Source organism: Chenopodium quinoa, unplaced genomic scaffold (assembly GCF_001683475.1).
Source record: "Chenopodium quinoa cultivar QQ74 unplaced genomic scaffold, ASM168347v1, whole genome shotgun sequence".
In the NCBI taxonomy this organism is placed as follows: Eukaryota; Viridiplantae; Streptophyta; class Magnoliopsida; order Caryophyllales; family Amaranthaceae; genus Chenopodium; species Chenopodium quinoa.
In genome coordinates, this window is record NW_018745286.1 from 90,580 (window position 1) to 162,668 (window position 72,089).

A 72,089-nucleotide genomic window follows, 5' to 3' on the forward strand; every position below is an offset into this window, starting at 1 on the left:
GTAGTAAAAATTTAGAACATAGGAAAAAAAAAACTTTAGAACATAAGTAGACTGAATTTAGAACATAGGCAAAAGGTAAAAGAATATTTAGAACATAGGAAAAAAAAACTTTAGAACATAGGAAACAAAACTTTAGAACATAAGTAGACTAAATTTAGAACATAGGAAAAAAAAATTAGAACATAAATAAACTAAATTTAGAACATAGGAGTAGGCAAAAAAATTTAGAACATAAAAGAAGAATTACAGAAATGCCATTACTAAAGGATTATTTTAGATGGTTAGATCAAAACTAATAAATGGCTGAGATTGGTTCTTATATAAGATTGGTTCTTATATAGAGGAGAGTTCTTACATGAGTCTTCCTATATATATATATATATATATATATATATATATATATATATATATATATATATATATATAGAAACACACAATAGTTTTTACTAAACAGTTCATCAGTTCTTTTTCTTAACTTTTCCACCTCAATATCTCGTAGGGCGATCTCATCAGCCATACTCTCTTGCAATCTCACTTAGCTAATTACATTAAAACAAAGAAAAATTAACACTAATGGTCTCAACTGTTGACGATCAAAAGAAAAAACCTATAAATCAATTGTTAAATATATAGAATAATTTCATTGTTAGGGATCGAAGATTTACCCTGTCTATGAGACTTTTACTCAGATCCCTTAGATCTAACCACTGCAGTAAAAGTATAGTAACACGTCATTTTAATGGTGTAATTTCAAGATTAAGATCTATCTATCTTATTATACAAGTAATTTACTTTTTAAAGTGCATCAATATTCTTCTCTTGTAGCCTTTAATTTTCACCTGCGGCAAGAGACACATCACTTTATTAGTGCAAATTAAGATACAAATCTGTACATTGATGCTATGAGAGCCCTTCTTGATTAGCAAAAGACGATTTGCATAAAAAATAGGGGAGGAAACAGAGTAGATAATTTGATGGAGGTGGGAAAAGACCTAAGCAATAATATATATATATATATATATATATATCATTTAATTTGTTAATTTATGAATAATTTTTATAAAATTTGTTTATGTTATTTGACCCACTTATAATAAATGTTAGATTCGCCATTGCGATGGTCCGAGCTCCTACCGGTGTAGAGTCTCACAGGGAACTTATTCCGTGGACTCGAGCTATGGATCGTTCCTTAATCCTCTGTTGGGCTGGTCTGAGTGGTTACGGGGGTCAACACGATGTTGAGGATGACACAGATTTCTCACGTAGATAGACCTGCAGTAGCTTTGTTTACTTTTATCGAGAGATTTCTATTGTACATTGACTCATGTATTTGACTGACTTATATATATATTCTATATTGTATATATATATATTCACTTTTGATTGATTGTTTGTGCTTGTTAGTGTGTGGAACCTTTTCCTTGTTTTTGTGTGTGCGAATATTTAATTCTAGTCAATTTTTATATCGTAAGTGGAGGGTATCCAACTTTCTCCCATAAAAATAAATGGAGTACACTTATCCATCCAAATTTTACTAGTTATGGTTAACAAAAGTTTTATGCATCAATAAATTCATGAACAAATTAAGTAAATAGCAAGCCGAAATTCAACTTGTTCAAATTATAGATGACTTAGCCATATGTTGTTAGTTGATATTTACAAAATTTGCAATGACATGTATGACAATCAATTGTGCAAAACATGCGTATGCCCTTTTGTGTTCCTAACCATGCGTAACATTTTATTCTGGCTTCTCAACAGTTTTCCCGGGACTTCCCCATGGCTTCCATCTCGATTCACTTCCAATCTTGTCATACCATCTTGGTTAGTTTTGAATTTGGGACACTCGGTATCCTTATGTCGCAAATGACCACATTTGAAGCAAATCAACTTCAAACCTTCATACTGCAATTTCCAGACTCTTCCATTTAGTCTAAATTTCGACAATAGAGGTTTTGTTAAATCAACTTCGATACAAAATCGCACATATTAACCTATATCTATGGATTTCGTATTTCTATCAATACATATAACTTTGCCAATTTTTTCTCTAATTTTATGCAGGAAATTTCGATCAAAGTATTCAATTGATAAACTCGGGATCCTTACCCACACAGTCAAAGCTAAGATTTGATTGGTTTTTCATCCGGGATAGAGTTCGATACTCATTTCCTGATTGTAAGATGTAACACACTAGAAATTCCTTTCCTTTAAAATACCTGTTTGCTCTTTTTAAAATATGAAATAGGAAAATCTAAGACATTACCGCCACTGTGATAACGGCTAAGGTAATTATCAAAGACACACCGCGGAAGACTCACTTTTTAATCAACCAAAATAAGTTAACTTAAAAGTTAATCCAAACGAAAGTAAAATCAAACCAAAGTCAAACAAAGTCAAATAAAGTCAACCTACAACTTGGAACCCATTGTTGGCCCTTTTCAAAACCCAAATGAATGATAAAACCTTTGCATTAGTCTCACAAGAAAATATATATAAAAATCAAAGCAAATAAAACACGTCATATTCTTATGGAATCTAAATAGGATTCGCTCTTCACTCATGCTCATCATGAATATGCTTCATTATCTAAAAAACTTCTCTTTACTTTGTCTCCACTACTCGCCATTAGAAATGGGTTGTCGTAGGGCCAAGATATAGACAAGGTCAAATAAAAATGAAACACACAATTAGCAAAGCTGAGTACATAAGCGTAAACAGTGCACACTAACATGCTTTCATCCTAGCATCACACAACTTACCTTGTTACACCTACTTACAAGCATAGAACATACAATACAAATAATGAATAAGTAAATTGCTTATTTAATTTGATTACGCATTGAACGAGTTTCCCACCAAATCCCTGCCCCAAATAAATTGAGGTCAACTACACCGGGAGCTAACTAGGTAGGCAAAAGTGTCACTTATGAGTGACTGGACGTCCTACTCATAATAATAAAAAGGAAAATACGGCGTCCTGTACTCCCCCCATATGTTCATACTCAAGGTATATACGTTCCAAGAGTTTTGGTGCATAAATCTCTTTCACTTTACGTTGTTTTACATATTTTTAGACTTGGTGATGACTCTTTATTCACAACACAATCAATCAACATAAATCATTCAAGTAATTAAACATTCCAATTTAATTCTTAAATAATTAGTGGCCATATGTAATTTAATGTTTAACCCTTTTTAAAACTAACTCGGTGTAGAAACACCTTAAGGCATAAAGCACCGCAAATCCTATCCCCCGGTGTTTAAAATACCTTAAGTGCACTTAGGCACCACAAACCTTTTATTCCTGTATACCAAGACACTTACTAGCTAAGTTCCCATGCTTATAAAATCAATAAAAATCATATGAACCACAATAAAATTCCCTTTTTATAATCCAAATCAAATTAAACATTTAGTTTAATTAAACATGCTCTCAGTCATGCCAATAATAAAAGTGTGGTTCATATTCAACATGCCATCATAATTAATTTCAATCCATAATTCACCTCAAATAATTCATACACCACAAATTAATCACCAACAACAATCCAACCAATAATTCCAACCAATACCAATCATGATACTAACTTGGAATTAATTATACAAGTCCTAGCACGCTTCTACAAACTTAAATAATTACCGAGTACGCGAATGTATCTCGAATATGATCTCAAAATCGCCACGACTATACAAAATCACTCACTTGGAAGTCTCCTACAACCCAAAATTACAAAGAGACATTAATACCTATTCATAATAAATTTCTAGCAATATATACACTCTTTAAGACACTTTTAAATCCTCTAAAACATGCTGAAAATTAATTAAAACCATCTACTTTTATTCCTAATTAATGGGTAATTATAATACCTTCAAGAAAACTTAATTTTAGCCTCTACATAAAAATTCCAGCATTATAAAAACCCTTAAACTTGCTGTAATTTAGTTTAAAAACATTAATTTCAATAGTTTTAATCAACTACAATCAAATTCCATCAATAAACATCAATTTAGAAACCTGGGGTTATCAATTTGAGGCTTTTTAATTCAAAAACCAAATCTGAAAATTATGTACATATTAATCATTATTGAAACATCGTAAAATCATCACACACACCCAAAATCAATAATTAATCAAGGTTAGATTGATTTAATAACAAAGGAGAGTTTTTTTTTGTTTTTTTTTTTTTTTTTTTTTTTTTGTAAAACCGCAACCGCAAAGAAGGAGGGGAGAGTGGCCAGTGCGCCACCTCCCGCGGCTACTCATGCTACCGCTCCGTGCTGGCGGCGAGCGACTGTGGTGGTGGTGGCAGCCGGCCACCGGTCGGTGTTGGTGGTGTGCGTGTGAGGTGAGAAAAAGGGGAGGGGAAAAATTAAAGGGAAAGAAAAATAAGAGGAGAGAGAAAGAGAGTTTACCTTTAGGTATTCTCCACCTTAGGCAAAGTTTAATTTGCTCATAAGATGGGTATTTATACTATCTCTCAAAACCCTCTTAGCTAAATTTCCCTTTTTACCTTTAATGATTCCTATTCCCATTCAATTTGGCATTTGACTTTCTTTAAAACTCCATTGACTTTAAAACTTCCTTTTATAATTTATAAACATGCCCCAAAGTTTCTAAATAATAAATTAAAATATTTCCAAAACAAATAAATAAATAAAAATGGATTTTTAATGAAAATAAACCTTTTTAAATTATTAAAATACCATAAATAATTCATTTTGAATTATCTTCATAAAATAATGTTTTAAATTAATATACGTATAAAAATACAGGGTATTGTAGGACTTTAGGTACTATAAGCGGAATTTCATGAATCATATTCATACGCACCTAAGACAAGATCACATGCATAACACACAAGAATCACATAATTATACCTTTGAAGCGTGATCTTTGATTGACAAATCAGGGAGCGAATAGAGCCCCAAGCATGAATCCTCTACTTAGTCCACGGGATTCGATCAAACGTCCACCAATACTAGATTGGTCGAGTGAAGGGGAAAACTGCGATCACCACCTTTAATGGACAACAGGCACCACCACCACCGTGCACACCACCGGCGCTGAGGAGGAGGAGAGAGCCGTGAGAGAGAGAGAGAGAGAGGAAGTTTGGGGAGGTTGGTCTCGTGTTTTCTAATTAGGGTTTGATCCCACTGGTCATGAATTCTATGTTCAACTCTAGGCACCTAGTCCATTTATAATCATATTATAATTAGACTAGGAAGCAAAGCGCAAAGCCCTCCTAATTCCTCCTCATGGCCGGCCACCTAAAGTGATGAGGCCCATCATGGGCCTCGTCCTCTTATGCTTGATCTAGGCCCTTTGTATGACCTTATAGGATCCTATTTTACTAGCCCAAAGATCATTAGTACCTCTAGCTATGATATAATGACGACCCAAAAGAATGAACTTAATTATCTCCATAATTTGATCCATTATATATCTAATAATTGCACTTGATGAAGACATAAATCCTTCAATCTCCCACAATATTCAAATTCCTTAAGTCAATATGTGTCGATTTGATAATATGATTGCATCCCATGTCGAGATCACATTAATCTACAAATCATTTCTTGAAATCTGAGTTAGAATTACAAATCCAAATGATTATTGAGTAATAAATTTGAACGCGGCCACGTATTTTCTGAATTCTCCCTCTTCAAGCGGCCATGACACATTTTCTAATTAAATAGGTAGACTTAATCCAATCTTGTGGCAACCAAAGCTCCACTCAACTTTTGAAGTAATCAGGAAACATCTTTGATAGTCCCCTTTTACGGAATGACGTTTGGATGTACCACAGTTAAATCAATCATTGAATGAAATCAGTGTTCCACTAACTCATGTCAAAGGAATCCACTAATATATCCGGAAGTTCTATACTTGAACTTCAAAGTAGGTCAATAGTTCGATCATGCATCATTCATGCATACCCATGTGATTGACCGAGCATCTCTATGCCCCTATAGCCCATGAAACTGCGCTATCCAATCAATCTTACATGCCAGTCCATTCATTGAAATCATTTATGTCCAATTTAATGATTTCAAACTAAGAACTTAAATAACATGAATTTGTTCGTCTGTGGGGTTTCATTCACCAAATCAAGTATTTGATGATCCCATCAATTCACAATTATTTTGGACATTTTATTTAATATCAAACCATGATTAAATAAGAAAAATAATAAATTTCTGATTAAACATAATTCTACAAGTTAATGTATTACTTATGTGATATGTTTTCTCAAAGCATATACAACTTAAATTACATAACTTGCTTCAATCCAAGACTTTAGTATGACTATCATGCCTTGGTCGTGGAAGGGGTTTAGTAAATAAATAAGTGATATTTTCACTCAAATGAAACTTTTTAGATCTTGACATCCCACTAGCCAATGATCTCTTGAATGAGGTGATACTTCATCTCAACATGTTTGGATTTGTAATGTGACCCTGACTCCTTTGATTGCGCAAAGGTGTCATCTCTGTCACATGACAACTTGATCCAAACTTCCTCCTTAACTGCTTCTACTGCAGCTAAATACTCATATTCTGACATTGAGTATGCGACAATGTTCTGCTTTGAACTCTTCAAGCTCACTGTTCCTCCATTCAGACATAAAATGTATCGAGATCAAAACCTAAAGTAATCTTTGTCTGTTTGGAAACTTGCATCCGTAAATCTCTTGACAACTAATTCACTTTCACTACCATAAACTGGAAACATTCCTTTAGTCCTTCTCAAGTACTCAAAGATTTGTTCTTAGCAGCTTATAGTGCACTTCTTTTGAATCTGCTTAAAACCTGCTACAAATGCTCAAGACATATGTAACATCTGGTCTTGTACATGTCATGGTACAAATAATGGACCCTATTGCAAAGGCATGTGGTTAATTAGCCATATGACTCGACTTTTTTGGCTTTTGAGGGCACTGAGTTTTACTGAGCGTAATACCATGAGACATGGGAAGAAATCCTCTCTTAGAGTCTTCCATTTCTAAACTGTCAAGAATCTTATCAACATAAGTCTCTTGACTTTGTCCAATCATCCTTCAAGATCTTTCTTGATGGATTTTAATTCCCAATATGTACTCGGCATCTCCTAAGTCTTTCATAAAGAAATAACTTTTCAACCATTACTTGACTGACTCAAGTATTGATTTGTCATTCCTTATGAGTAGTATGTCATCTACATATAAGACTAAGAAAACTAGATTGCTCCCACTAAACTTCTTGTATACACAAGATTCTTTTCATTCTTTTAAGGAAACCAAACTATTTGATTACCTTGTCAAAACGAAAGTTCCAACTTCATGATGCTTGCTTCAATCCATTAATGGATTTCTGAAGTTTGCAAAACTTTCTAGGATTTTTCTGGATCTTCAAAACTCTCAGGTTGTGCAATATACACATCCTCCATCAAGAACATATTCAAGAAGGAGGTTTTGATATCCAACTGCCAAATTTCGTAATTGGAAAATTAGCAATCGCTAGAAGAATCCGAATAGACTTAAGCATTTAATGGGTTGACCCCATTTGCAAGTCTATAAGGACTACCACATCATTTTTCTGACATAGAGTCCATTCTGGATTTTATGGCCTTAAGCCATTTCCTGAGTTGGTACTCACCAAAGCTTGCATGAAGGCTGTGGGTTCCACACATTCCAATAGGAAAATTTTGGAATCCTCAGTTTATCAGAATTTCAACAAACTCAAACTGTTTGTTTTTTATTCTGAGCTACCTACTACGGGTATGAGCAACAATAAAAATGTACCCTTCAACTCTTTAAAGTTTTTCATTCTAGTGGGACGATAGGAGCTTCGCTATTTGAATTAGCTTGCTCCGACACATGATTTCTCAAATTAGCTAACTCATGCGCTCTCGCCTCTGATGTGATGTTATCCACATCCATTTGTTGCTTGTCTCGAATTTCTTCGAGAACCACTTTACTCCCACTTGGCTTTGTAGAAAGAGATTCCTTTCTAAAAAGACACCATCGCGAGCAACAAACACTTTGTTACTAGCACGATTGTATAAGTAATACCCTTTTGTTTCTATGGGATAAACCACGAAGAAACATTTATTTGATTTTAGGGCTTATTATGTCACCTTTGTAAACGTTTTACATAGATTTCATAACCCTTAATCTTTTAGAAAAGACAACTTTGAAACATTTCCAGTCCATAACTCATATGGCGTCTTCTCAACTGATTTGGACGGGTTTCTATTTAGTATATTCGCAGCTGTTTTCTAATGCATATCCTCAGAACGATATGTGAAGATCAATAAAGTTCATCATGGATCGAACCAAGTCACGCAGTTCAAGTTTCGATTCCTCTTTTAATACACTTTTAATTATGGTGTTCCTTTGATTGTGAAGTAATTCCACAATTCCTTAGATGATCATCAAATTCTTGAGTCAAATATTTACCACAATGATCAGATCGTAGTGCTTTCATTTTTTATCTCAAGCTCATTTTGTACTTCATTCTGGAATTCCTTGAACTTTTCAATGATTCCAACTTTTACTTTATTAAGTAGATATAGCTATATTTACTTAAATAGTTAGTAAAAGTAATGGAGTATTTAATTCCTTTGCTAGCTTTTGAACTTATTGATCCACACGCATCCATATGTATGAGTTCCAAAAGGTCATTTAGCTCTTTCACCCTTTCAACTAAAAGGTGATTTGGTCATCTTACCTAACAAGCATGACTCGCAATTCTCAAATGATTCATAATTAATTGAGGAAAAGAGTCCATCCATTTGTAATCTTTGGATGCGCAGTTGATTAAAGTGACCCAACCTTACTATGTTATAAGTAAGTTAATTTTGAATCATCTATTTTTCGCTTTTGTGATCTACTTATATCAATGTTATAATATTAACTCATAGCTAGCAAATGAAAACAATTTATTACCTTGTCATGGATCAACACTTGTCCCTGCCAAGTAAACCAATCAGTATTTCAAACAAAAATTGAAAAGTTGTCTCAACAAAAACCAAAAATAGTCTAAAATCATCAAAAAGTAATCATAAACTAAACTATGAAGCTATATCTGGCCACTTGAACACTTCTCGTGCACCTTCAAGCTCCATTTCCATTGCTAGCCTCACTTATTTGCAGTTTCTGCACAACATAACTAATGTTAGCACTGCAACTTGGTATCACATACCTAAGTGAAAGTTAAAATGTTTATAACATATTACCTGAGGTCGATGCTCCTTTCTTCTTGAGGTAGTCAAGGTATTTCTGGCAAATACGCTTCCAATGCCCTTTCTTCTCGCAGTAAGCATTCACTTTCACTTGCAGGCTTGGGCTTTGGAGTCTCCTTAGGCGTTTCAGGAGCCTTGGCAACATTCTTGCCCTTGCTCTTGGCACTTTCCCCTTGCCTCTTCTTCTTGAACCCGTTCCCTTTTCTGAACCATAAGAACCTCTTTCTTAACGTCTTTGGGGATCTGCTTCTCTGCACTAACCAGCATAGCATGCAACTCATTGATAGTCTTCTAAGCATTAGACATGTTAAAGTTCATGATAAACTGATTAAAGGATTCTGGAAGTGAGTGGAGAATGATGTCAGTAGCCATCTCATTGCTGTATGGGTGCCCCAGTTTCTCCATATTTTGAATTAGGCCGATCATTTTGAAAACATGATCATGAACTGTTGCACCCTTCTCCATCTTACAATCCAAAATCTCTCGATGGAGCTCGTACCTCTCAACTCGTGCCTTTTTCTTAAACAAGGCTTTGAGTTCTTGCATGATGGTGTATGCATCCTGGTGTTCAAAACGCTTTTGAAGGCCAGGCTCCGTAGTAGCTATCATGAAGCAGGTGATTGACACATCTTTGTCAAGAGTCTCCTTATGCCTATGCTTCTAAGCCTCAATTGCGTTTTCTCGCAAAGGTGCAGGCAATGGGGTGTCAATGACATCCTCTCTACCTTCAGATTTCAGAACAAGTCTCAGCATTCTTTCCCAGTTGGAAAAGTTGTTTCCTATCAACCTATCCTTCTCAAGGAATGGTTGTAGGTTGTAAATATTGTTGTCATTGTTACGGCTACCCATCTATGACAAAATAAGTCAAAGTTCAATAATTATGCTTAACTAAAATTAAAGTACCACAAACGAATTAAATAGGTTACTTTAAAGCACTTTATTCAATAATTAAATGATCCCAATTGAATTATGTGATTCCAAGATCCTTTATTTGTGTAATAGTTGACCGGACTAAGGCCTTACCATCAAGCATTACATTTTCAAGGTGAGTAAACTCTTTACTGATTACAACTCTTGTAACTCTTAGTTGAATAATTAACCATCACATGTTTAATTATTACCCTTAGCTTCAAGGTTCTAAACGCTTTAGGTAACCTTGTTGAGCACAACCAATTAAACTTGTACATCGTGATCTACCCCAAATTACCTAAGATAACAAGTGACACCCTGTGGAGGCAGACCCATCACTCACGATCAAAGGGTTGTTGGGTATCTAATTGGAAAAGCAATCTCAATATTACCGGGACCTAAATTTATTATGTTGTGATTATTTAGTGAACTCTAGCGCATCATCACAAACATCAATAAAATCTAACATGCATAATCTACTAATGCAAAAATGAAGCATGATATAGTATGGCCCCTTAGTCCTAAGAAAACAAGAATTGAAAAGCTCCCACTTGAACCTTCATGGATCTCCATCCACCTTGCTCCTTTGGGCCTTCACTTCATGGGCAACTAATCTATTTACTTTAAATAAAAGTTTACAAAAATACTTAACGGTACACAGATCGTATTTAGATTACAAAAATACATCACGATGCGCAGATCGTATTTAGAATCCATGGGCTATACTAGTCTATATATAGCAACATAATATCATATATTATATAAAAGTACCATATAATAAATCACTCAACATGCTTGCCTAAACTACAACATCAAATGTTCACAATTAAGGCAACACAATTCCTAAAATATCTCATATTTTAATTCATAATTAGATAATATCATAATATCATATATGGTTTCAAAAAAAGATAATATCATATATTATTCATAGCCATCCATAAATATCATATATTTTAAATTTGGCATGAGATAGAATCAAATCTTATTTTAATATGGAAAGATAAATCATATTTAGTTTCCATGATTATCCTAACTAACTTAGGAGATTTGATAGGCCGTCGTCGAGCCTACCAAAATATAAAATCCTATCTTGGTCTCACTAAGTAATAGTAAGGGTAAGAAAGGGTCGAACCCAAGAGAGGTGTTGAATCAACCACCGAGGTACTACCGTTTAAATAAGCTAAACGAAGTCGATATTGGTTTGGTTTTAAGTAACTTGTACTAGTTCAATTCAACTAAAACTAAGAGGAGATTAACAATAATTAGAGGAATCTAGGGCTCGGGTTATACCACTCAACTTCATTACAAACCACAATTAGCATGCACAAACAAGGTAAATTAATGGGATAAATTAGGGGAAGTCATCTAAGGCACCCAACCACTCTCTCAAGCTAGAGAGATCACTTGATTCGTGAATACAACCTACTCCCGTGGTTACAAAGCATAAAACAAGTGTTAAAGCATAATCACAATGACATAAATATTCCCTTGACCGGAAATTCCTATTCTCATGGCATTTCAAGTCAATCAAGCATAAGGGAGCTAACTCAAGTTCATCTCTCGATCCTTCGTTGAGGAAGCTTGGATAAATAGTTCTAGCAATGGCCATATACAAGAACTAAGCAATTAAACCACTTAAGCTCAACTAATTAACATCCTACAACAACCAATTAGCACATGCAACTATTTATTAGTGACTACATTGAGGGTTTTACCCAAACCCTAGAAATTAGACTACTCACAATCCATGGAGATTAAAGCAATTAAAGATTTCAAGCAATTCATGAACAAGTTCAAACTAAGGATTAAGCTAATTAACAATCTAAACATGCAAGAACTAGCAAATAATTAACAACAAAGTAAAGAGAAATGGAAAAGATGTGTAAGAAATGGTTACTATGAAGCTTCAAAGTGAGCAACAATGGTGGACTTTGTCTTCTACAATGATTGAAGTTGAATATTTCCAAGCTACAATTAGGAACTAACTAAAAATTTTGAGAGTTTTGATGTTTAAAAATTGCTAAACTAAGAGAAAGCACTAAAAACCTTCATAGCCCGTACAAATGAGCTCAAGGGGGGTATTTATAAGACCCCCAAATAAAAAGGACGGAAAAAACGAGGAAAAAGTTCGACTGTAGGTCTGCACGGACGTGCCAGATTTGGCACGGACGTGCAGAGAGGCCAAAAAGAGGGTAGTAGCTACTGCCAAGGTCTGCACGGATGTGCAGATTTTGGCACGGACGTGCCATCATCTTGCACGTCCGTGCAAAATGCCCTGCCTAGACAGCTTAACTTTGGGATGCTATAACTTCTTCTTTTCTTGCCGGAAATGGACTTGTGACAGTCGTTGGAAAGCTCTTGAGACGAACTTTAATCTCCAATTTGAATCGCTTCAAAAACTAGTTGAGTAAATCAAAAGTTATGGTCGGTTGAAGTTGAGCTTACACAAACGACCTTTCGAGGTTCTCCAAAAGCTTTTCATTTCCCTTTAAGGCATTCCTCCTTCTTCTTCCATGGCTTTATCAACCAAGCTTGCCCTTATCCTTGCTCACTCATGCTTGATCATATCCATAGTGCTAAAAATAGCTACATTACATCAAAAACACAAACAACCCGTGAAGCATGGATGATACAAAATTTGCATAAAAATAGGATAATAATGATTTTTGATGTCGATTAATAACGAAAACAAGGTTCAAAAGTACCCTAAAATCATGCCAAATAACAAGTTATCAAGATTCTATCCTAATTACTAGCCAATCAAATAATTTTAAAATCAGTTATTTCCAAATCTAATTATGGGATAATCACATTATTTAAATCAATTATTATCCTTTCAGAATATGCTCAAAATATCTTAACAAATCCTATCCAAAATTAACCACTTTAATTATGGATAATCCCCAAATTAACAACTTTTGAAATTTGATTTTATCCCTAAAATAAAATCTGATTTTATTTCGAAAATATTTTTTAATTTTTTTTTTTGAAAAACACCCCACCACTGCTAACCACCTTGGCTGGCCAGCAAAAGCTAGCCACGGTGGCTGGGTGCATATCAGCACCCACTGTCGTAAGGCAGTAGCGGCAACAACACTGTTGTTGGCTGCAGGCCACCGTGCGTGGCCAGCCAAGGCTAGCCAAGGTGGCTGGCTGCTTTTCAGCAGCCACTACCGCATATAGGGTATTGTAGGACTTTAGGTACTATAAGCGGAATTTCATGAATCATATTCATACGCACCTAAGACAAGATCGCATGCATAACACACAAGAATCACATAATTATACCTTTGAAGCCTGATCTCCATGTAGCAATTGATTGGCAAATTAGGGAGCGAATAGAGCCCCAAGCGTGACTCCTCTACTTAGTCCACGTGATTTGATCAAGCGTCCACCAATACTAGATTGGTTGAGTGAAAGGGAAAACCGCGATCACCACCTTTAATGGACAACTGGCACCACCACCACCGTGCAAACCACCGACGCTGAGGAGGAGGAGAGAGCCGTGAGAGAGATAGAGGAAGTTTGAGGAGGTTGGTCTCGTGTTTGCTAATTAGTGTTTGATCTCACTGATCATGAATTCTATGTTCAACCCTAGGCACCTAGTCTATTTATAATCATAATATAATTAGGCTAGGAAGCAAAGCCTAAAGCCCTACTAATTCCTCCTCATGGCAACCACCTAAAGTGATGAGGCCCATCATGGGGCCTTGTCCTCTTATGCTTGATGTAGGCCCTTTGTGTGACCTTATAGGACCTATTTAATTGGGCGTTGACCTATTTTACTAGCCCAAAGATCGTTAGTACCTCTAGCTATGATGTAACGACGACCCAAAAGAGCAAACTTAATTATCTCCATAATTTGATCCATTATATATCTAGTAATTGCACTTGACGAAGACATAAATCCTTCAGGTATTACATAAGATAGCTATCACCAATCATCCATGGACCTTGAGTCATCACAAAGTCATAATCTTCCATTGAAGTAAACCTGACCACATAAAAGGCACACCCTAAATCCGTCAAGGCTATCTTTCCCTTAGTCCCTTCAATTGCCCAAGAGATTTCATACGTCGAATCAGGACAACATATCCTAATTTCTTATCAAATAATTTGATAATCAAGGACCATTTCCACGGGCGGCTTCGCCGTCGTTTTCCCTCCTTAGTCAACAGAATCAGTGGACACCCTTCATCCTATGAGTCACATTCATAGGCCTGGTCATCATCCGATACATCATCCTCTTCTTCTCTAGTGGAAGTCAGGATCCTTGGATTTCCTTGTTTTCTTGCCATCATACTATATGAAAATAGTAGGTTTCTCCACTCTTGGGGTTGTCTCATTTTTGCCAATATCCATCTCATCCCTATTATCTTCTACCCTCACATTAGTAGGTTGCACTGCCCTTTTGACTTATTTATTAAATCGGCGTAGCACATCCGCCTCTTCCGAGGAGAGTTCATTTTCTCAATGTTCGCTCATTTTCTCTTTTAATATAACAACCAACAATTGATATTGCGTTGCAAGTCTCACTTGACACTCCAATGGTGGGATAATAAAAAAGTCATTTTATATGTCGAAAGACCGGCAAATGGTGGTATTATTTTTGACAAATATTCATTTAACTATGACCATATTATATGCTAATCTATGTGATCCACTTTGTAACATATAGAAAGGCCTTTTGTTATAAAAAATTTACCAAAATGGAGAGGGAACAACTATCTCAAAACACATTAAAAGGAAACATGAAACCAAAAAAAAAAAAAAAGTTTTTAGGTATTGAGTGATACTACTCAAATATTTAACCAACCAAGCTATTTAAAATCCCACTTGTTTTAATTCTAAGAGTTAGTTTTTCATAATATGATGCATAGTAGATATCAATGAGCCTACATGGCAAATTATCGGAAGAATAACATAGATTCTATACCTTAAATATAAATGGTCAGTTTGGGTATTTGATTATCCGTAAAATTAGTAGTAGTACCTAAAACAAATGCCTAAAGATCCTTTCGGCATCATTGTGGTTCATAGTTTTTGATTTTTAATTTTGAAAGTCATATGATATATTTCTTAAAAAGAATAAAAAAAAAAAACTGGACAAATTTATTAGAATCATCATTATTTTGAAAACTGTGAACAAAAAAAGTTCAAATCACATTTTGTGATTTTTTGTTTTTCAAAAAACAGAAAACTAAAAACAAAAACAAAAACAAAAACAAAAAAAGCTCTAAATTTTCAAGGGTTTTCGTGTTATCAATTTGATCATCTTCAAGATTATTGCACTCTCTATCCAAATGGCCACATATTCAATAGTTATAACAATCAAATCATGAATTCATGATTATCGAATTCTAAACCCCCTATAAAGAAAGATAGTTGAAATTCTAAATTCGAAATCTTATGTAATAATCCTCACTTTAAAACCAACTAAAATAGTTAAAACTTCACCAAAAATTTTCAAAAGTTAGTTTTTCTCCTAACTACTCATGATCCATTTATAAATTTCATGTTGACAAACCAATTTTTTTTTAATAATTATTTAAATAAAAAAAACCTACCACATTATTTAATGTCATTTTCAATTTCCTCATTACACACTCACTTGTAAAATCTGGTCTAAATAATACATTTGTACTTTTGCGCACCACACCACACCCACATCAAATTCCGCCCTCTTCTTCCTCCTTCCTCAGCTCCCTTCTCTGCTTTCCTCCATCTTCAACAAAATCTAGGGTTTTTCTCTTTCTCTCTCTACTTTCTCTATCCTCCCTTTCACTCGATCACCTCCCAAATCTCGCCTTTTCTTCTCCCACCTTTTTGCCCCCTTTTCCCTCTTTCAATTCCAGTCAATTTCTGGGGTTTCCACTAGATCTGTCCGCCATTTTTGCGCACCTTCAAGTTCCGAGCTTTTTGGGTTTTCTCTCTTTGTCTTCCCCTCTTTACTGGCTGATTCTTCGTCATGTTTTGGAAGCTCACTGCCTTGTCTGCTTCGTCGCCGGTATGTTTGTTAACTTGCTTTCAAATTTTGAATCCGGGGTTGGGTTTTTTTAGCTTCTTGTTCTTAAATCGTGTTTAATTTTTGATCTGTTGGGTTTAATTTGTATTATTGTTCGTGGCTTATGCTGTATTAGATGTGTTTGGGATTTATTGAAATGTTCAAAGTTCAATGATTGATGATATTTGGATGGGAGTTGAACTGTTAGATTCGGGTTTTGAAAGTTTTTAGATGAGTTATGGAGGATTTAGCTTGATTTTAGTTCTTTGGGGTTCTATTTTTACTTGGTTATTTGAATAAGTTAGATAAAATCTTCCTCATTATTGGCTTCTCTCCCTGGCTAATTCCAGTTTATTGTGTGTTCCGAATTGGACCTCCTATGCCGTCGACGTTATTCCTAGGGTGTGATCGTTTGAGACATGTTGGTATCTATTTTGGGTGAGGAAGTTGCTGAAGCTGAACAAATCCCACATCCTTATGCCCTTAATTATCATTGTATTCATGCTGTTCAAATTAATGTTGCTGAACAAATCCCAATTTTTTTTCCCTTAATTGCCCTTGTATACGTGCTGTTGAAATGAATGTTCAGAGACATGCAATGTTACTAAAGAAATTGAATAATTGCTATATTCATTTTAGTTTTTTAGAGGCAAAACCAATTGAATTAGCCTACTTTTCATGTTGTAGCAATCAGCAAGGTAAGGCACAATAAAACATCCTCTCACATTTTGTCTTAATGCTCTCCTATGACAACAATGTATTACACTTTATTCCATAGTCTTTTTATGTGCGAACCAAGCGTTTCTAGATTGCTGAAGTAACGCCGAAAACTTTTAGCTCTTGTGTTTCATCTTTTTCTGAAATTTTTTAAGATTCAGTTGAGTGAAATCCAATCTTGGTCAGGTGAAGAGGTCTAACTAATATGGTGTACATCTGCTGAATTAATCTAATGAATCAGACTGAGTTTTTTGATTCATAGGAGGGGACACTTTATTCTTCTTTTTCTTTTGTTGAGGTTTGGAAGGAAAGTTCTCCCTTCGTCCCTTATTATTTGCCCCATTTTCTTATTAGATTTTTTTTTTTGTTTTTAACTTTTTTCTCTTGAGTTGGGTACAATTCTCAGCCACCGTTTTTTTTTCCTCTACTATATTGTGTGCATAAAATCTTGTGCAAATTTATATGGGTTAAGTAAATAAGGATAGAGGGAGTATTATTTTTTTTTTGACTAAACTAGAATGTTAGTTTGGTATATATTTGCTTGTGTACAACAGTAAAATATACAAGAAGTAAACAAGTTATAATGGGTTCCTGGAAATTGTGGTAAGTTTTCATTTTTTAAAGTAGAGGCAGAAGGGGATTCCCTTTTCAAGTGGAAATCATCTTGGTCTCGTACTTCCAGGCTGTACTTTTTCTGTACTTTTGCTTGGATAAAAATCAATTAACTTTCTTGTAGAATTCTATCACATCTTGAAAGAGTTGCTTTTAATCTTAAAGAAAGAAATTATAATGCAATGTGTCCCTCAGAAATAAGTAGGGTCTTTGCATCGAGACTTCCATTAGTGACATTCTTTTATATTGTTAAGAAAAATACTTTATACACTGGTTCCTTGGTAATTAATAATGGTTTGGATCAGTAATAAATTGGAATGATTTTTATTATAGTTGCCTAAAGAACTTAGTATTTAATCTGATTTACTCACTGCTTCAGGTTGTTGACGCTTTACATTTTTTTCTTTGTCTAGGTTGATACTATATTAGACAAGGACAACTTCACTTTGGAAGAGCTGTTGGATGAAGAAGAAATAATCCAAGAATGCAAAACTTTAAACAGTCGCTTGATTAACTTGTAATTGATTCTTTTCGGAGTGATGTTTGTTATTTCCTTTATGGTTTCCATCTACCTTTTTAATTAATATTCAAGTTTGTCCCTGGTCATTTTGCGGAGATCCTATGTGTTTCTGTTTTTTAATCTTTTTGATTGTAAAATTCCTCCAGCTTACGGGACAGAGCTCAGGTGGAGCAGCTTTTACGCTATGTTGTAGAAGAACCTCCAGAGGATGCTGACAGCAAACGCACCTTCAAGTAAAACACTTTTTACATCTTAACTGCATTTTTTTATATGCATTTGTTGATAGCTGTTTTATGTGGCGCTATGTAGTTTAATTTATTGTGTGAATTTGACTACTTAATGTTCCAGTTTAGCTGTTTCTCCTGTCATGCTTTGGTCCTTTAAATAAATAGGTGAATAAATCATTCTACAGTCACTAACTTCGGAGGAGTAAAGGAAGCTATTGGTTTCCAAGCTCAAATTTCCTTTTCAAACGTTAATCTTCTTTGTCTGAACTAGCTGTTACTGTAACTAACTTAGTGTCGTTGCCTGTAACTTCAATTGAAGCTCCTTAGATTTCTCCTTTTCTTGCCTTTTGACTTTTAAAGTTGCTCGATCAACTTTCTTGAGCTTCTTAAATTATATTACTACAAGAAATGCAGCCCTAAATTGCAAGTGAAACTCTGTTTGATGGTAATTTATTTGATGTCTACCATTGTTGAGAGGAAGTACTTTTGAGGGTATGACAAACTGATTTTGGATGAATGCTGTGCAATGCTTGATTGATAAGTTTTAAAGGGCTAATTTGGGTAGCTGAGATATAAGCTGATACTTGATAGTTATTTCAAGGGAAGCTCTTTGGTTATTCTTTGAGCCTTTGACAATAGTTGTTTTTGGATGAATGATGTGCAATGCCAACTCTCATTGCATGGTTTGATCCTTAAAAATTCCATATGATGTGTGATAATGGCCCATCTGAAAACTCATGAAGTTTGTATTTTGCTGTTGCTTGGTATTGTAGGTTCCCATTTGTGGCTTCAGAGGTTTTTACATGTGAAATTGATGTCATTTTGAGGACATTAGTGGAAGAGGAGGAGGTATGGTTTCTGTTTGTCCATCATGGTCTTACCTTTCCGGCTTTCCCAAAAAAGAATCTAGCACATTTATCTTTATTTCTGATACTTTTCAGATGATGGATTTTCTCTTCTCATTTTTGGAACCCAACCGACCTCATAGCGCCTTGCTTGCTGGGTATTTCAGCAAAGTATGCCATGTTTTTATTTATTTATTTTTAATTTAATGTGATGATGTTCTTGCTGGTGCTGCTGCACTGTTTCTGCTGGAAGCTGATGTTTTGGTTCCATTTTGGCATAATAGGTTGTTGTGTGTCTCATGTTGAGGAAGACAGTCCCACTCATGAACTATGTGCAAGTAAGTGTTCAATTACTCACATCTCTCTTTTTCAAACCCAAAAATAGAGCCTGTAGCTTCAATCAAACGTCAAAGAGGTCTTTGATGACTTGCTTAACCTCGAAGGTGTTCAAGTGTCGTCTTGCATCGTCCATGCCTTGCTTAAATTACGTATTTATGTGGTTTTTGTTCAACAGGCTCACCAAGATGTTTTCCAGCAGCTGGTTGATTTGATTGGAATTACATCCATAATGGAGGTCAGTTACTCTGATAGTTTTGGTCCCTCGGTCAATAATGATCATGGTTTGTTCTTAGTGGGTGTTGTGCTGGTTATTGTTTTCTGGACAGGTCTTAGTTCGACTTGTAGGTGCTGATGATCATGTTTACCCCAATTACATGGATGTCATGAGGTGGTTAGCTGACAGTAATTTGCTGGAGATGATAGTTGATAAATTGAGTCCTTCTGTAAGTGTAACTTGTGCTCTTGTTCTCCTATATTGTATTCCTTTCTAAACTTTTTCTTAGTTTTTCATGTAAAAAATTTAATGTCTGAAGTGTGTATGGTACTAATGAGGATGGGAGAGTGCAAATCTGTTTCAAGGGTGGTGGTGGAATGATCGAGGTTATGAGGATGAGCCTTTTGTGTTTTTAAAAACTATGTGTTTGGATAAAGGCTGGTCTCATGCTTAAAAGCTCCTAAAAGCCATATTTTGACTATTCCCTACTTTACATGTCAGCAAGAAAAAACAGGGAGACATTTGGGACATAGAAAGGAGTTGGGAGGCAAGAACTATGTACAAAGTAATCACACTTTTTGGACATTGTTCACCGAGTAGAATTTTTTTCTTCCCCATACTCCCAAGAACCACTCTCTGCTTATGATAATAGATCAAATTCAAACCACAAGAGGATTGTTTTTCGTTTTTTCCTATTAATGACAGAATTTTTCTTAAGTGAGACAAGCTAAGTTTATGATACCAAATAGGCTGAAAAAGGGTACTAAGTCCCAAAGAAATCTAGCCTTTTCATATCCGTGTAGACGATGTTGTTTTACCTGGATTTTCTTTATTTGAACTTGTAAGACTTTAGATAAACCTATTTGTACTCAACTGAACTAATTTAGCTGCTAATAATCTTGGTAGCTCTTTTCAAGACTTGCCTAAACTTATCAGCTTTTTATTTTAGTTATATTAACCTTATCTTTATTTTGTTATTTCTGAAACTATTTTTTAACGGAAAAAGAACAAGGCCATAGTCTGTAGTAGTGACAGTGTATCACGTTCTCCTTTTGTTTGGTTCCCTTTTGCTGATGGTTTCTTTTCTCCTTTGTTCTTGTTCAATGAGTCAGTGCCCATCAGAGGTACAAGCTAATGCAGCAGAAACACTGTGTGCTATTACTCGGAATATGGGCTCGCCTCTTGCAGCAAAACTTTCCAGTCCCAGGTTTGTAGATCTATACCATCACTTTCTTGTATACTTATTTATGCTTACTATGCCCTCCATCCCTAAATAGATTTCACTCTTGGTTTTTGCATGGAGATTAAGGATAATGGATATAAAGGTAAACAGTATAAGAAAGTGTAGGGACGATGTAGAGTGGAAAAGAAAGAGAATTTACTTGGAAAGGCAAGTTTGAAATATGTGGGACATTCGTTGAAGGCAAGTGCGAAATCTTTTTAGGGATGGAGGTAGAAATTGTTTAAAAAATACAAACTAGTAACTGAAGGTAATTCCTTGTTATATGCAGCTTTGTTGAAAGGATCTTTGCTCATGCGCTCGAAGACTCCTCAACCAAGTCTGGTCTAGTACATTCCTTGTCTGTATGTATATCTTTACTGGATCCAAGAAGATCGACATCTTCTTTGTTGTACCATTCTCTACGAGGCCAACATATGTACGAGGCGCCTATTGCTGTAAATCCTGACACTGTGAGCGCAATGATACCTAGACTAGGTTAGTTTGAAACTCTATATATATCACTGCTATATGTAAATGTTCTACTGCTATGTTATCTTGTCAAATCTTTTATTGGATTAATCGATTAGAGGTCCTTTCTTACATGGTGTCCTTGTATTATTATTTTCTTTGTGTTTTCTTTGCCATTGCATCAGGCTTCTGTGTGTTTGTTCTCTTTTGTTTGCTATATCAGTGCTAAAGCTAATGGTGCCTTTTTTTAATTGATAATTATGCGCCACTCACTTTTTAAAAGTTATTTGTTTTTTTGTGTTCCACAGGTGATTTGCTAATGCTTTTGAATGTGACATCTGATGAGAAGATTTTACCCACACCATATGGTTTTCTAAGACCACCTCTAGGAAAACATCGGCTCAAGGTCTATTTCTCTCTGGCTTGCTCTGCGATGGGTACTGTTCTCTGTGATGTTTCAGTTCCCCCTTATATAATCACATCCAAAACGTCATCTTGAAATTGTCATTTTTTTTTTCTTTTGGGTGTAGAAAGAACATACAATTACCTGAATAATAAAAAAAAAATTGAAAAAGGAGATCAGGAAAGTTTAGTATGGCACTACTTCAATTTGGTGCTTGATGTGGCCCATTCTAGTCCTATGTAGAATTGAGAGTATGTTGTTCTCAAGTGTTTGAGCATAAGGTCCTATCACACCATATCTATTTTTCATCTAATGCATGGTGATTGAAATACATGGCAAATTTTCTAACTAATGCCACACAGTGATAATGGTACTGTGTCTTTCTGGTTATTTCAAGATAAATTGGTGATTTATTTAATTACCTGAGCAACACTACAGTTGGATATCAAGGACAAGGGTCCCTTCATGTATGAGGTTGAGCAAGGGCATGCAATCATGGTGTACATCAGATGAAGATAATCCTGAATAAGGCCAGAGATATGACATTAGAGATTTATATTCTTGAAGAAAAATTATCCTGAATAAGGCCATGGATTTATTTTTTATTTATTTATTTATTATTATTTTTTATTTTTTTTTACCATTCCTATCCAACTAAAATACCTGCAAAGTGGCCAACTTGCAAATATCTGAAGAGCCTTTGAAATATGAATCCCTATGCTAAGTGTGATCTTTTAATTTAAAGATTTCCAGCCGTATCATCTAGGAAAAATTCACCATGAAATTATGGGAAATTTTTTTGGATTACATCTTTTTTGTTTGTTTGTTTGTGTGTGTTTGTGATGATAAGGACCTTAATCTCTATTTCTTGATTAGGGAGGGTAGTGCTTCTTTCAAGAGTTTTTGACTTTCCGCTTTAGAAGGAACATTTGGTGCTTGGAAGTGGGCAGCTGGTGATGGAAAAGGCTTTCCTTTGGTTATCCTAATCAATTTGGTATCAAATAGTTTGGTCTGGGAACTAATGGTCTTGCAAAAGATTTAGATTTCCTTCAAATGGTTTATTTGGATACACACTCACACTGGTGACTAACTGTAGTTCTTTCAGCCATACAAAGTGCATTTTTCCTTGCAGATCTGTCTGAATATCACTTTCTTGATTTGAACACAATGTTCAGTTTTATCTTCTGCTTTTTTTTTTTTTTTGCTTTTTTTTTTTTTTATCATTGATGTTATATGTTATACTTCTTCCACTCTTTTTTGTTGACATGTTGTGACTTTTAACACAATTTGGAAGGTGGGGTACATGTGTGCTTAGTGGGTTGAACCCTTATCTTTCTATTGAGATATGGGTGCTAAAGTGTTGCCTAGCCTCACTGAATAATTTATTTTTCTTACAATCTTGCGCATGGAATTCATTGTCTTGATTATTATGCCTTTCCCAGATTGTTGAGTTCATTGCTGTTCTGTTGAAAGCTGGCAACCAAGCTGCAGAAGAGGAATTGGTGAACTCTGGAACCATCAAAAGAGTCTTAGATCTCTTTTTTGAGTGAGTTGCTGGTGCTCTATATTGTCCAAATTGATTGCTGTTCAAATATAATTAGTATCTATTGATGTTGATGTGGGTATAATTGACATTTCAGGTACCCATACAATAATGCATTACATCATCATGTTGAAAGCATAATATCATCCTGCTTGGAGAGCCGGAATGATACTATTATTGATCATCTTTTCAAAGTTTGTGATTTGATCAGAAAGATTCTTGATGCTGATAAGCATCCTATGCTTTCTAGTGATCGTGAACTGGTAAATCGACGGTGTTTTTTGCTTTCTTCAAACTTAATGATGCCAATGTTATGACTTACGATAGTTCTTCAAGTAAAAATCTCCTTGTATGTAGTGAAATTGTTGTTTTCTATAGGATGTTCATTTTTTTGGAAATCAAGTTGCTAACCAAGTGAATAAACAACTATAACATGGCCAAGGAAGTGTAACATGGCTAGATCTCAATATGAACTCAATGGCTGCTCACCATTTACTTTTTTGCTCTGTTGTAGACTTTTTCCTTAGCAGTGTAAACTGTTATTAAATATATAGATCAATGTACAAATCTTTAGTGTGTGAGACTCATGTATTTATTGTGAGATGCCTGAAAGTTACACCCAACAAATTAATATATCACCCTAGAATTAAAAAATAATGTCACACTAATCTTGCAGTTATTAGCATAGTGTATCATACTCTTGGACATGATTTTGCCTAGAGCATTGTGGTCATATGCTTCTTGGAAGATCTGTGAATTTCCTACCATCAGATGTTGTTGACTTTTAAGTATGGCACCATGTGTCACCGTAAGCAAATGCTTCTTCCCTTAGATCTGGTGACAGAATTGACAAATAAGCTTTTAATACTCAGGATAAAATGGGTCCACCATGTGTTGCTTGAATATATGGAGGAATTTTCATCTCTCAAACGTTTTGCATGTAAGGTGACCACTGTTTTGGTTAAACACTTTTTATGTTTAGAATTTAGATTATAAGAACTTCTAACACAAAGTAAAGTGTAATCAGCCTATTTACTTTTTTTGGTTTTGTTTTGTGTTTGTGTGTGGTGGATTTTTTTTTTTTTTTTTTTTTTTTTTTTTTTTTTTTTTTTTTGGGAGTATGGGGGATGAGTATAGGGGAAAGCTCTGGATTATTTAGCATATTAAAAAATATTATAGAAAGCTGTGGTATCTTTTGGTTGATGTTCTCTGTGCAACATCATTATTGCAGCCAACAGTACCTGCTGTTGATAAGAAGCTGCCAAGGGTTGGTAATGTGGGACATATAACTCGAATTGCTAACAAAATTGTACAACTTGGACAAGGCAACAGAAGCATTCAAACATATATTCAGGTGCATATAGTATTTTGAGGGCTTCAGACTCAGAAGTTTATTGATGCTTACTTTTTTAGGCATGTACTGTTTTTTTTTCAATTGTTTGACCATCTTGTTGACCTTTTTTCCTGTATATCTGGATTGTAGGAAACTGGTGAATGGAACGAATGGCATGCTTTAGTTTTGCAGGAAAGAAACGTGTTAGAAAATGTCTACCGTTGGGCGTGTGGGTATGTGTTAAATCATGTCTGAGATTGCTGTTGCTATAAATTATCTCGTTTAATATTTTATATAGCATTATTTTTCGGTTTTTGATTTCCACGAGGTGGCGATAGTTTGTGGTATGCCCCTCGATTTGATGTTAAGCTGATGTTACTTACAGCCCTACATTGCCCTTTTGCTTTACCCTTAGTCTTAGAGGATCTTTTTATAAACATGTCTCAATGGTCATTAACATTATTAAGGGTAATTTAGTGGCGTTGTGGTAAATAGCATATAAGCTCTATGCTTCTCCGGGTATATGCTAATCTTGGAGCAAATTTGTCAACATGTTTGTATTTGTTGTTGTCAATGGCTTGTGCCTCTTCATCCATGCATGTATGTGTTTTTATCATATAGCAAGGCAAACTGCAGCATTTTCAAAGAAAAATGTACTTCTCAAATTATCATATATTTAGAGCTGCACAAATTAAAAGACGAGGATGCAATCATGTACATGCTTTCTCATCTTCATGTCAGTTTGTAGAGGATTACTATTGTGGTGAGGAATATAACAGGAAGTTTCTAAGATCATTTCTCAAGGAGAAAAGTATTTCACAATGGGTGTCTGCCTTCCTGGTGTAGGCAAAATATTTGTTTGCCCACCTGTGTTTTTTAAAAAAAAAAAAATATTTCTTGATTTTGTAGCGTAGGTTTTGATTTTTTTTTTGCATTGTGGGTACTTCTTACTCATATAAACCTAAAATTTAACTTAGTATGCAAACTGAGAACTTAATAAAGTAGAGCTGGCCAAATGGGATTCAGCCTATCCTCGTACACGATACACCTATTTCTGAAAATTCGCTTATTCTAATGGACCAGTATAAGATAATTAATTTCATATCTCATACTATAGTCGTTAAAACACTTATTTTTAATGTGAATTTAAGAAAATGTCTCTAGATGTGCAGCTAATGATTCTCTCTTATCGTATTTAGCTAAGCAAATTAAGATAACATTCCGCTTTGAACTCCATGCCAAGAGAATTATGGTCGCATTAGTCATTTCTGTAGACACTGAACTTTGTAGCTTTTGGTCACCTATCCCCCCCCCCCCCACCCCCCCCCAAGTATTCTGTCATCCATGTTTTCAAAAAAGAATGGAATAATGCATTGATTTTGTTATGATGAAATTGCTAGCCGTGTTCCTCATGGTGGCTGTCATAGTGATTTTGTGTTCTTAGCAACTACATATATGAATTGACTCCAACTCATTTTTACCCCACTACATGCAGGCGTCCAACTGCATTGCATGACAGAACAAGGGATAGTGATGATGACGACCTTCATGATAGAGACTATGATGTTGCTGCTTTAGCCAATAACCTTAGTCAGGCTTTTAGACCTGATTTATTCGGGAATGAAGGTGCTGAAGAGGTATAGGGCTGCTTTGGCATTTAGTCTTGGTTATGCTTCATAGTTTATACCATCTGCACCTTCTTTCTTTTTTTTTTTTAAAAAAAAAAAACTTAGTAATATGTTATTATCTTTGTTGTTGCAGGACAATGGGGCTGTTGATCGGGATGACGAGGTATTAGAATAACATATTGCTTTGTGAAAAAGAGAAACACTAGAAAAGCGGCAAAGACCATCTTCAAATAGGGGGAATATATTTGCTAAATTAATCTTCTCTAGCTTATAGTTTTCTTCATGCCTATTTGCAGGATGTCTACTTTGATGATGAATCTGCTGAAGTTGTTATATCTTCATTGCGTCTTGGTGATGACCAAGGAAGGTATGATTTTTTTAGTAATGTGGTTTTGGCTTACATTAACCCATCTATGCTGTTAAATCATTTACTTGTTAACATTATAATGTTTTTTGTGACAGTAATACCAGTGTTGGTTTTACTGTGGTTTAGTGTAACATCTTGAGGGTGCCTTCAAACCTGTTTTCACTTTATATGTTAGATGTTTTTTTTTGGTGACTAATTTCATCTTTTAAGGTTTCTAGTGTTTGCATTGTCGATGAAGTAACAGGAAGCTATTAGATACTAAGTGTAAAGTTTGGCTTTTGGCATCATCATTTAATGATAATATCAATGTCAACATTAATATTATGACTCTAAAGAGGTTCCTGCTATTTTTGGGGCCTGTGGGCTGGATGTACATATTTGTCCCTGTTAAGGTGCTGTTTCCAATTGATCACTGATTCAATACACAAACACTTTCCTACTAAACAATTCATAAGCACATGAAGTCAACTTTAGACCTTTAGTCTACAATATAATAATGAAAAATGCAATGGCCACCATAGTATTGTTGTAAATGTTAATTTACAAAGTTGAACTGTTGAACTAAACCATTAGAGAAGATAACTGATGAAACATGAACATTATATTCATATTTTTATTTTTTTTTCACTTTGATTCTACTCTCTCCATTCCCAAATAAAAGTTCTATTTTCTTCTGCACACATATTTAGAAAGCTGAATAAAATGAAGATTATAGGGTTTGGTTAATTAAAGGTGAATATAAAATACAAAAATAGTGGGTTTTGGCTGATCAAAAGTGAATAAATATAGAAGATAGTGGGGTTTAATTGATTAAATGTGAAAAAAAATAGATAAGGTGAAGTGGGACTTTTATATAGGCCCAAGACCTTTGGGTAAATGGGACTTTTATTTGGGGATAGAGGGACTGGTAAATTTTTCAACCTGATGCAATATGGGGTAGGCACAATCGGTAAGATGGTCTGTTCTTGGACAAGACAAGTTAGGGATACAAGGTGGATTTCTCCAAGGCAATGTGTGACTTCCTTATTTTTATAGCCAATGGCAAAAACATCTGTGTTGTAAAATCCTTTGAATGTCTTGATTGTGATAGTAGGCAAAGATTTTTTTAAACTACTCGTTCATGATCCAAAGGCTGATTGTAAATTGGCTGTAATGAGCTTAATGTCCCATGCCTTGCGAATTAATATGCTAAAGCATGTGGTTTGTTTTCTCTAGTTGCATTGCGTCTTGGCCTTAAATGCTCTGCGTTTGTTTTTTTAGCTCTTCCTGACATCCACGTGTATGGATTTGGATGCATGAGATTGAAATCTAAAATGTTTTTGTCTAATGCAGTTTGTTCACAAATTCAAATTGGTTTACTTTTAAAGACGAGCGAACTGATGATACACCAGTGAGTACCTCTCTATCTGATGCAATGGATGATATCAGTTTGAACGGAATTGTAAATGGTGGGAACAGCAGCAGTGATGACGAGGTTGTTGTCGGTGAGGATGAAGAGTTGGCCGATGCTAAAGACTCCACTAGTGGCACATCCAGCTCCGAGCAGAGTGATATGCATGTATGTGGAAAAAATCCAGTTGATGACGAAGAGAGTAAGATTTGCAAGGTGGACCCTTCCCTTGGGGCAGCAACTGCTGGATCTGATTGTTCTGATACTAAGGACCAAATTGCAGAAAGGCCTGCACCAGATTGGGTGAATTGGGGTGAAACATCAGGTTTGTTGGTTGATGGATCGAGTACCAACCCATTTGTTGATCATGTGCACCCTGTTAGTGATTGCAATGTGGATGAGGTGGTGATACCTAACAAAAGCTCTGAAAATGGGGAAGTCACACTGCCAAATGGCACTTCAAGAGTTGAAGACTGCAGGGAAGCATCAGCTAATGGTGATTTAAGCCAAAAACCTTCTGCCGCTCCCTCATTATTTGAAGAGGATGTAGAGTTTGTTGGTGTTGAACCTGAAGGTACGGAGAAGGCAATGGAACAGGCACTAAAGGAAGGAATAGTTGGTGAAGCAGGGCCTTTGAAGAAAAATGTTGTACCATCAAAAGTATCGGAGGAGAAGCCTGATGAAGGTGCACCAGGGACAGAGTTCAATGATGCAAATTACTGGAGGGTTGAACAGGAGGTTTCTGTTCTTGAGTGAAGCTAGCTGATTTATCAGCGTATGATGCTAAGCTTGTTCTAGTGCTGCCGATCCCCCTTTCCAAAATGGCAAATGCATTTAAGCCAAACTTATGTACAGTATGTCTTTGGCTTTTCTTTGTGGAGGATCAAATGATAATTTATCCACTGCTTAATTTTGTTTTTTCTCATTGCATATGTTCTGTCCATTATTCGAGCTGTGTTGATGTTTTGGCATATTTAGTTCTTTTTACCTATATTTCTTTCTGGTCCAGCAAATCTGTTAAGGATTGAGTTTCCAATATGAGATCAAAACTCAGACATAAATTGTAGTCTTATCATAGTATTAATGGAGGGGACCTCCATTTATCCGGTTTTGTGCAGATTTTTTTTTTCCTGTCAAACTTTCCACAGTTTTGCGGGGAAGGTTGTTGGTTTTGACATGAATTTTGTATTTATTAACTTGCAATAGTGTTAGCATTGGATGCAGATGTATTTGCTATTCTGGTCTACGGTTTGTTACTGTTTTCCAGGTCTTTGATTGGAATTATAAACACTGGCTGAGTGAAGTGAATATTTCTTCACAAATTTGTGGTAATCTCTTCATTCTGCACTTTTAGAACGAATGTCGAAATGCTGGCTTTATCTTAAGTCTTTCCGCCATTACACCCATAGGCCCCAGGAGTTTGCTACCTATTGATTATTGCAAGGCTGAAATTCGTACGCATTGAGGGCTTTGCTAAACTTGTGGAGCGTAGTATTTTTTTTTTGCTTATCTCAAATGTAGTCAGAAATATGTGATTTTGTTGCATGTATAAGCTTTGTGATCATAGTTCCTTGTGTCGAAGCAGCGAGCGATTTTTCCGACCGATAATTGGTATTTAACGTGGCGGATTACATCATCTTTAAGTATAAGTTGGTTTTATTAAAGTCTCAGATAATATTGTTTTATTTCTTCAATAAATGCAAAAACATCATAAATCAAGCGCTCACTAATAGTTTGAATTCGGCTGTCTTAATAATCTTGCAATTGCCACTAAGCTTCTAATTCTTTTGAGGTAATCCCTAACACCCCCACCCCACCCAAAAAAAAAAAAAAAAATTGCTGTTTTCTGTGCCTTGATTTCTTGTGGTTTTGTACCTTATCTGAGATTATTGCCCATTAACTTATTGGAAATGAAATCAGTTTATCCATATAGAATTAGAAGGCATTAGCATCCTACTAATTTGGGCTTATTTGTTGCTTGGTGCCGCCATGGATCATGGTAAGTCCATACAAGCTACGAAGTAGTTATTACGGAGTATTTTTTAAAAAGAAAAAAGAAAACAATTTTGTAGATGCATATATGCAAACAATGAAACAAGCAATTTAAACCCCATTGCTTTGATTGGCCTTAACAATGGTCAGGGTTTTGTAACCTTGTTGGATTAGTCCCTTTATTATGTCTCTTTGGTTGTCCCATTAGTAGAATTTAGCAACATTTACAAATTTCTAACAAATAATCGTTGGTGGTGCTTACTTTGAGCTTATCTTGACCCTAATCTTATCGGTCTAATTCATAATCCTCAAACATTTTGCTATGCATATTCACTTAAATTTTTAGCTAGGATGAATGGATTGGACTTGAAACATTAACATGTGAATTGCAACTTATTAACATTGTTAACATTAACCATACAAAAGTTGCTTCAATGAATTTTTTAATTTCAAATCTTGCCCTTAAGGGTTTAGGACTTTGTTGACCCTATGTTTTTCTTATATATTAGTACTTTATAAACGTAATACTCAAATTTTAAAATTAAGCATCATCTCTTGACAATAGTATTCAACATGCCACTTAGTCATTATATAATAAGAGTAACCAACTCAAGTTGTTTTAACTAAATAACACGATCATCGATGAAATCAATCAAAAAAACTTAGAATTTAAGCTTTGAGCCCAAATTGAACTAGACACACGGAGAATTGATACCTTACGCAAGCCTAAAAATTTGGTAACCAAAGTTGCATATATTTGAAAAAGAGATAAAAGTTAATTTAAGGCGACTTAACTTGTAAAGTTGTACATATCTGTGAAATTAATTAGCTAGTTATTATCTATTCAAACTTCGTTTAATTTCGTCCAAAAATGGACCCAATCTAAACTCATTAGCCCAAGCCTTAAATCTGACCAAAAAATATATCACTAAGAATCTCAATATATAAGTGATTTTAGAGATGACTATTTACATGAAAATATAATGTTGATGTTTAACTCATTCAATTGTCAACCCCTAAATTATTTTGAGAACCGAACTAGCTCGCATCACTTGATTGAGTTAACTTTTACCCAATAAGGAAGGTAAATAGTATAGGGTTGTTTGATTGATAGATTAAAAGTAATTAGATAATAGATAAAAGTGAAATGAAACTTTTTTTATTGTAGGAATGAAACTTTTATTTTTGTTCGTAATCGGAAGCTCCGTATTTAGGCCATCCACGTCCGATGAGGCATAGGAGAAATGTGAATTTTATTTGAAGACGAAGGAAGTCTTTAATAAACTCAAACCAAAATACGAACCAAACTATACGTAAAAACACAAAAAATTTCCTCAAGCTCGAACTGATTCTACTTAGAATCAAACCAACCTAACTTGAAACTCAATTCGAACTCAAACTAATAAACAGTCGTACCCATTCATCCTCACCCGGTGAAAGCTAGCAGAACTTAAACATGTATTAATCCAAAGTAAACTTGAACACCCTATTTGACTGAGTTCATTCATTACAAGAATGATGTACTATTTTTATTATTTAAACATCTTTGGAAAGGAATAAAAGGGGACGTTGGATGCTAAAGATCCAGCAAAAAGGAGTATCACTAGCTCACCATGTTCTCACTCAACCATTGACATTTGACAATTCTCCCCATCAACTAGCCTCATGTAAAGTACAATCCAAGCACCATAATTAAATTAAACAACAATATGACCAAATCACCAACAAAATTTAAAAAACGTAAAAAAATAATTCTTTATATTAAAAATAAAAGTAATATGAAAAAGGACAGAAAAATCCAAGAAGAAAGATGCAGTGATACACAACCATGCAAACACCAACACCAACACCATAACAACAATTACAACGTTCTGTTGACTCCTTCTGTATCCATTTATACTTCATTTTTATACTACTATTTATTTTCAAAAATTAAATAAAATAAAATTAAAATTAAAAAAAATTAATGAATAAAATTAAATTCCATCTCCCAACTCTCCCTAATTAATACGGAGTAACTCATTTTCTCTCTCATAATTTTTATTTTTTATAATTTTCTCTCTCTATCACTTTCTCCCTCTTCACTTCACCCCCCACTCACCTCCACTTCACTACCCAACAAACCTCCTTTTTCTTCCTCCTCCTTCTCCATCTTCTTCCTCCCACCCGACCCGAACCCGACCCATTCAACCCGAACCCACCTCCATTTTCACTTTCTCTCTCCTCTCCTTCAAAAACCCTAAAACCCCACCTCCTCGATCTCACCCTCCCATTGCCAAAACCCCGATTTTGCTGCCGACAACCTACGGCAGCGAACACGGTGGTTCCGGGTGTTTTTCCGGCGGAATCAACGGCGGTTGTGGTGTCGGAGAGAGAAAGTAAGAAAGTTACGAGGATGTATAAGAACCAGCTACAAGAGCTGGCACAGAGGAGTTGCTTTAACTTACCCTCGTATACTTGCATTCGAGAAGGTCCCGATCACGCGCCTAGGTTTAAGGCCATCGTTAACTTCAATGGCGAAAGCTTTGAGTCTCCTCAGTATTGTTCTACGCTTCGTCAAGCTGAACACGCCGCCGCCGAAGTTGCGCTCAATTCTCTCTCTTCTCGCGGTCCTTCTCACTCTCTCGCTGCCAGAATCCTGGTTGGTTTCTCCCTCTTCTCTTCCAGAATCTTCTTGATCTCCTCAATTTTATGGGAATGTTGTTTGATTTTGTTGGAATTTTGCCCTAATTTTTGGGAGATAAAAAGGGGTTTTAATTTTTTTTAATTAATAATTCTGGGTAAATGTTGATCAAACCTGGGATTTTTTGAATTGTGATTTAATAAGTCAAATGTTGCAGAAGACTAATTAAATTTCGTGAAATTGATTTCAGGTTGGTTTTTTGTACTGTATTAATTTTATTTTTGCTTGTTTTGGGTATGTATGTTGATCAACCCCTTTATTAACTCATGAACTAAATGCGGTAAGTTACTTAAAATTGGAATTAAAAATTAATAGTTTTCAATGTATATTATGATGGGATTGTGTAAAAGAGGGGTTTTTGCTTGTAATTTTCTTGGAATGTATGAAGTTTTAGCATGTGAATTAAGGTGGAAAATTTGAAAACTCGAGGTAATGAGGAAGTCTAGATAGCTCTTTGCTTAAATAGTAATTCAGCTTGGATTGATTAACCATCTAATGTAGTTGCATTAGGTGGGTTGGCTACTGTCATTAGTGGTCCTTACTGCTTTCATTTGATAACTTCTCAGTTTACGACAGCTATTGTGGATTAGCGGCCACGATGGGTTTAAACATATAACTAAAAATTTGCTCGCAAAATTTGAGCTTAATGTGTTTAGCCACAAAATGTGTATAATGCTGTGATGAATTGGTGTTTATGATTGCATTTGTTGAGATGATTATGTCTATATATTAATAGAATAATAAAGTTCTTGTATCCTTAAATTGTGGTATTTCGGATGCCTTTGGTGGTTGGAAGGCGAAATGTATGACCTTTTTTATGGATTGCAAAGAGAAGTAATTGAAGGCCTGGAACAAATAGAACAACATAGATATTAGTGTAGTTCCATGGCTATTCTATTGGGCTAGATTAAATGTCTATACAAGTCTACATGCAGCTCCCCAATTGTTGATAGTTGGTAAAGTTGCAAACTGTTTTGTTTCCCTTCTCCCCTTTAGTTTGCTCCTCTGCCACTTTGTACATGCTTATTATAACGGGCGCCTTCTGCTCTAAGTTGTTGTCAATGTTGGATTTTTTAAGGATGTAGTCCGCCCTCTGTTCTTTTGCAAAGTTTCTTCAGTGCTACTTGAAAAAATATGATCTTTTGCAATCTTATGAATTAGCTCAATATATTATTATTTTTAAATAAATCAATATGGGGTTCTGAGACTGATTAATTTGTTTTCTTTTTGAAATTTAGGATGAGACAGGGGTTTACAAAAACCTTTTACAAGAAATTTCACAAAGAGTTGGAGCTCCATTGCCACATTACACAACTTACAGATCGGGCCTAGGGCATCAACCTGTTTTCACTGGTAAAGTGGAACTTGCTGGTATCATATTCACAGGGGAGCCAGCCAAAAATAAAAAACAGGCAGAGAAAAATGCAGCTTTGGCTGCTTGGCAGTCTCTAAAACAATGTAAGTAATTTCATTTGGTTTCATTTAATCATGAGACATCAGATTAAAAACGTTCCTTCACACCGTGAGTTGCATGGATAATTTAGTTCTTGCATCAGTTTCATTTTATGATCTCACTAAACCAGGCTCTTATTTAGCAAAATGACATAGACCCTTTTTAAAGTATAAGGTGGTCTTTGTATACGAAGAGATTGTTCTAAGTTGGCTTGAAGTATTAATTTAGTGTCATCTGAACAGTGGCACAACAGTCGGGGAGCTCATCATCATCATCAGAGCAAGAAAACAGTGACGAACTTGAGCAGGTGACTATAGCCCGAGCTTTGTTGAGTTATCGGCTGAGGGAGAGGATGACAACTGCATCAAGTAAACCCTTGCCATTCCCCCAAACATTCCCAATCCAGAATCCAAGGCCTTCAAGCCCACAGCGTCGTCCAGTGACAGCATCCAAGATTCTTCCGCTCATCTGCCCAAAGAAGACACCACCTCGAGTCCGACCCTTGTCATTTTCATTATCTGATAATATGGTCCCATCATCCCAGTCCCAGATTCCAGAATCCCGAGGAGCTCAGTCCCAGAGATTCTTAGGCATGGGGGCACCTCCATACATTCCAATACGCCATGTGCGATCACCGTGCCATGGTATTGCACAGCCAGTGACTATTAGGAATTCTGTGCCTTGCTACTCTGCACCACCCATTCCCCGATCATCAGCTGCAGCTCCTCCGGTAATGAGAACAGCTCCACCTGTGCGCATTGCACCACCAGTATGCATCAGGCAAAGTATTCCTGTTTTCTCTGCTCCACCATGTCCAAAGGAGAACCCATCAACTGTTCCTCTTCCGGAGTCTAGCAAAGCTTTAGATAAAGTAGAAGCAGTTCAGGAATCAGCTGAAAGAGAATCTCAAGAATCTACAAAATCTGATCCGATTGTGAAACCTCTTCCCCCATCCACTTTGTGTCCTACTGTGACAAGGGCTTCCCCTGTTCGAATTGCACCGCCTGTCTGTATTAGACAGGCTAATCCTGTTTGTGCTGCCCCACCACCTGAAAAGGGTAGTCCAGCATCATCAATGGAGCCAAGAGATCCTGTTAGGGAGGTGGCTTGTGAAGAGGAAACTCAAAATTCAGCAGTAGAGAAGTTGAAACAGCTCAAACTCTGAAAAATGCTTGTAAGGAGGAATGTAGATCTCTAGGAGTATCACATCAGGGAGTATGATTTTGGTTCTGGTTTTTGATCTTTGGTTGTCGATGCCATCTTGTATGAATGTCCACCCCCCGTTTTCTGTCTTTTTTTTTTCTCCCTTTTTTAGTTTTATTGTATTTGAGTTGGCATATCGTCGATGTTTCTCTATAGCTATATCCCTTGAAACCAATATATTAGTAACTTAATGTTAAATTGGCTCAGCAGCCAAGTATCAAAAATGGTTTACCATATTGTTTGAGGTGGTGCTTTTACAATTTTGTCAGCATTACAGTGCAGCGTGGTCTTTCTAGTATCCTAAACACAGCTAAGAGTACGCATTGTTGTTCATGTTATTGAAGTTATCATAATTACACACTTGTAGACGTCCTCGTGGACAGAACAAGACCTTAGTGTGCCTCAGGTCCATGTATCGGTCAGCCCATTGGACATAAATCGCAGGAGTGAGTTCAAGTGTCATCCCACATCTTGCTCAGGGCTGTGCTCATAAGCCGTGCATGGTGTCTACTACCAAAAGAACTGATTTCGCTCACATGTCCTTTTGCTGTTGGCCCTGTTACCAGTCTATCAGTTACAATGTTAGCGTAAACTGCTCCCTCTTTTTGATAGTGGAAGGCTCACTTACTCTGCAGAATGCAAATTTATGCTTGGCTCTAGAAGGAAAAGATAAAGGGAAATGATTGATTTACTACCTTTTTTCCGTTAAGAGGCATGAGTAGATGATGAATGCTTAGAACAGGGCCTCACTTTATGCTTTTAGAAGGTAGTGAAAAAAAATTAAAATTATTATATACTTTATGGAGTTTATGAATTATGATACTTGTTGTTGTCCCCTTAGGTTTTTCATGAATAATTGGCCTCTCAGAAGTCATAACCTTTTGACATAATTGGGATAATTATGCTGGGACATAGGGTTTTTTAAAGTTGTGTGGAGGTTGACAATTTACTGTAACCCACCATATATCAAACTCAATCGAGACTTGAAAAAAAAAAATTAAGTATCAAATTAGACTGTTGGAATTACTTTTGTTAATTAATTTATATAATTTGGTATGGTCTTTGAGTTCTTAGATACTTCTCCGTTTCTTTTTAGTTGACACATTTTTTAAGTCACGTTTGTCAATGCACAACTTCAATCAATAATAACTTTAATTACAGATAAACAAAAATTATGAAAAATTGATATTTTGAAAATATATATTGTGACGAATCTAAAGAGATCCCACATGACTATATTTTTCATTACATATAAAACACAAAACACGGTCAAATGAGAGCGAGTGAATAGTGCTAAAGTCAAAACGTGTCAACTAAAAAAAAAACGGAGGTAGTATATATTAAGAGAATTGGGTACCATTATAAATTTCATTTCATAGGGATCTTGCTAACCAAACGTCTCTGGGCGTTAGATAATCATTTAAAATATATCTTAAAATGGTATAAAACTGGTAATACATGCCAAAATCATTCGTCGATCGATGTAATTAATAAATAACTAAATACTCCCTCCGTATTTTAATAAGTGTTACACTTCTTTTTTTTGGTAAAAGCTAAATTTAAATATAATATCTCTCTGATCTCATGATCTCCACCTAAACCCAGTACTACTACTTTTTTTTATTATTTATTTCCTCTCACATTCATTACTTTTCAATAAACTATTAACCTCACTTTCCTTCTTTTACAATTTTTTAATACTCCAACTACCCTACTTATTTTATTTAAGTCAATTATATTACTTAAAATTATGTGCCGGACAAAGTGTAATACTTATTAAAACACGGAGGGACTACAATTTGTGTTTATCGAGGATCTAGTTTGAAATGGGCCTTGTAAAATTTGATCCGATTAAGAATTTGGTTTTGGAAAATTGAGTTCACAATGCGATCTACTTATCTACCAAATATGATCCAAATTAAAATATGGTGGTTTGGTCCAAACTAAAATCGAAATAATTACTTTGTTTTTTTATCCATATGTTTGTTAAATGATGACATACAAAATTCTTACAAATTGCCCACAATCTTGAAACAAAATTCTTACAAATTGCCCACAATCTTGAATATTTTTTTTTTAACCCTTATTAATTTATAGTGGAGAGTCTCCTTATGGTGAGTTAGTGACTTGATGGTCATTAGTGTAGTTGTCCGATCTCCCTTATGAAATTATCGTATGTTAAGGTGAATAAATAAGTTTTTCATCTTTTTCCTTGTAATTAGTTTGTTGGTAAAAAATTTGTACATGATGAATGATCATCAAATTTTCAAATACGGTCAAATAATCAAATGAAAATCATCCTCATAACCACAACAAATTGTTAGACCTTCTATCCTAAAAAATTGTAATAGCGATATGTGCAAAGATATACAACGGCATTGTAAGATCTAACCAACGTTTGTATTTTTAATGAAGGAAACCTTTGTCAAATTCAATTTTCTACGTATTGTTAATTTTGATTTTCTTTGTAAATGATATTTGGTTCTTTATTGATGAATTTTATTTTATTATTATTTTTTTAAAAAAAGAAAATGAAAAACAACAAAAGGAGCAAGCCCTTATTCGGGCAAGGTCCAATCGGCTTTGTAAGACTGTTACCCCTTTGACTTTCACCTTCCCCTTCCCCTTTGTAATGGAAAAGTAAAGCAAATCATGTTGAGATAGATTAGATAGTAACATCTCAACTCCTAATTGGCATTGACGGTGTAACCTCATCAATTGTATGTGGAATTAACTTTTTGTAACCATAAAATACTTACAAAAAACACACTGATGAAACTAAAAAATATACGATAATAAAAATAATTTAAATATGACATATGATAATAAATATAGAATTTGTGAGTCTACCTCAAAGAAAATACGAGCCAAATTCAATGAATATAATTTGTATTATTGAAACCCAAAAAATATGTTTAATCAACATATGTTAAATAATAACATAAGTTATAATGTATAACATATAGTTGATACCCAAAGAACACAATGATCATACTCAAAGAAAATATTACAAGTATGTTCTTTGTCAAACACATGTATGTTATTTCCGCTTTTTTTTTTGGTTTAACAAGGTGTACCATGCGGATGATACACCCGAATGTACTATCCTATTTTCATAGAGTTGATACTAATCATTTTTGTAATAAATGCATCTTTTTCAAAATGTCAAGGATTTCAAATGTAGTATTCACAAGCTTGAAAGACAAAGAATTTAGGAGGCGCTAACTTAGCCAGCGAAGGAAGTCTCAGCTAGTTCGATCAAGTATCAATACACACTAATTTTATGGTTTGTACTCTTTATTTGCATATGTAATATAAAAAAAATACAAAGTTATATCCTTTGGTTATTCAAAGTTAGTTAGATAATAATAATAATAATAATAATAATAATAATAATAATAATAATAATAATAATAATAATAATAATAATAATAATAATAATAATAATAATAATAATAATAATAATAATTAAGGTTTAACCTTTATCATTATACAATATGCAATAATGAACGAGATAATTGAGTTATCAAGATAAGTTGACTTATTAAAGTTTGAGTATCAATAGTCTTACTTGCACAAAGTGTTGATGAGTTGCATATATATATATTTATAAAAACACAAATGTATGTATCAGTTCTTTAGGTCCATAAAGGATGAACTAGGTCTAAGAAATTTAAGGTCATCAGCTATTCAGTCATGCATTAAGGAAAATCAAGTCATCAACCACGAGATTTAGTATGTTTCGGCGGAATACATTTTCAATATCAATAAGGAAACAATTTTTTTATTTTATTTAATTCCATATAAGAAATTAAAGTTATTGAGAAAAGATATTAGTAAAAAGGGGAAAAAAATATATATGGAGTAACACCCCGATTTTATTTATTCAAAAAAAAAAAAAAAGACAAATGTACAAGTTATATAAACATTTGAGAAAGGTTATTAGGCCAATTAGCCATATTGGTATAAAAGTTAGCATCCTTGTGACATATTGGTATAAAAGTTATCGTCGGCGACAGATAAGTATTAAAGTTAGCAAGTTGTGACAGATTGGTATAAAAGTTAGCCATCGACGACATATTGGTATAAAAGTTACCATGTGATGACATATTGGTATAAAGTTACCATGTGATGACGTTTAAACATTTTTCTTGTTAGAATAATAAGCGTATATTGTACAAATGATTATTCTTATTATTGTAGCTTAAATATATAGTTTTTCTTTTTTTTTTTTTTTTTTTTTGTCTTTTTCTTGCTTCAAATATTTATTGTAAATTTCTTGGACACTATTAAAAGCGACAAATTCTTGAAAAAGGCCGGCTTACACTAACTTAGTGTAAAACCGGCCCACTTCTCTCTTCTGGACTAGGCTCACACGTGCCAGTCCAACGGTTATTTTTTTTTCCGTTTTTTTTTTTGTTTTTCATTTTAGCACGTCTTCAATTTATTTCTCTGTTTCTGCTCTGCAATTTCTCTCTCCTCTATTCATATTTCTCTGCAATTTCTCTTCATCTTTCCTTTGTTTTGTTGATTTTCTTTAGTTGACAATTTGAATTTTGGATTCTCATCGGTTTTTGAGGTTAGTTTTAAAATTATTTTTGGTTTTAATCGCATAATTTTTGCTCATTAGTTGTTGTAATTGTTGATTTGTTATGGTTTTTCATTTTACATGTGTATTATTAACTTGTAATTCTCTACTTTATTTCAATTTTTAAGTAGAATTCTTTGTTTTTGTTGTATTCGTAAGTATATTAGTTTGATTTTTGGTTTTTTGTTTTTTATCATAATTTTGTTCATATTTTATGGTTTCCTGGTTCATTGTGTTCATATTAGATTGAATGTTTTAGGTGTTACTATTTTTTTTTTTCTAGTTTTTTCATGCATTTTCATTCAATTTGTTGTTGATGTCAGTATTTGATTAATTAATCGTTCTTATTTTGAATTTTAGGGTTATATTTCTTGAATTTGCGATGGTGAAGTTTAGAGGCGGTCGTTCGAATTTTCGAAGGAGACGTGGTTTGCGAAGCTCTGTTGGTGGATCTGATGATGCTCAAGGTTTTACCAATTTCTCTATTTACAGTTACAATTTCTTGATTTTTGTACATTTGTTAAAGTTACATAATTAGTTGTTATAGTTATATAAATGTTTGCTTAAGTTATGCTTTATGTTTTATTATGTCAGATTGTTTTATAAAAGTTATGTTAATTATAGTTGTAGTTATACTTTTTTTAGTTAAAGTTATGATTTACAGTTTAATACTATTATTTTCTATAGGTGCTAATGATGTAAGCAATGAAGTAAATGTTGATGTGGAGAAGGGTGGAAAGAAGGGAGGTAGTGTAGAAGAGGCTACAGTAAAGGAGGTTGCAGCAAAGAAGGGTGTTGTGAAGGAAGCTGTAGTAAAGGAGGGTGCAGTAAAGAAGGGTGCAGTGATGGAGGATAAAAGTGAGGATGAGGGTTCTGAGCAGGATGGAGGTGATGAGGATGAGGGTTCTGAGCAGGATGGGGTGATGAGGATGAGGGTTTTGAACAGGATGGAGGTGATGATGAGGAGGGTTCAGAAGGGGGTGGAGGTGATGATGAGGAGGGGTCAGAAGAGGATGAGGGTGATGATGAGGAGGGAAGTGAGGAGGATTCTGAACATGAAGTAAGTGAGGAAGAATCTGTTGAGAGATATAAGAAAAAAAGAAAATTAAGTGTGAAAGCAAAGAAGCTAGTAAAGGATGATCGTCGTCCTGAGAAAAATCTAGCTAAGGCATCCAATAATGCTCCTGTTGAGAAAAAACCAAAAAAAAAGATTATCGTCGTCCGGCCGAGAAGAAGCAGAAAATGGTGAAGGACAATATTCGTCCTGCTGAGAAGGAGCCAGTAAAGGATGATCGCTGTCCAGCTGAGAAGAAGCGGAGAGTGGTTGACAAGGCTGTCAAATTCAAAAATAGAAACAGACCGGATTCTGATGCTGAAGAAGATGAAGCTGTTGCAAGTATATCAGAGAGAGATGATTCTGATTTTGATGTTGAAATGTAAGTACCCTTTTCTGATGTTATTGTTATTATTTCTAAAGTTATGGATTATGCTCTTAAAGTTATGGATAATGCCCTTAAAGTTATGGACATTGTGTTAGTACGATAGATGTGATAATTAACTTATATGCTGATACAATATTTATGATTATTTTATGTAAAGTTATGGATAATGATATTAAAGCTATATTTTATTACTTATTTATAGTTATAATTTTGTGTTTGCTAAAGTTGCATTTATTATTTCTAAAGTTGTATTTATTCTCTTTAAAGTTATAGTTGTTTATTTTATTTTTCCTTTCTTCTTTTTTTGATTCAGATTGGATAGGTTTTTCAGTACCCATTGCAGATCGCACACATTAGTAGATCTCATGAAAGATTTTTCTGATGAGTAAGTTAAATTAATTGTTGAAATAGGATTTGGTGTTTTGTTGGATTTAAATTTGACTAGAACTGTTATAACTTTACTTCCTTGGCTAGTTGATCATTTTGATCCTATTAGTTGGATGTTTTCTATAAGTCCTGGGAAGGAATTTGTTATTTCTCCCTATGATGTTTATGATGTATTTGAGTTACCTTTGAATAATGGGATGGATGTTGTAGAGAGTACTAGAAGTACTGATCTTCAATTGAAACAAGAATGGGGGAGTATGTTTGATGTTGCTAGTAGTGCAGGCATACCTTTGCATAAATTAGAGACTAGGATTGTTCAGTTAAAGGATGGTGGGGAGTTGTTTAAGAGACTATTTGTGATGGTTGCTTTTGCTACCTTTTTAGCACCTGTTGCAAATAGAACTGCTGATTTGAGTTTTGTTAAAGCTCTTGAAAATGTTGATGAAATTAAGAATTTCAATTGGTGTAAATATGTTCATGAAAGGTTGTGTAGGGCTATTTTGAAGTATAAGAAAAGTAGAGTCAAGACAGTGTTGGTGGTTGTATTTTGTTGTTGGAGGTTGTGTATTTTCAGCGTTTGAAGTTCAGGAATGAGGCACCGATTGTAGTTTGCCTCTTATCAAACACTGGACTGATAAGAAAATCAGTGATAGGGTGAAAAAAGAAGTTGAGGCTAAGTCTTTTGGTTGTGGTATTTTGGATACTACTACATACCCTATATCTCAGAATTTTGTGTTCGGAGACAACTGCCTCTTCGAATTGCACCTGAAGAAGCTAAGCAAACTAAAGTTTCTCAAGTTGACAATGCCGATGATGCATCACTAGGAAAAAGGATCATTAAGTTTGATGTTCCTGATAGTATGACACTTGATGAAGAAATTCACTCCGTTGCTACTGATGTAAGTTAAAAGTTGCACTTATTAATGCTAAAGTTATACTTTTTATGTTAAAAGTTATACTTATTGTAGCTAAAGTTATCTTTCTAATTATTCACTTATTTATGTTAAACTTATACCTTTTATGTTAAAAGTTATACTTATTGTAGCTAAATTTATCTTTCTAATTATTCACTTATTATTTTTCAGGCTATTCATGAGCAATTTTTGTTGATGAAGAGGAATATGGAAGTTGTTACAAACTATCATTTGAAGAAGGTTGAAAGTTTAAAGAAGCATGATGTGGCTCGTGCTTCTAGTAGTTCATCTCCTGTCTTGCAAAGTCAGGATTATGATCCAAGAATGTTTGTGATTGTTGATGAAATTGTTGATATTGTGTTATCAGTGAAGAAATTGCCTGGAGGTATTTCAAATATTTCTTGTGATGTGAATGTCGGGGGTGGGGAGAATGGTGGAAGCGTGGAAAATGTTCCTGGGGGTGATTTTGTTAATAATATTGTTCAGAATGTGATGGAAAAGATTAATATTTTGTCTATGAAATGGATGGATATTATGGTAATTCTGTTAAAGTTAATGTAATTCATTAAAAGTTATGGCTAATTCCCTTAAAGTTTTAGAAATTATTTTTATAAACAGGAAGGAATTAAGATTATTAAAGAGTTAATATAATAGTTATCGATATTTCATAAGAAGTTATGGCTAATGCCATTAAAGTTGTGGAAACTTTTTTTTGTAAAAAGAAGTTAGAATTAAAATTATTGTAACAGTTATGGTATTTTTATTAAAAGTTATGGATAATGCAAATTAAAGTTAAGAATACTATTATAATAGTTATAGTAATTCTACTAAAAGTTATAGTTTTTTTTACCAAAAGTCATCATTACTTATACAGTAAAAAAAAAGATCAATATATTGTATTCAAAAGTTCAAGAATAATACAATAGTCTCAAATAGTCTAAGATCAATGAATATAGTTCACAATTAAAGAACAATGTATCTAAGATCAATCAAAATAGTCTCAAAGTAGGGGTTATAGCTCCAAACTCAAGTGGTGGTACTGCAGTCTTCTTTCTTTTCTTCTCCAGTGGTCCTCGTGGCCATTTGTTCCTTCATTTTGTCGTGTACGTTCAGGATCTAATATAAGAGGTGCCTCAGTTGCTGTACTTGATAATGTAGCTTGGTTAGTCTCTACTTCAGTAGCTTGGTTAGTCTCTGCTTCAGTATCTTGGTTGGTCTTTGCTTCAGTAACTTGGTTAGTCTCTACTTCAATATCTTGGTTGGTCTCTACTTCTGTAGCTTAGTTAGTCTCTGCTTCTTGTTGATGGTTGTTAGTAATTCTTCAACAAGAGAAAGGCTAGCAGCATAACTGTCCTCGATAAGGGTTCTCGCCTCTTCATTATATTGACTTTTCAGTATTAGATCATAGCATTTTCTAGCCATGGTTTGACGCCAAGGTGTGTATTGATGTTGTTCAGGTTCTTCATTGTCACGTCTTTCCCAAATTGATATTTTGCAAACTTTTTCCATCTCTTCTTTATATACTGATCTGGTATTCTCATCACTGAATGTAAGTGTAATATTCTGATGCAGTGGTAGCATAACCATCCAGAAGCTTCAAAGTTCTTGCAAGTGCATTTAACTTGGTTGCTGTCAGATTCAAAAGTGACTATTTGTTGCGACTAAGGTTCACTTTCAATTGCCTCTAAATAGAACAAGGTACTACCATTTTTCCAAGTAATTTTGTGGTATTTGCAATGGAATACCCAAATTCTTCTTCAAAATCTGTGAATAAAGACAAAGTGTAGATTTCTGATGCATGTTTCAGAAGCCAGATAATGGTATTGCTGATGATGCAGTTGATTTACTACACGAGAACTCATCATGTTTTTCCGTGCTTCTCCAACGCTGTATACAAGCTTTGAAAATGCTATAGAATTCAGTCAAGCTTGTTGATCTATTTGCTCTAAACCCAATTGCGTGATTGGTACTTTCACTTCGTTGGGAAGAGAGGATACCAGCTGAGAAGAAGTCTTTGCTAAGAGATGGACACCACTTTTCTTTTAGATCATAAATTCTTTGGAACCAACTATCTTCTTGTAAATTATACTTCTCAATCATAAATTATACAGTTTCAAACTCAACTTCAGTTACACGTCGTTACAAACAGTAGGAGTGTTCTCTTAAAATCCTTGTCTCATTTCAATGATCCAAATCTTGTAATAGCATTTTGCTCCAAATTCCATATACATAATCTATGTCTGACCTTTGGAAAGACCTGAATTATAATCAGATATATTTTTAGAAAAAAAGGTAAGTACACAATAGAAACAAGGTAACTTTAACACCTTTATGTATAACTTTAAATGTTACCTTCTGTATCGTAGAGCACATTGCTTGATCTTGGTCTGTGAAGATTAAAATTGGGCATTTCCCTCCCATTGACTTTTTGAATGTCTCAAGAAGCCATACAAGTGATTCAATTTTCTCATCTCCAATAAAAGCACACCCAAACATGAAATTTTTCCAATGGTTATTAATTCCAACAATAGGAGCACATATCAAATTGTATCTATTTGTTCTATATGTAGTGTCAAACACTACAACATCTCCATAAATACTATAATCTTCTCTAATCATCGAGTCTCTCCAAAATAGTGCTCTCAACTTGCCTTCTTTATTCAATCTAAATCTAATGAAAAATTCAGGATCATTAGCAAGTTCCTGGTACATTATTTCAGAGACTGCTTGTGCATCACCACCTTCAATATTTTTCATTTTCAACCTTGTCCAATAATTCAAATGGTCTTTCTTTGTGTGTCCTAAGTTTTCTTCACCTCCAGCTTCATTGCACATAGCTCGATATGAGTCCATAGCTGAAAGTCCTGATTTTTGCAAGTATTCTATTACTCGTCCCTTTTTTTTGTCATCAAAGATACTGCCATTGTTTTCTTGTGAGTTCATGATTATGTACCAAAACATGTTGTACTACTTCAAACAATCCATCCTCATTCATCTTGACTCTTATACAAGCTCTACAATATGTTCTTATGATAGGAACTTGTCTTGGTTTTCTTTTCTTTTTCTTTTCTGCATTCTCTACAATTGCTTCTATTTTTTTCTTTTTTCTTTCCCCACTGTTTGTTTTACCTTGTGCAGAACAAACATAGTATTTCTCCACAATAACTTTTCTAGCTTTATCCCTAGTCCTACCTGTATGTTTCCTTACTGAAAATCCTACAATTGATGCATGTTTTTTGTAAATCTCATGCATTTCTTCTAAGGTTTTTGTTCAGATGCCTAATAGTGTTCTCCCAACATCAATATTGGTTTCAATGACTGCAATTTAAACAGTATAGTAGATTTAAGTTTTATGAATAAAGTATAACTATAATTCAGTAATACAGTATCTTTTAAGCTATATCAGGTAACTTTGACAGTGTTATCACTAATTTCACTATTTTATTAAATTATACAATATAACTTCTAAACCATTATGTAACTTTAACAATAATAACTATAACTTTTAAGCCATAAACAAAACAATACTTATATTCTTAAAGTTACACTTATGTTTCTTAAAGTTACAATTCTATTTCTTAAAGTTACACTATAAATTAAACAAGTATGCAATTTCAATTTTACTTGTACTTTTCAATATTAAACAGAAACTTTAATTTAAACAATTCCGCAATTGTTCAAAAGCTTAATGTAACCTTCAGAAGTTGAATCTTCATCCTCTGAGATTTGCTCTTCATCCACCGAGATTTGCACTTCATCAGCTGAGATTTGTTCTTCATCGAGATGAACTCTACTCTCATATGAATCTGCATTGATCGTAATTCATTCAATCACCAGTTTACCGATTTTTGGTAAATTTGTACAAATTCATATACAAAATTACGTACCTGAATTGAGGTTTTGAGCATTGCATTGTCATTGATTTCGCAATTTAGGTCAATATTATTGCCACATTGCCTGTAATTTAGGGTTTGTTGCATAGAATCGTTGTTTAAATCAACATCAATTGCAGAATCAACTTCAATTTCTTCTGAAGTTTGCAGATCGTTTGAAATTGGAGCTTGAATTTGTTTTGGGATTGTAATAATTTGTGAATTAGGGAATCCATCGATGTTTTGCAGAGAATTTGAGAGAAGAAGAAGACGATGTTTTGCATGCGGCTGTGATTTCTCTTTGAGCGCTATTTATACACTAATTGGCACGTGCAAATCAGGCCTTACATTAAGGTTAGTGTAAGCCGGTTGTACGCAAGAATTTTAGATTAAAAGCCCAAATAAAGTCAAAGATTAAGAAAAACAAAAGGAAAAAAGGGAAAAGATAGAGAAATATTCAAGATTATGCATAAGAATTAATCAAAAAAAATTACAAGATCAAGCTTTGATTATATATTTTCAAGATTACATCGAGCTTTTTATTTTCCCAATATTTAATTTTATATAAATATATTTGCTCCCAACTTCTTAAATATTACAACTTATTACATGCCAATTTAACTTTTGAGACATTAAATCATAAAAATTTCTCTTTCCATTCATTTTTTGAGACATTTTTTTTAACTCACAAATTTTTTTGTTATTATTTGTCGATAATCTTAGGTGCATGAGCATTGAGGAGAGAATTATTTAGCATAAAATGAGAATTAACAACAACAAAAAATTAAAAATAAAAAAAAATAAAAAAAAAACTCCTTCAGCAAGAAAAGAAGGGTGAAATGTCACAACTTGTTAATTTTTATACCAATTTATCGCAATTTGTTAACTTTTATTCCAATTTGTCACCGGTGCTAACTTTTATACCAATATGTCACGAAGGTGCTAACTTTTATACAAATGTGGTCAATTGGCCAAGGTTATTAAACCTATATCGGAATTATTTTAAAAGTTATCACCTCGACGGCTCCACACATAAGAGTTATCACCTCCCCATATAAGAGTTATAACCTCCACATATGATACAAATTTACAATATCAAGGGATAAAGTAAGATTAATCCATATTACAAAAATATATATATATATATATATATATATATATATATATATATCCAAAATTACAATCCGAACAAGGGCCTATTCTGTTAACCTTATTTTCACTTATTTCAGATCTAATAAGTTTAGTTAAGTTAATATATGTTAAGTTATAAATTCAGATAAGTTCAGTTCAGGGAAAATAAATTCTGATAAAGGTTACCTCTGTTCAAATTACAACTAAAATAAGTTTTAATAAGTTCAGATAAATTCAGTTAAGTTCAGAAAAATTCAGATAAGTTGAGTTAAGTTCAGATAAGTTCAGTTAAATAAGTGAAAATCAGGTGTGTTCGGAACACACCCTAAAAGCTAAAGTGACTTAAACTGACCTGAATAGAACACACCCTAAAAGTTAAAGTGACTTAAACTTAAGATATTAGGTAATTGTGGTTTACTACCACTACAAGAAAACAACCTATTTTCGACGAACATGTTTCGACGGACACATAATTTCGTCGGAAAAGTCGAACTTTCCGACGGTTTTTTTTCCTGTTGGTATATGTATTTTCCGACAGATTTTTCTATTGTAAATTACTATTTTCGTCGGAAATTTCCATCAAAATATAATTTTTAAAAAAACCACCCTTTTAAATGAAACCCTAAACCGTGCCCCCCATTTTCTTTCCGTCTCCTCTTCATTCTCTTCTCCATCTCTCTGTTCTTCTCTTTCCCCTTCTCATCTCTTTCCCGTTCTCTCTCTCTCCTCTTCTTTTTCCCTTCTATTTCTTTCACCTCTTCTCCTTCGCTTCCGCCATTTCTCCTTCTTTTTCTCTCTCCTTTTCTCTTTCCTCTTCTCTTTCTCTCTTCTATTCTATTCTATTCTCTTCTCTTCTCTTTCCTAGTGTGGTTGGTGGTGTTCAGGACGCTAGTGAGTGGGGTTGATGGTGTCCACGCCGAGTTCGATTGGTGGTCGATTTCTCGCTGATTTTTAGAAATTAATGGTTTTTAATGTCAAATTCGACTATGAAAACTCTAAATCTTGAATTTTTATGGTCGAATTTGGCCTTTTTAAACCAAATTCAAGATAAAATTCAAAGTTAATTTCGGTTAAGGTATGTTTATTCTTTTTTATAATTTTTTTATTTTTTTATATTTTGGGTTATGGTGTCGTGGTGGTTAGGGTTAGTTGCAGGTGGTTTGGGGTGGGTGGGTTAGGGTTAGTTGGTGGTTTCGTGGGTGGGTTAGGGTTAGTTGGTGGTTTAGGGTTGTGGTTCGTGGTCGCTGGGTTAGGGTTGGTGGTGGTTTGGGGTGGGCTGGGTTAGCAGGGGGATTGAATATGTTTTTACGTTTTTTTTCCTTTTTTTTATTATTAATTTAATTACTATTGTTGTTATTGTTATTTAATTATTATTGTTGTTATTATTAATTATTATTGTTATTTATATAACTATTTTTGTTGTTATTGTTAGTTATTATTGTTAGTTGGTGGTTTGGGGTTGTAGTGTCATAGTGGCAGGTTAGTTGTTGTGGGGCTTTGTCCAATATTGGCGAGGGGGGGGGGGGTGCTGGTGGTGCTAGGTGATTTATTTATCAATTTTTAATAGCATTTTTCGACGAATTTTCTAGGCCGGAAAATCTCATCCGACGACTTAAATTCCATCGAAAAAGGTCATTTTTCCAACAAATATGTTTCCGATGACCATATTTCGACGAAATTCCGTCGGAAACGCGTTTTTCTACGGAATAATTCCGTCGAAAATTGCCTATTTTCTAGTAGTGTACAATTTTGAACATCATCCACCAATACCAGAGTTAAAATAACAAAAACATGCAAAGAAAAAGTCTATAATCTATCTAAGTTATTATCTATAACTATGTACTAAGGCTTTGTTCAGTTCACCTTAAAAAAAATATTCAATATAAATCATTTCAGTTCAGTAAATATAATTTTTATTCAGCAAAAATAAGTTCAATTTAGTAAAATTAATTTTAGTTCAGTGGAAATAAATTCAGTTTAGGAAAAATCAGTAATTCAAAAGAAGAAATATAAGAGAGAATCAGTAAAAATAATTTCAGTTTAGCAAAAATTAATTTTAGTTCAGTAAAAAAAATTTCAGTTCAGCAAAAATAAGGTGAAGTGAACGGGGACTAACGATGAATAAAAAGTGCACGTGTCAATTTTTGGTTAAAAAAAATTCCGCCATAAAATTTATGGTTTTTTTTTTATCCAATTGGAGAGCGGCCACGATAGTGTTATGTGACCAAAACATTCCATTACAAATGAAGGGGAAATTCTACAGGACTGCCATAAGATTAGTGTTGCTTTATGGTACAGAATGTTGGGTTTCTAAGAAGGAGCACATTAAAAAGATGAAGGTTATTACGGAAATGCGCAAGTTAAGATGGATGTGCGGGAACACTCTAAGAGATGGAATCATAAATGAAGTTATTCGCAAGAAAGTAGGTGGTGCAGGCATTGTAGACAAACTAAGGGAAATCGCTTGTGTTGGTTCGGGCATGTAAGACGGAGACCCCAGGATGCACTGGTACGAATAGTGGAAGAGTGGGATCATGGAAAACTTAAAAGAGGTAGAGGAAGATCGAATATGACTTGATTGGAAGGAGTTAGGAAGGATATGAAGCAAATGGATTTGCATGAGAATGAGGTATTTGATCGTAAGGGATGAAGAGACAGATTTTTGTAGATGACTATACGGAATCACTTTTGGTTCATGTAGCTAACTCCACTTATGAAATTAAGGATTTGATTGATTGACTGATTTTTATCCAAAAAAAATCATCTTCACTATTAATATTTTTCTACCTACTTTACCATTATACACACGTTCAAGTTAATATTATTCCAAATCTTCAACATCTTTTATATTAAGTAAAAACTAATTTCAATATAATAATGTAATCTTTCCCTCCCAAAATCAATAAGTAATTTTGTAATTCATATGGTTTTATGGGCTAGTTTGACATCGTTTTTTGTTTTTAGTTTAGTTTTTTTTTTTTAAAAAAAACAAGAAACCAAAACAAGATACAAGAAAAAGAAGTTTCCACTTTTCGGTTGTCAGTTTTCAACATTATCATGATTTTAATAAATTCGTTTGACTTAATTTTTATTCATTATATGACCATTTCATATGATTTTGAAAAAAAAAAACAAAAACAAAAAAACAGAAAACCACGGAGATACCAAGCCAACCTATACTATTTAGAATTTTTAAAGAAAATATGAACCTTTATCATACTTTTTATGATATAATTTATTAAAAATTGTTATAAATCATTATAAAATATGGTAAAGGTGTGCGTTGCACGTGACTTAAAGCTATTAATTAATTATGTGTATATTGTAAGCCTACCTCGCTTAATAAAGCATTATATTCATTAGAAAAAGAAGAATTTTTTTTTTGTAAAATTCTTTTTATTTTTATATCTTTTCTTAAAAACAAATAATTATAACATGCACCACCATAAAGCTCATGGCAAGATAATATTAAAGTAAGTAAGTTAGTAAGGCCCTATTATTTTGAGCTTTATTTTTCTACTCTTCTCTACTGAAATCTGCTCTGCTCAATATTAAACTGTAATTAATAATTAATAAACTATTGCTACATGTTAATAAGTTATGGAAAAATAAGTTTAGATAATATTAAGTTATGGAAAAATAAGTTTAGATATAAAAGGATTACCTAACTAAGTTTAATTTACAATTAAAATATTTAAGTTTGAATAAGTTTAGAGAATAATATATGGAAATTAGGAGAGTGTAATGCATCCTAAATTCCTAATTATATACGAAGTATTTTTTTATACAAGTATATAATAACAATAATGACTAAAGCAATACAACACATTGCTTTGGTTTAATTTCTTTTGTAATAGTAATACGGATTTTATTAATGAAATATTTTTACAATAGAAAAACCTCATGTAAAAAAGTATTCTACTATACTTTCTTATTCTTTTTATTTGACAATTTTTATTTTTATTTTCTCCAGATTTGTCAACGTTCAAGTTAAACGATTGATATCATTAATTATCAAAAAGTAAGATCGGATTATAAAAATTTGGTATCACGTCATATATGTTTAAACATTTTCTAACAAGATCCCACATGAGACATGACCATGTTTTATCATAACAGTATAAATCATAAAAATTCATCAAAGTAGAGTTTGTGAATAGTATCAAAAACCAAAATGAGTCACCTAAAAAAGAATAGATGAAGTATTTCTCAAGCTACAACTCTCCTTTCTCCTCTCTCTCCTAAACCTTAACCTCCATTGTTGAGTTGTGGAGGAGCTTCAGGCTTCCATGTTCCATCGGTTTTTACTAATAAAAAGCCCCAATCTTTTTTGATTTTGTTTGTTATTAGTCCTTCTAAGAGGATCATTTCTCTCATGAAATATATGATTTTTTCACAAATATTTGACATATTTTTTCTTCCAACACTACAAGAAAATAGCTGATCAACGATGGCTTGTTTTAGTCGGTGATAGTAAAACCGTCGGTGAACCATCACCGACAGCCAACTGTCGGTGCTTGACTAATATTGCACGTTTAGTCCGTGATGCACTAAACACTGACAGATTGGCTATCGTTGATTAATACACTGACTCTTTAAAAAAAATTACACCGAAAGTTTACTAACCTGGGTCTTTATAAACGAACATCACGTTATGGCTGTCGGTGAGTCACTGACAGTTTCTAACTGACGGGGTATCATCGACAACCATTAGCAGACACTGTCTACAAAAACAACATCAATAAAAAGCTATTGGTGTTCTCATACACACCGACAGTTTATACCTATCGGGGGGGGGAGGACCAAATCGTCGGTGTTTTGTTAGATACACCAAAAATATGTGTCACTTATACACCGACGGTTTCTATTTACCGACGATTAATAACTGTTGGCATTTTTATTTTATTTTTCGCTTCAAAGAATTGAATTAATTGTTTTAAAATATAACCTGCACTGCGTTTACAATAAAAACCTGCAATCTAAATTTTAATTCAATATGCCCAATAATTAGTTTTTTTTGTAATATAATATTCGTAGTATCATACTTTTTCAACTAAATGCTTTGTTTGAACCAAACTATTTTCAACTTTTTCAAAGATGTAAGTGTTGTCCATCCATAGCTTTTTTGGGCAAGTTTTTCACGCATTCCCACAACTCTTCCCCGGACATGATTTGTGGAGGAGACCCTTTTCTCAACCATGTTTCTGTAGAAAGCAACTTTGTTGTTACGAAAAGGATGATCTGGTAGTAGGAATTGTCAATGGCAATCAAACCAAGAAACTTTCCCCATATGGTCAAGCCAAAAGGCTTTGGTTGTGTCCAAACAATAAGAGCAGGCATTTTTCCCAGCTGTAGACCATCCAGATAGCATACCATAAATTGAAAAGTCATTGACAGTCTATAAAATGGCAGCACGCATATTGAAATTTGTTTTCAAGAAATGTCATAAGGTTTGGCACCAACATCCCAAAGTTGTTTCAACTTTTCAATTAGAGGCTGTATGAAAACATCCAAGTTACCCTTTGAATTTTTTGGACTGGGAACTAGCAACGAAAGGAACATGAAGGGTTTTTTCATCACATGGACGGAGGCAAGTTGTACGGGGTTAAGATGACCGGCCAACATGAGTACTGACCCCAAACTTCCCATGAGGTGCATAACCATCAATATACAAACCCAGTCGAACATTCCTAGGTTCAGATGAAAAATCAGGAAAGGACGTGTCCAAATGCTTCCAAGCTTCAGTGTCGCTAGGATGAACCATTGTATCTTGAACTCTAGGATTCTTGGCATGCCATGTCATTTCCTCGGCAACGTTCTTAGTTACAAACAACCTTTGCAACCTCGGTGTTATTATAAAATAAATAAGAGCTTTTCGAGGCACTAAGGACCCCATAAAAGTCCTCTTGTACCAGTCCCTCTTACACACTCTACATGTATCCAAGTTGGCATCAGCTCTCCAAAATAACATACACCCTTTAGGGCAAGCATGAAACTTCTTGTGAGGAAGCTCCAATCCGTTCAACATCTTCTTCGTATCATAAAATGTGATGGCCATGTTGTTTCCAGGAATTGCTTCATTGATTAATGAAGTGAACCCATCAACTATGTGGCAAATTGTACTCACACTTCAAATACCCAATTCTAGATGTCATTTCTAACACAGTCATGGAGCTCCCTTCATATAGTGGTTGCTCAGAAGCCTTTAATTAAAATCTTAATAAACTCCTTCGCTTGAGCATTTGGTTCCTCCTCTAGTCCACTAGAATCTTCATCAGTCGACAGCTCATGGATACTCCCAAAAGCATCGAAAACCATTTCACGGTATGGATTAGGTTGCTCTGATGAGGATTGAGGGAACTCCTCACCATGTGACAACCAATCGTAGTAATCAGGTATGAATCCCTTCTTGTACAAATGCAGTTTGACCGTATTTGCTTCATTAAAACGTTTGTTCTTGCATTTTGGACATGGGCATCGAACAGAATCCTTTCCGAGATCATTCTCTGGATTTGCTTTGCAAAAGTCGATGAATTCATCGAATCCTCTCAAGAACTTAGGCCTCAAGTTACGCCTTTTGTCATATCTGTCATACATCCACCAACGCTCCTTCCTTTTCATGGTGACAAATTCTACAATTCTAGACCAATTCAATCACAATACTCAATAACAACCAACATGCTTAGCTTTCAATTGATAAATATTTCTATATGCCATGCATATATATTAATATTAACAGCCCAAAGGTCCTTATCACTCCAACCTAACCCATCCTTAGACGTCTAACCCCACTGGTGAATGTATCCAAACTTTTCACTTCTATGTAAAATCTAGCAGCATTTCCCATGAGTTCTCAAAGTACACGATGTTAGCTTGTTATAAGCTTACAACATATAAAGAAACAACAACACCAAACATTACATAGAATAAAAAAGAACGCATACATTCACCGCCTAAGTGAGGTCAACGTCGAAGGATAGTCCCAACTGGGGACTATTCAAGGTATACTCCTAATGAGTATACCTTGAACGGGTATCTAGGCAAAGCATGTTGCAAAAAAAGTCATTCATTTTACACTTACAATGAACGTAATTTCCAACAAATAAAAAGTTTTAACAATAATGTAATCCTCTATTATAAACTAAGCATTTTAATATATCAACATTTAAAAAAATACAAAATATATTGACTATAAAAATGTTCACAATGAAAAAATGTATACAACTAGTATAAACTTGAGAAAGTTCAAATTAATGCAAAAAATATATAAAAGAACAAATACTTTACATTAAAAACCATGAAAACCATACACAAATTCAAATATATAATTTCAATTAACAAAAACATTCACCAAAAACCTACTTTCAATACTAACATTATTAACACATGAAAACAAAAAAAAAAGGTGAAAATTATGCCAAAGAACAACACCAAATTGCTTTTTAAATCCTACATTATGTACAAAAGACATAAATAATTAGATAAATAACGTTGATTTAGAAAATTTATAATTTTTGAAAATTAAAAACCCTAGTTAGTGGGCAAGATTTCAAAATTCAACCAATTGTAGCATAAGGTAAGTACCTAGGGTTTTTTTTCGGTAGCTAGGAGGGATAGAACGGCTGGCTGACGGTGGGGGAAGTGGTGGTCACGATCTCCATTGAAGAATTTACAAAATTACTCAAGTTAGGGTTTGTAAATTATGGGAAATAAAAAGACACGAAAATAAGGGGGGAATACGGAGTTTACCGGCGACTATGGAAGGAGGAGTGGTGGTCGAAAGACGTAGGAGGAGCCTTGTTGTTGAAATTTCGATCTTGTGTTGGTCGTTCTTCTTGCAAACCGGGAGCAAAGTGATTTTTTAAAAATTTGTTCGAATGAGTGAACACTACTGCTGCTGAGGTTCTCTATTTTGCGAAATACATCAGCTTATCCGACAGTTTCAGACTTTCATTGATAGTTTTCTATTTTTTTTAAGACACCGACTATTGATGGCTGACGAGTTTTTTTTTTTTTTTTTTTTGCGAATTTTTTTGAAAAATAAATAATACAGTCATCGACTATTATAAATTGATTGTGAAAGGAAGATTAAAAAAAATAAAAAATGAAGATCATCGACGGTTTTAATCTATCGTTTTATTTTGCACCGACGATTTAACTGACGGTGTTAGATCTAAGGCTGTCGGTGTAACCGACAACCTAAAAACCGTCGGTGATTTATTAAACATCAACAGTTTATTTAGGTCGTCGGTGCTATGCCATCGTTAAAACAAGTTTTACTTGTAGTGCAAGTCTTCGACATGTTTTTTTCTTCTCCTCTTTTTGAAGAAGAATTTTCTTTTTGAACTAGCACTATATACATGAGATTCTACGGACATGCATAATATATTTAATAATTTAAATATATTTAATAAATTATGCATAAATTTCATGCATAATTTATTTAAATTATAGTGCTAGCACTGTATGCACAATTTGATTATGAGAGCTCCTTCCGATTTCAAGTGGAATCCCAATTTTGATAACTTTGTAGCTACGAGTAAATTTTTTTGTACTGTCAATATAATTTCATTGAGATAAATTAGATTTTAGTTTCTGGGTATGAAAATAAGAAAAGTCTCTGTCAAAAAAGAAAAACTATGTCTTTCAACAAAAATTGATAAAAAAAACCTTGTCTTTTTAGGGTGAAAAACTCCAATGAAAGGAAATTTTTTAATTATAAAACTAAAAAAAATAGAGGTAAGCAAAAAACGAAAAAAAAAATCTCTAAATAAATAAAGATTGTGGCTTTCACTAAAAAATACCGATCAAAGTCTCTTCAAAACTCAACAATGGAGATTATGGTATAAAAGAGATAAAAGAGAAGACCACATAAGGCCATGTTTAGTTTACCGTATTTTTACTTATTTCATAAAAAATTAGTTCAGATCAGATCATATCATATCAAGAAAAATAATTTCTGACACACTTTATCGTTTTATGTGTAGTTTTTTATCGCTAAATATCTTTAATTCGTAATAAAAAATTATAAAAATTACATATTAATAAAATACGCATTATTATAAATCTAACAAGATATATATTTTATATTTATAGTTTATTGTGCATATAAGATCAAAGTTTGGTCAAATCAAACAATCAAATCAGATCAGATCATACCAAATCAGATCAGATTAGATAAACAAAAATAAGGTGAACTATACAGCCCCTCACATAAGTTGATTGGTCACCAATAGATAAATTATACTCCCTCCGTTACATATTACTTGCAACAATTACTATAAATGGCCGGTACACATTACTCACAACAAATCCAAATCTTTCCTTATTTAGTAAATTTTTTAAATGAAATTACAAAAACACCCTTACATAAAATTTTATAACCTCATTTACATACTTTAAACATAATTAATTAAAACGACTTTAATCTAATTAAATTCATCTTATCTTTCTAAAATCATCTTCTCCATAATCTTTCTCTCTCTTCCTTCTTCATCTTCTTCCTCGTCCCCTTTATTTTTCTCTCTCCTCCTCCAACCCCATTCTCATAAATTGTCGAAAAAGACCACCCTTTCGTTGTGGGTTTTCCAGATCTGACGGTTTTCGTGGGATTGGGTTTTGGGTTCGTGGGTTATGGATTTTGAGGTTATGGGTTTGAGTTCAAGTTTCTGGGTTGAGGGTTTTGGTGTTCATGGGTTCGTCGGTTGTGGGTGGTGGTGCTCGAATTTGTGGGTTCGTGGTTATGGTGGTACGGTGGGATTCGTGGGTTTGACTGTACGGTGAGTTCGATTGTGGGTTCGTGGATTTGATTGTGGGTTCGATTGTGGTGCTGCTAGGTGGTGGTGGTACGGTACTTGGTGGTTTCGTGGTGTTGGGTGGTGGTGCCGCTAGGTGGTGGTGGTATGGTGTTGGGTAGTTTTGGTTGTGTTTGGTTTTGGTTTAATTATTTTTTTCTTTTTTTAGTTGGATTAATACTAAGTACATGCCCTTATTTTTTAGTAATTACACTTAAAGAACTTTTGCCTAGGAGTCCGCAATCCCCTAGTTTGTTGCGAGTAATATGTAATGGAGGGAGCATATTACTTTAATCTATTACACTTGATATTAGCCTTTTGGCTAAGAAGGAATGTAATAGATGAATTATATATTATTATTCTTTTTATTTTTGTAAGACAAATTAGGGCTCTTGGTGGACAGGTTCAGTTTAAGGATCTTTCGTCAGAGGCGATTAGGCCGACTCTTATGTCTTCTTTTACTTGATCCGCGTTCTTACACGTAGGATACTTTGGTTGTTCATAGGTTGTTTGATTCCCCGTCGGCTGCTAGGATTCTTTTGTTGGATCGGCCGGGGAGGCTAATGGATAATTTTGTATACTGGAAGTTCACCGGGGATGGGGTTTTCTCCACGAAATCGGCTTAGGCCTTTTGGCTGGAAACTGTTACATGATGCTCTTCCAATGGCGTCCCTTCTGTATTCCCATGGTTGTCCGGTTGACCCGGTATGTGCTTTTTGCCATCAGGAGTTAGAGGAGGTGTCGCACACCTTCAGAGACTGTCTTGCTATCTTCTTTACTTGATCCGCGTTCTTACGCGTGGGATACTTCGGTTGTTCATAGGTTGTTTGATTCTCCGTCAGCTGCTAGAATTCTTTCGTTGGATCGGCCGGGGAGGCTAATGGATGATTTTGTATACTGGAAGTTCACCAGGAATGGGGTTTTCTCCACGAAATCGGCTTATGCCTTTCTATGCCAATCCCCTATGACCCCTGGTTTTGGAAGCCGGTTAACACCGACCTGGTGGCGGAGGTTTTGGCGGCTTCCTATTCTTCCTCGATGGAAGGTTTTTGGCTGGTAATTGTTACATGATGCTCTTCCAATGGCGTCCCTTCTGTATTCCCATGGTTGTCCGGTTGACCCGGTATGTGCTTTTTTCCATCAGAAGTTGGAGGAGGTGTCGCACACCTTCAGAGACTGTCTTGCTATCAGATCTTTATGGCGGTCGGGAGCGTTGGGGGTTTGTTGGGATCTTTAGCAGTTCCCTCAGCTCGGGGATTGGCTGGCTAACACCGTTTCTCGGTTCCATTCTCACAAATTTTGGAAGGGTATTATGTCTATATTTGCTCTCCTTTGGGCTATTTGGCTTTCCCGGAACCAGTTAAGGTTCAGTCAGGCAATTTGGTCGCCCTGGACAATTAAAGGTTTGGCTGAGGATTGGTTCAACCGTTGTGTCCAGTCTCAGGGTTGGAAGAAATCCGTATTGGGATCCTACTCGCCTAGTTCGCTTGTGCTTTCAGGTGATCCATCGTTGTGTTTGAGGGGATTACCTGGCATATGCCCCACGGTTTGTTTGATCGTCGATGGAGCTTGGGATTGCTCCACTTGTAAGGTTAGGGCAAGTTGGGTTATCCGTGACCTTTGTTCTTCAGAGATTCTGGGTGGAGGAAGTAGGACCTTTTTGTCTGGGTCGGCATTACTGTCCGAGCTACAAGCTTGTTTATGGGGACTGCAGGCGGCGGTTCGCAAAGGATTCTTGAAGATTCGTATTCATTCTGATTGTGTGGCCCTTCTTTCTTTGCTTCAAGATTCAGGTTCAATGGACATTTCGATGTGGTGGCTCATTCTGGAATTACGGGCGGCTGTTGAGTCTTTTTTGGTGTGTCAAATTCGTAAGGTTTCTCGGTCCTGGGTTTCTCCGGCTCAGTGGTTAGCTGGTTGCGCTCGGCAACGGCAGTTGTTGTTTTAGTTTTACTTTGTTTCTTTCGGTTGCTGTTTGTTTTTTCTTTGATAGCTCTTTTGTCAAAAGAATAAGAAAAAAATAAATAAATAAAAAATTATTTCCATAGTGTATCGCAAAAGTTTTGCAAAATAAAGAACTAGTGGGCCCAAGTCTCCACTTCAACGACACTAACACAAATCAAAGCCCATGTCAGCGTTCTATAGTCTTACGCAAGACAGACATGGCCTACAAATAAGAGCATGATTGGACCGAAATGGGCCCCAATTATGGCCCAAAATTTGGTGGCCATAGTTACGAAATCACTGCCTTAATATTCCTTCCCTATGACAAAAGCAATGTGATCAAACTGTTATAGCCAATTTAAGAGCATGAAGAAAGAAAATTAGAAAAAGCAAGTTATTAAAATATAAAAGAAAAAAGTGTGAAGAATAATAAAGAGACAAAAGGCGACAAAGTGTAAGAATGTTAATCCCAATCACATAGTATAAAGTTACATACATATAACATATTCCCTCATTTGACTTTGTTGTTGATAATCATCATTCTTTGATTGTACTAAATCAAACATGCTTACATTTAGAAATTCTAGCATATGCTCAATCCATACACATTCTTCCCTTCGTTTTCCTTTACTTTTTACAAGAGATTCATGATTTATAATAAATGTTCTTATTGGTGAAGTATACTGATTTTAAGATGTTCATAAAATCGCACTTTCAAAATAGTATTTGCTTTATTATCCTAATTAATGCAGCAACATAAAGCAAAGAGTATAGAGAATTATGTTATTTACAAGTATTTTTTTTAACTTAATGTATGAGTGTTCTATTCACCTAATAATATACTTCCTTCATTCCAATAATATTGCGACAATTGGATTTTTGTACTATACATCACTCTTGTTTGACCCATATAATATGATTTACACGTTAAGCAAAATATAGTCATGTGAAATCTTATTAGTTTTGTCTCATAAAATACTTTCACAATATCAACTTTTTATAATTTTTACTCTTATACAATTATAGATATTTAACATATAAAATGTGCTTTGGGATGCGTAATTTCATCCTTATTGCTATATTATTGAAATGGAGGAAAAAAAATAAATATTTTGCTCTTTAATATCGGGTAATAATATTTGTAGTCGTTCTTTTAGTATTGGTACTAGTACCTCTCTTATTACTAAGGTCATGCTCTTCATAATGATCTTACATTGGCCCAATCCCATAATATTTCTTATAGGTTCATTGAAGGAAGTAATTACTTATTATCAATATTTTGCAAGGAAAGACTCCGTGGTCGTGGAAAATTCAGCTGAAAGATATTAAGGAGGTGCTTCGTCTCTTTTTCATGAAGTCATATTATATAATCACATCTATAGAGAAGACAATAGAGCATATGTTGCTTCCTTGTTGCAAGTACACCAGGATATTGAATGATCCTTTCTTAGATAGTAATTTTTTATTTTTTACTCATGATGTAAGTTAAGATGTAGTATTAAAAGAAGTTTGTCCTAACTTTTTGTGTACCTTGGTGTTAAAGGACCATCTTAACCAAAAGTTTAAATTGGTGGATGAGACCCAGAAATATGTTTTATACTCTATCACGCCCCCTCACACGAGAGTCCGTTGGTCTTGAAGTGTGGATGCGACATGGGCCCCTAATACCCAACGTGAAATATTCCACTTTAAAAGTTGGGCATGGATGAGATTCGAACCCATGACCTTCGTGTCACGCTAGCTCTGATACCATGTTAGTGGACCATCTCAACCAAAAATTTAAGCTGGTATCAGAGTCAGGCCCACGATATTGAACCCTAATTGTTAGTGATCCTTTAACATGGTATTAGAGCCAGACCCATGATATGGGACCCTAAATGGCTAAAGTTCACTGGGAGTGAAAAAGCACTCTAGTCCGAAAAATCACATGAGACAAAGTTAAAAAGGGACCTTATATGTGAGGGGAAGTATTGAAGAATAGACCTCCCAAATATCACCACATGTAAGTGTCCCACATTGGTTGAAAAAGAGAGAGTTAATCACTTTATAAGGCTAAGGGATTACTCCTCCTATTGCCATATAGTTTTGGGATGGAACCTTCTTTGGACTTGTGAAGTGGACTCCCCTTCTTGATTTACGGGTGTCAGACCCGTAGTTAACACTTTTCCTTTAAAAAAATTGTTTGCCTTTAGTGGGGGATGTTTGATGTATGAATTGTCTATTGAGGCTTGGGATTGGAAAATGATCGAGGAAGTAATGTCCTCATGTTTGTTTTGTGGGAATTGAAAGGGGCCGAAAATTGTAAATACTAAATAGGATTAAAATTGGGAATAAAATGGATCTATTCTCATGAATATATTACCAATGAGGCGCATATTAAAGATGCAGGAAAAAAAATCAAAAACTAATTTGCCCTTAATGAGAGCAGAATGGATTTTTATGTTAACTTTGATACTAAGTCCTAATCAATTCTCATCACAAATCAAATAATGGTTTGTTTATATAGTTTTAGAATTCCCAATCATAAACTCTCCATCCAATTTTCACTCTCTAATCCTCAAACTCTCATTCTCATATACTTTGTATTAAACATCCTATAATATAAGTAAGTGAATAGTAAGGGAAAACTCACCTCCAAAATGTCTCAAGTGTTAATTTATAGGAATGACCACTTTTGAGAACAACTACCATTTAATTTAGGTTATTTTGTAAATTACCACCCAAAAGTGTACCTGTTTTTGAACTAACCACTCGTTTAATTTTTTATTTTAAATTACCACCCCTTAAATTAAATAATCACTTAGATTACCACCCACTTCAAAATTCCGGTGGGTTTTCCATCTGTGTGCCCCATCTAACGGCTATTTTGACCCTTTAGACTGATTTCCCCCCCCCCCGATTTTTTCTCTCTCCATCTTTTCTCTCTTCTTCCTACCTTCTTTCTACCTTCTTCAACCTTCAATCCTTCCATTTCAAGCTCACTTCCAAATTCTACCTTCTTCAACCTTCTTAATCTTTCGAAATTGAAGTAGGAACCCTAATTTTAGAAAACCCCCAATTCAATTAAAATAGGAACCCTAATTTAAGAAAACCCTAATACAATTGAAGCATGAACCCTAAATCGACCCTTATTCTTTCTTCTTAATTTATTCTTGGGGCTGATTTGTGGGTGTGAATTGATGTTGTAGTTGTTCGATATGGAGGTCTGGCGGCCTGCAAGTGGCTTGCAGTGATGGCGCGTTGATGCGGCGCTGCGTGTAAGGTGGGCGCTGGTTTTGCGTCTATAACAGCAGGTGGCTGCTTGCCTGATTCTTGTGAGTTGTTTGTTGAAGATCTGTTAGTGAGAAAGGTGCGTGAGATGGTGATGTTTGGCTGCGGTGGCGCGGCTGCTTACAATTGCTGCCGATGGTGAAGTGGGAGGAGGGTAGCAGCATGTTGTAGGAGCCGTGAGGTGTGGACGTGGTGAGCAGGCTGGTGCGGTGCGTGAGGGAGCAGGGTTTGTGTAATGGTGGTGGACTGGTGGTCAGAGCAGAAAGACTAAGAAAAAGGAAAAAAAATAAAATTGAAATTTCGAAAGATTAAGAAGATTGAAGAAGGTAGAATTTGGAAGTGAGCTTGAAATGGAAGGATTGAAGGTTGAAGAAGGTAGAAAGAAGGTAGGAAGAAGAGAGGAAAGATGGAGAGAGAGAAAACCCGGGGGGGAGAAATCAGTCAAAAGGGTCAAAATAGCCGTTAGGTGGGGCCCACAGACGGAAAACCCACCGAAATTTTGAAATGGGTGGTAATTTGAGTGATTATTTAATTTAAGGGGTGGTAATTTTAAAATAAAAAAATAAACAGATGATTAGTTTAAAAACAGGTACATTTTTGGGTGGTAATTTACAAATTATCCTTTAATTTATTATTTTTTTAAAAAAATACCACAAAACACAAAAATTTTGAATAGCATTACTACATTTAAGTTTCCGACAAAAATCTCAAGTTGGGAGCCTACTTTATAACATGCTTTTTTTTTGTGAACTGCTTAGTACAAAGTATATTTTACATCATGGATTGTCACAAAATTCTATGGGGTGTTTGTAACTTTGTAAGTTGATTGAGGAGTATTTGGGTAAATTTGATTGTTTAGAGGGATGAAGATATTATAAGAGGAATTGTGTTTGTAATAAGCTATCTCAATTTTGAATCTGATACTTCATAATTAATAGAGCATGATATCAATCAACTATAGCTATTATCAAATAGACATTTGTTTTTTTGATGTATACTATAAGTAGTTGATTACTAGAACCAAATATAGCCCTTAGACCACCCTTCATGAATAGATATATAATTATACCCCATGCTTTGCAACATGGTATACTTCCTATAAGAAAATGAGGTTCCTAGATAATGTGACCCTTGCTGAAACAATAATTCCTTATTATCTCTAATCATACTCTTAGCTGTCATTTCAAAGGCGTAATTGATCCTATAAGATCAGATGTCTAGACTTGAACCCACATTGGTGCTCTAATCTTACTCTTAATTGCCATTTCGAAGGCATAATTAATTCTATAGGATGTCTAGACTTGAACCTACACTAGTGTGTCCGATCTCAAGTCCACACCAGTCTAGATTGGAATTATTTAAGTTTGATCAATGGCCCTCGAATTTTTGTATTCTAGTTCCGGGCATAGTCTGATCCATTTTGATTTCGGTTTTGAACTGGTGCACAATCCTAGGTATAAGACTAGCTAGCTAGTAAGATCATGTACATTTCAAAGCTAATAGTAACTGATTAACTATACACTGTCTTTCTTTTTTTCCTTCCCTTTTGACTTAAGAAATTTTAGTGCATTGTCTTCATACATGTGTTGGTGCAACATACATATGGCAGTGCCAAAACAATGGACGTAATACAAAAGCAAACATTTGTATTTTACAAAGTTAAATAAGTTCAATAATCGCAAAAGGTAGTAAAAATCATCGCCGGTTTTTGTGATTAAAAATTGGACAATCATTGATACAAAAAGATTAGTTTTAACCCTATCTCTAATAATGTAAGTATTTTTTGCAAAAGAAATTCTAACTAACTCTTTGATTCATTCCATTAAATTCCATAAAGTAGTATGATAATATATTTTAATTAGTTGTTAAATACTCGATGCAATTAAATTAGTGACCTACCAACTATAGATGGTATTGCTTGCTCCCTTAAATAATTTAATTAATTATCTACGAGTATAATTATCATCAGTCATCGTGTTGCAGTTTCTTAAATTCTTACATGGGTAGCACGTGACACTACTTTTCACGCGTGCGATAGCATATGAAAATAATACCATTCTGTCAAAATTCACAAATACAGTATACATATAATTTCCCAAACTATGTTTATATAATGGAGATTGTTTTAAGTATACGATGTTACGTAGTACTTCTTCCTTCCCTAATATTTTGCTTCATTGACTCTTTAAGGTCATTAAGATATGTTTTAAAATCGTATCTCCATTTTATATGTGTACATATTAGGGACAAAGATATTAATAAAATACACAATAAAACAAATCTAATAAGATCGCATATGACTATACTTATCTCTTATAGATAAAGAGTATATTATAGTTAAAGATTTGAAAATTTTGTAAAAAAAAACTTTTAAATGCACCATTTTGAAAAAACCTTTTAAAAGCTTTATCGTAAAAGGAAACCCGAAATTAAATTTTTTTAGTTTAAAACAACCTAGTCCCACTAATTCACTTAATTAACCTCTAATTTCTTCTAATTAACCTCTAACTCTCATTTAATTATTTAATAATTAAATTAACTTATAATTATTAATTAAAAAAAAAAAAAACCACCACCCCCACCAGCCAGCCACCCCTCTCCCTTTTCCCCTTCCTTGGCAGCAGCCCCCTCCCACAATTGTCGCCGCCTTGAACCCCATACCGCCGGCGACCCATCTCCACCACCGGCCGACCCCCCCTCCTTTTTCCCCTTATATTACTCCCTCTTTTCTTCTTCATCAATTCCTCCAAAAATTCCTAATTTCATCTTTTTCTCTCCTAGCACAATCCTGGTTATCAATGGCTTCTCCCTCTCAATTTCCCTAAATTATCTCACAAAAACCCTGTTTTATCAATCGAAGACTTCAATTTCACCTTGAATTTCTCTCTCCTCCTTCCAGCACCATGTCTGCCGCGATTGTTGTTCTCGACCTCCAATTGTGCAAACTCCGATTATTGTTCTCAACCCTTCTTTGGAACACGATTTTTGTGTTTGTCGAGGTGGGTGTTTGTGGGCGAGGGTGGGTTGTATTTCGAGAATTCGTGGTCGATTTGATATTTCTGGGCGGGGTGTTTTCGTGGTGGGATGACGGTGGGAGTAAGGCGGTTTTCATGGTGGTGGTTGACGATGGGAGTAGGCTAGCTGGTGGAAGGTTGTGGCTGGGGTGGTTTTCGTGGTTGACCTGGATGGGGGCAACGATTTTGGTGGCTTAGTCGGTGGTGGGAGTTGCTGCCAGGGGAGGGGGAAGGGAGTAGGTGACTGGTTGGTGGTGGGGGTGGTGGTTTTTGTTTTTTAATTTATGAACTAATTTTATTATAAATAGTTAAGTGAGAGTTAGAGGGCAATTAGAAGTAATTAGGGGTTAATTATGTGAATAAGAGGTACTAGGTTGTTTTCAACAAAAAATAGGTGTGTTTAGGTTTTCTTTTACAATAAAGCTTTTAATAGATTTTTTTTCGCAAAATGATGCTTTTAAAAGATTTTTTTTTTGACAAAATTTCCAAAGATTTTAAAGTTTGCCCCATATTTTTGCAATGGAGCAAAAAATTAGGGACAAAGAGAGTATGTAATAAAAAGTAGAAGTTTGTTCGCGCCGAGACGACATAACAATATGTTAAGGATAGAATCCTCAACTTTTGGAAATACCATACATTCACCAATTAACAGACCAAGTTCAATAAACAGACTTTTTGTTCTGTTTCCTAAACTGATAGTGTCCTTGGTACCAGGTCAATATAATAATTCCTGATCCCTACAACACTTTTACTCTTTAATAAGAAGCATTTCGGCTCCATCCAACTGCTCATGCACACTTACAACAGGAAGACTAACTAAAATAAAAGTCATATGCTACAGATCTTCATGTTCTTCATATATATCTTGAAGCTTCCTTTGATCAACACATTGAATTTCTTCTTTTCTTGAACATTCATTTAAGGAGGCTATCATACATTCTTCAAGTACCTGGACTAGCTATTACTGCACATGAGAAACAATTGACAATACCAAAATAGGTAGCAACTAGTTAAGCTATTTGTCATCACCTCAAAACCAAGGAAAATACATTAGTACTTTCGTGGCATGTACTTTGCTAATTTATCACACACAAAAAATCAATTTTATCTATCACAACCAGTTTTACAAGTACAAGCCTAAATACAAACAAAAAAGAAACTACACGACCTTAAAACCTAAAGAATGATCAGAGGAAAAAAAATTAGGGTAAAAATAAGTATACTAAATAACAAAGGAAATACATATAAATTAATAATAGTAGAATGTTACGAAAAGGAAAAAATTAAGTATATAAAAGACAAGGGTTGGGTCGTGTTTTACTGGGCTTATGGCCCGTGGCCCGATCCATGTTGATGTGCTATCCCACGGTCCAAAATTGAGCTCGAATGGGCCTGAAAACGAACGGAAGGTTAAGCTGGGTTCACATCACAAAAAACTAGGTCTATGCCCAACATGTGGCCCAACCCTAAAGCCATCTTTATTGTGCATACTCAAACAACGGTAAAAGCAAATAATTACAAAGTAATACTAAATACTTTTATATAGTCAAATTAATATATGAAGTAATCAGCTAGTCAATATCAACTGACATGATCACATTACCTTTCGCAATACACCAAGTAAGGCCAATTAAAGTGTGGCAAATACATGCATGCAGACTATTTCATACTGTACTACTCTCTCTATTTCAGAATAACTAACACAGTCAAACTTTGCAATGTTGATGCACTATTTTGACTTTATTTTTAAATGAGTTAATTAATGAAAGTTATAAAAAAAAATATATTATGAAACTTTATATCAATACCTATCTCACAACATATTTTATGATAAAATATGTTGTTGAAATCTGTAATTTAGCAGATTTCTTCTAAGTTTATGATGAAATTATTTAGGAGATATTAGAGAGAGAGAGAAAGAGAGAGAAAGAAAGAGAGAGAGAGAGATTTAGAGAGAGAAGCTTTGTAATTGAGAAATTTTTATTGTGTATCATAAAACATATTATTACAACACTACTGGCAAACCAAACTATCTTGGAGAGGAAGCTTCTTGGAGAGGAAGCTTCTAGTTGATTGTAGTTATATCTAGGAGCTTCTAGAGCAGATGTAATGACTGGAGAGGAAAAAAGCTCGTGCTATCTCCACCTTTGCTTCATGCTTGCATGCATAGGACTATGATGAGGAGGCTGCATAAGCAGCAGACTTGTTATTATCACCAATACCCACCCCTCCCCCCCCCCCCCTCAAGCTTGGGGTGGCTAAAGTATTGGTTAAACCAAGCTTGGACAAAAGAAGCGTAAACTAAGGTCTTGAAATAGCCTTAGGGAAGACATCAGCAAGTTGTTGGTGGGTGGGATGATAATTAAGCTCAAGTAACCCTTTTAGCACTTTATCCTTGGTGAAGTGTACATCAATTTCAATATGTTTTGTCTTATGCTCATGATGCACTGGGTTTTTAGCTATGTGAATAAAAGATTGATTATCACAGTGCAAAGAAACAAGCTTGAGATTTGAGAGACCTAGTTCTTCAAGTAATCTAACCACCCATGTTATCTTAGAAGCAGCAGATGATTGGGCCTTGTACTTAGCTTTTGAAGATGACTTTGAAACTGTCCCTTGTTTCTTAGATTTCCAAGAGATAGGAGATCCTACAAGAAGGACAATATAACCAGTAACAAAATGTCTGGTACTAGAACAACTAGCCCAATCAGAGTCTGAATAAGCTATTAAAGAAAGAGAATTAGTAGCCCTGAGCAAAATGGTTTGACCAATGGTACTTGCAACATATCTGAGAACATGCATGATGCAGAGATTCCATATAGTGTATTCTGGGTTGATGCATAAACTGGTTTAAAGTTTGAACTGCAAAAGCCAAATCTGGCTTAGTATAAGTCAAAAAATTCAGTTTCCCAACCAATGATTTGTAAAGAGCTATATCAGAACAATAATTTCTTTAATCATGCACTCAAAAGCTTGAGATTAATTGGTAAAGGAGTTGAAGCAGTCTTAGAGACATCTATTTCGCAAAAAGATAAGAGCTCCTTGGTGAATTGCTTTTGAGTTAACATAATACCATCTGAGAGATGTGTAACTTCAATCCCAAGGAAGTAACTAAGTTGGCCAAGATCTTTGATACTAAAAGTAGTATCAAGATGTGTCTTTAAATGGTAGATCTCTAATGTGTCACTCTCAATGATGATGATATCATCAACATAGATAGCCATAATAGTTAGATATCCATTTGATCTTTTTAGAAATAAAAGAATAGTCATTCTTGGACTGAGAGTAGCCTTGTTGAACTAGCTCACTATGTAGCTTAGAAAACCACTGTCTAGATGCTTATTTAAGACAATAGAGTGACTTTCTTAGCCTACATACTTTGTTGTCTGGGTTGGGATCGGAATCCCCTCTAGCATCTTCATATAAACCTCTTCATTTAAGCCACCATGAAGAAATGCATTGTTCATTTAAGCCACCATGTCTAGTTTATGCGTTGGCCATTTGTTAGCAGCAACAATTGAGAGTATGCATCTGATTGTAGACATTTTGACAACTAGAGAAAAGGTTTCTTCAAAATTAACCCCATATTTTTGAGTGAAGCCTTTAGCAACCAGTCTAGCCTTGTATATTTCTAGTGTGCCATCTACTTTTAGCTTTAGCTTGGACACCCATTTACACCCAATAGTTTTCAAGGGCTGTAATTTCATTATGCATAGCTTGAAACCAGTTAGGACCCTGTGAAGCTTTAAGATAAGAAACTGGTTCTATCAAATTTGAGCTTTGAGCAAGATTAACTTTAGATTCAGTCAGAAGGAAGATAATCAAAGGATACAAAATTACACCAATGATTTTGTGCTATATAACACTTGTAATCTTTCATCCAACTAGGTGGTCTAGAAATTTTAGATGTTTGTCTAGTTTGTTAAGGAGAAATATGATGAGAAGATTGAATTGGAGAGTTGGGTGCAGGTTTGTTGTCATGAATGCTTGCCCGAGTGGATGCATCTTCAAAGTTAAAAGAAGAACTTTGAGTTCATGTATAGAACGAGAAGAATTAGACGAAGTTGTGAAAATTAGAGGAGCGCCAAAAGAATCTGAGTAATTGGAAGTGTGTTGAGGAAGGAAAATTATAGGTAAGATCTGGTTTGACTCTATGTCGTGATGAAAAGGAAAATGGTGTTCATGAAATACCATATCCCCGGTGATATGAATCTTGTAGGTTCCCAAATCCAACACCCTATAGCCCTTTTGATGCAAAGAGTAACCAATAAACACAGCAAAGGAAGCTCTAGCATCAAACTTGCTTTTGTGAACTTTTAATCTAGAATAGAAACAAAGACACCTAAAAAATTTCAAGTTGTCAAATGAAGCTTGAACTTTATGAAGTCTCTGAAAAGGTGTACAATGATTGATGCTCTCCAATGGCATTCTATTCACCAAATAGATTGCACACAACACTATTTCTCCCCAAAATCTCGAAGGAAGCTTAAATTAAAAACTAAGAGCTCTGCCAATCTCCAATAAGTGTCTATGCTTGCGTTCCACAACCCTATTCTGTTGTGGTGTGCCAGTATAACTAGTCTAATGCACAATACCATTCTTGACGTAGAATTGCTTCATAGAACCCTCAGTTAGCTCTAAGGCATTATTAAACCTTACACAAAATTTTAGAGTCAAATTCAGTGTGAACATAGTGTGTAAATTTGATTATAACATAGGCTGCATCACTTTTAAATTTGAGTAAATGAACCCAAGTAAATCTAGTGTAATGATAAAAAATTGTCTAAAGTTGATTACATCCATTATATGTCTGATCCTTATAAGGACCCCATAAATCAATGTGAATTAGCTCAAAGTACTTACAAGACTTTATTGAACTCTTAGGAAAAGACTTCCTAGTTTGCTTAGCAGCAAACAAATTTTGCACAAGACACTATCAGTACAATATTTGATGCAAAACATGCTTGAAATTATGACAAGGAAAATGGCCTAGCTAACCTAAGATGCCATAATTCTGCTATCTTAGTGGCATTACTAGCTTGATTCCAACTAATATTATTACATATCTTGGAAATTTATCTAGACAATTCACTACTAGTAGCAAACTTCTGTTCTTCAATGTAATATAGACCAACATTGAACCCTGAGAAAGACCCTAAACAAAACATGCACTTTGTGTGAGCAAGACTGTACAACTCATATCCTTGCAAAGCTTGGGAACATAAAGCAAGTTAAATTTGAAAGCGGAAACATGTAATACATCAATTAGATGTATAATGTTGTTGATGACAACTGTGCGTATATGCATGACTTCAACCTTACTACCATCTGGTATATTTATAGTGTTATTTGAGCCTGTCAATCTTTTATAGGAAGTGAACATACTCAAATTGGTGCAAATGTGGTCTGTAGCACCACTATTTATCAACCAGCCAACATTTAGAGAGGATGAAAGATAGAATTTACCTGCCAGATTAGCTTGCGCATCAACATCAATGTTTAATGCTTGATTAGCTACAAATTCTGTATTTTGCTTTCCTTGTAATTCCAGGAGATGATTATAGTTCTCCAATGTGATGATAGGACTATTGACTTGATCAATATGGCCTTCTGCAAGTTCGTTAGAAACTATTTCAGTTTGTTGAACAGCAGCAGCCACTCCTATGCCATGCATACATTTTTCTTGAAATCTTCAGGATTTCCATGTAATTTCCAGCAACTGTCAATAGAACGACCAGGTCTATTGCAGTGATTGCAAAAAGTTGGCGCAACTTTCCTGTTTCCTACCATAACAGATTATTGTTAGCTTGATAACTAGATCTGTATTCTTAAGGCTTAAAACCTTTGTTCAGTAGTCTATCATTGAACTTCCTGGTTGAAGCAAAAACCATGGAATCATTCGAGCCTTGATTAACAATATGCATAGAGCTAAGTTCTCTGTGCCTTTCTTCTTGTATCAATAACCTATAAGCTTGACTCAAGGTAGGTAGTAGATTCATCATCAAGATGTTTCCTTTGATTGCAGCATAATGCTCACTCAATTTCATTAAGAACTGCATCAATCTCTTATCTTGCTGTAACTTGAAGATCTTCTGAGTTAAATTGCATATACACTAATTTCATGTACAAATAGGAAGTAGACTAGCAGCATTCAGCTTATCCCATAGCATCTTCATTTTAGCGTAGAATATTGTAATTGAATTAATTCCTTGACTCGCTTCTGATAATTATTGTTCAATTGAATACAATTGTGGTCTAGAAGTGTTTCCATATCTATCTTCAAGATCCTTCCATATCTCAGCAGCAGTGTTGTACTGTTGTAGTATAAGACACTATGAGTTGTAGTAGTATCCAGATTATTGATGAAATCATCTTGTCATTACATCTTTCCCACTGTTTGTAGGTGACATCTTCAGGATTAGGTTTGTG

General features: G+C 34.6%; 3 protein-coding genes and 1 long non-coding RNA gene across 4 annotated transcripts; 2 read left to right on the forward strand and 2 right to left on the reverse strand.

Annotated features, from left to right (window-relative positions):
- The first annotated feature begins 15,707 nt into the window (after positions 1-15,707).
- LOC110711817 (serine/threonine-protein phosphatase 6 regulatory subunit 3-like) lies at positions 15,708-29,196 on the forward strand. Its single transcript, XM_021890246.1, has 19 exons — positions 15,708-16,148; positions 17,888-17,991; positions 18,141-18,227; positions 18,995-19,070; positions 19,163-19,237; positions 19,351-19,404; positions 19,581-19,640; positions 19,732-19,848; positions 20,732-20,826; positions 21,131-21,336; positions 21,618-21,715; positions 23,155-23,258; positions 23,353-23,518; positions 24,487-24,609; positions 24,739-24,821; positions 26,084-26,225; positions 26,350-26,379; positions 26,513-26,583; positions 27,916-29,196. Exons 1-19 carry the CDS (start codon positions 16,110-16,112, stop codon positions 28,727-28,729), a joined length of 2,544 nt encoding a protein of 847 aa, XP_021745938.1. The 5' UTR covers positions 15,708-16,109; the 3' UTR covers positions 28,730-29,196.
- Positions 29,197-31,743: 2,547 nt separating this feature from the next.
- Positions 31,744-35,564, forward strand: LOC110711818 (double-stranded RNA-binding protein 2-like). The gene is made up of 3 exons (XM_021890247.1): positions 31,744-32,606; positions 33,887-34,106; positions 34,344-35,564. The coding sequence occupies exons 1-3, from the start codon at positions 32,361-32,363 to the stop codon at positions 35,264-35,266; spliced, it is 1,389 nt and encodes a 462-aa protein (XP_021745939.1). The 5' UTR covers positions 31,744-32,360; the 3' UTR covers positions 35,267-35,564.
- A 16,916-nt stretch (positions 35,565-52,480) lies between these two features.
- On the reverse strand, positions 52,481-55,866 carry LOC110711894. The gene is made up of 3 exons (XR_002509453.1): positions 55,388-55,866; positions 55,223-55,293; positions 52,481-54,278 (listed from the first exon to the last, which is right to left on the reverse strand). It is a non-coding gene; the product is annotated as an uncharacterized LOC110711894 (long non-coding RNA).
- A 12,095-nt stretch (positions 55,867-67,961) lies between these two features.
- LOC110711903 (uncharacterized mitochondrial protein AtMg00810-like) lies at positions 67,962-68,884 on the reverse strand. The gene is made up of 3 exons (XM_021890341.1): positions 68,734-68,884; positions 68,507-68,591; positions 67,962-68,448 (listed from the first exon to the last, which is right to left on the reverse strand). The coding sequence occupies exons 1-3, from the start codon at positions 68,882-68,884 to the stop codon at positions 67,962-67,964; spliced, it is 723 nt and encodes a 240-aa protein (XP_021746033.1).
- Between the last annotated feature and the right edge of the window lie 3,205 nt (positions 68,885-72,089).

Coding starts and splice junctions, on each gene's coding strand:
- LOC110711817 (XM_021890246.1), top strand. CDS start 16,110: ATGTTTTGGAAGCTCACTGCCTTGTCTGCTTCGTCGCCG. Junction 18,228..18,994: donor GACAGCAAACGCACCTTCAA/GTAAAACACTTT, acceptor TTGGTATTGTAG/GTTCCCATTTGTGGCTTCAG. Junction 19,238..19,350: donor TTGCTGGGTATTTCAGCAAA/GTATGCCATGTT, acceptor TTGGCATAATAG/GTTGTTGTGTGTCTCATGTT.
- LOC110711818 (XM_021890247.1), top strand. CDS start 32,361: ATGTATAAGAACCAGCTACAAGAGCTGGCACAGAGGAGTTGCTTTAAC. Junction 32,607..33,886: donor CTCTCGCTGCCAGAATCCTG/GTTGGTTTCTCC, acceptor TTTGAAATTTAG/GATGAGACAGGGGTTTACAA. Junction 34,107..34,343: donor TTGGCAGTCTCTAAAACAAT/GTAAGTAATTTC, acceptor TCATCTGAACAG/TGGCACAACAGTCGGGGAGC.
- LOC110711903 (XM_021890341.1), bottom strand. CDS start 68,884: ATGGCTATCTATGTTGATGATATCATCATCATTGAGAGTGACACATTA. Junction 68,592..68,733: donor AGTTACACATCTCTCAGATG/GTATTATGTTAA, acceptor GTTCTGATATAG/CTCTTTACAAATCATTGGTT. Junction 68,449..68,506: donor GCAGTTCAAACTTTAAACCA/GTTTATGCATCA, acceptor GCATGTTCTCAG/ATATGTTGCAAGTACCATTG.